The sequence below is a fragment of the Pleurodeles waltl genome, chromosome 1_1 (genome assembly GCF_031143425.1).
Source record: "Pleurodeles waltl isolate 20211129_DDA chromosome 1_1, aPleWal1.hap1.20221129, whole genome shotgun sequence".
NCBI lineage: Eukaryota > Metazoa > Chordata > Amphibia > Caudata > Salamandridae > Pleurodeles > Pleurodeles waltl.
Window position 1 is genome coordinate 986283921 of NC_090436.1, and position 72089 is coordinate 986356009.

Genomic DNA, 72089 nt, shown 5'->3' on the forward strand with positions numbered 1-72089 from the left:
TACCATGCCTCCTTTTTGCCTACAGGGAGGTACCCCAGAAAGGAGTGGGCTTCAGCCCCTTTGAACTTCTTTTTGGACACCCTGTTAGGGGTCCACTCACACTTGTAAAGGAGGGTTGGGAACAACCTTTAAAAGCTCCTAAGCAGGATATTGTGGATTATGTACTTGGCCTCAGATCAAGGATGGCTGAGTACATGAAAAAGGCCAGTAAAAACCTTCAGGCCAGCCAAGAGCTCCAGAAGCAATGGCATGATCAGAAGGCTGTTTTGGTTCAGTACCAACCAGGGCAGAAAGTGTGGGTCTTGGAGCCTGTGGCCCCAAGAGCACTCCAAGATAAATGGAGTGGACCCCACACAATTGTTGAAAAGAAGGGAGAAGTCACCTATTTAGTTGACTTAGGCACTGCCAGGAGTCCCCTTAGGGTGCTCCATGTCAACCGCCTGAAACCCAACTATGACATGGCTGATCTCACCCTGCTCATGGCAACTGATGAGGGACAGGAAGAAGACAGTGATCCTCTACCTGATCTCTTCTCTTCCACAGAACAAGATGCTCTGGTGGAAGGTGTAGTTTTGGCTGATTGTCTTACTGCTGAGCAGAAAGACAATTGCATAAACCTCCTAGATCAATTCTCTGAACTCTTCTCTACTGTGCCAGGTACCACTTCTTGGTGTGAGCACACTATAGATACTGGAGACAGCTTGCCTGTCAAAAGTAAGATCTATAGGCAGCCTGACCATGTCAGGGACTGCATAAAGCAAGAGGTCCAGAAAATGTTAGAACTAGGAGTGGTTGAGCACTCTGACAGTCCATGGGCTTCTCCTGTGGTACTGGTACCAAAACCCCATTCCAAAGATGGAAAGAAGGAAATGCGGTTTTGTGTAGACTATAGAGGTCTCAACTTGGTAACCAAAACTGATGCTCACCCTATACCCAGGGCAGATGAGCTCATAGATACACTGGCATCTGCCAAGTATCTAAGCACTTTTGACTTGACTGCAGGGTATTGGCAGATCAAATTGTCAGAAGATGCTAAACCTAAGACTGCATTTTCAACCATTGGAGGACATTACCAGTTTACTGTAATGCCTTTTGGTTTGAAAAATGCACCTGCCACTTTTCAGAGGTTGGTGAACACAGTCCTACAAGGGCTGGAAGCTTTCAGTGCAGCATATTTGGACGATATAGCTGTCTTTAGCTCCAGCTGGGATGATCACCTGGTCCACCTATGGAAAGTTTTGGAGGCCCTGCAAAAGGCAGGCCTCACTATCAAGGCTTCAAAGTGCCAGATAGGTCAGGGTAAGGTGGTTTATCTGGGACACCTTGTTGGTGGGGAACAGATTGCACCACTTCAGGGGAAAATCCAAACAATTATTGATTGGGTTCCCCCTACCACTCAGACTCAGGTGAGAGCCTTCCTAGGCCTCACTGGGTATTACAGGAGGTTCATTAAGAACTATGGCTCCATTGCAGTCCCTCTTAATGACCTCACATCCAAGAAAATGCCTAAAAAGGTATTATGGACAGCAAACTGTCAGAAAGCTTTTGAGGAGCTGAAGCAGGCCATGTGCTCTGCACCTGTCCTGAAAAGCCCTTGTTACTCTAAAAAATTCTATGTCCAAACTGATGCATCTGAATTAGGAGTAGGGGCAGTCCTATCACAACTTAATTCTGAGGGCCAGGATCAACCTGTTGCTTTTATTAGTAGGAGGTTGACCCCTAGAGAAAAGCGTTGGTCTGCCATTGAGAGGGAGGCCTTTGCTGTGGTCTGGGCACTGAAGAAGTTGAGGCCATACCTGTTTGGCACTCACTTCATTGTTCAGACAGACCACAAACCTCTACTCTGGCTAAAACAAATGAAAGGTGAAAATCCTAAATTGTTGAGGTGGTCCATATCCCTACAGGGAATGGACTATACAGTGGAACATAGACCTGGGAGTAGCCACTCCAATGCAGATGGACTCTCCAGATATTTCCACTTAGACAATGAAGACTCATCAGGTCATGGCTAGTCTTATTGTCCTTCGTTTGGGGGGGGGTTGTGTAGGAAAGTACCATCTTGCCTGGCATGTTACCCCCATTTTTCACTGTATATATGTTGTTTTAGTTGTATGTGTCACTGGGACCCTGGTAACCCAGGGCCCCAGTGCTCATAAGAGTGCCTGAATGTGTTACCTGTGTAGTGACTAACTGTCTCACTGAGGCTCTGCTAATCAGAACCTCAGTGGTTATGCTCTCTCATTTCTTTCCAAATTGTCACTAACAGGCTAGTGACCATTTTTACCAATTTACATTGGCTTACTGGAACACCCTTATAATTCCCTAGTATATGGTACTGAGGTACCCAGGGTATTGGGGTTCCAGGAGATCCCTATGGGCTACAGCATTTCTTTTGCCACCCATAGGGAGCCCTTGACAATTCTTACACAGGCCTGCCACTGCAGCCTGAGTGAAATAACGTCCACATTATTTCACAGCCATTTTACACTGCACTTAAGTAACTTATAAGTCACCTATATGTCTAACCTTTACCTGGTAAAGGTTAGGTGCAAAGTTACTTAGTGTGAGGGCACCCTGGCACTAGCCAAGGTGCCCCCACATTGTTCAGAGCCAATTCCCTGAAATTTGTGAGTGCGGGGACACCATTACACGCGTGCACTACATATAGGTCACTACCTATATGTAGCTTCACAATGGTAACTCCGAATATGGCCATGTAACATGTCTATGATCATGGAATTGCCCCCTCTATACCATCCTGGCATAGTTGGCACAATCCCATGATCCCAGTGGTCTGTAGCACAGACCCTGGTACTGCCAAACTGCCCTTCATGGGGTTTCACTGCAGCTGCTGCTGCTGCCAACCCCTCAGACAGGCATCGGCCCTCCTGGGGTCCAGCCAGGCCTGGCCCAGGATGGCAGAACAAAGAACTTCCTCTGAGAGAGGGTGTGACACCCTCTCCCTTTGGAAAATGGTGTGAAGGCAGGGGAGGAGTAGCCTCCCCCAGCCTCTGTAAATGCTTTGTTGGGCACAGATGTGCCCAATTCTGCATAAGCCAGTCTACACCGGTTCAGGGGACCCCTTAGCCCTGCTCTGGCGCGAAACTGGACAAAGGAAAGGGGAGTGACCACTCCCCTGACCTGCACCTCCCCTGGGAGGTGTCCAGAGCTCCTCCAGTGTGCTCCAGACCTCTGCCATCTTGGAAACAGAGGTGCTGCTGGCACACTGGACTGCTCTGAGTGGCCAGTGCCGCCAGGTGACGTCAGAGACTCCTTCTGATAGGCTCCTTCAGGTGTTAGTAGCCTATCCTCTCTCCTAGGTAGCCAAACCCTCTTTTCTGGCTATTTAGGGTCTCTGTCTCTGGGGAAACTTTAGATAACGAATGCAAAAGCTCATCCGAGTTCCTCTGCATCTCTCTCTTCACCTTCTGCCAAGGAATCGACTGCTGACCGCGCTGGAAGCCTGCAAACCTGCAACATAGTAGCAAAGACGACTACTGCAACTCTGTAACGCTGATCCTGCCGCCTTCTCGACTGTTTTCCTGCTTGTGCATGCTGTGGGGGTAGTCTGCCTCCTCTCTGCACCAGAAGCTCCGAAGAAATCTCCCGTGGGTCGACGGAATCTTCCCCCTGCAACCACAGGCACCAAAAAGCTGCATTACCGGTCCCTTGGGTCTCCTCTCAGCACGACGAGCGAGGTCCCTCGAATCCAGCGACTCTGTCCAAGTGACCCCCACAGTCCAGTGACTCTTCAGTCCAAGTTTGGTGGAGGTAAGTCCTTGCCTCACCTCGCTGGGCTGCATTGCTGGGAACCGCAACTTTTGCAGCTACTCCGGCCCCTGTGCACTTCCGGCGGAAATCCTTTGTGCACAGCCAAGCCTGGGTCCACGGCACTCTAACCTGCATTGCACGACTTTCTAAGTTGGTCTCCGGCGACGTGGGACTCCTTTGTGCGACTTCGGGTGAGCACCATTTCACGCATCCTCGTAGTGCCTGTTTCTGGCACTTCTCCGGGTGCTACCTGCTGCTGTGAGGGCTCCTTGTCTTGCTCGACGTCCCCTCTCTCTCCTGGTCCATTTTGCGATCTCCTGGTCCCTCCAGGGCCACAGCAGCGTCCAAAAACGCTAACCCCACGATTTGCAGCTAGCAAGGCTCGTTGGCATTCTTTTGGCGGGAAAACACTTCTGCACGACTCTCCACGGCGAGAGGGATCTGTCCACCAAAGGGGAAGTCTTTAGCCCTTTTCGTTCCTGCAGAAACCTCAACTTCTTCTGTCCAGTAGAAGCTTCTTTGCACCCACAGCTGGCATTTCCTGGGCATTTGCCCATCTCCGACTTGCTGGTGACTTTTGGACTTGGTCCCTTTGTTCCACAGGTACCCTAGATTGGAAATCCACAGTTGTTGCATTGTTGGTTTGTGTGTTTCCTGCATTATTCCTCTAACACGACTTCTTTGTCCTTAGGGAATTTTTAGTGCACTTTGCACTCACTTTTCAGGGTCTTGGGGAGGGTTATTTTTCTATCTCTCACTATTTTCTAATAGTCCCAGCGACCCTCTACAAGGTCACATAGGTTTGGGGTCCATTCGTGGTTCGCATTCCACTTTTGGAGTATATGGTTTGTGTTGCCCCTATCCCTATGTTTCCCCATTGCATCCTATTGTAACTATACATTGTTTGCACTGTTTTCTAAGACTATACTGCATATTTTTGCTATTGTGTATATATATCTTGTGTATATTTCCTATCCTCTCACTGAGGGTACACTCTAAGATACTTTGGCATATTGTCATAAAAATAAAGTATATTTTATAAAGTTTATTTTTAGTATAACTGTGTATTGTGTTTTCTTATGATATTGTGCATATGACACTAAGTGGTACTGTAGTAGCTTCACACGTCTCCTAGTTCAGCCTAAGCTGCTCTGCTAAGCTACCATTATCTATCAGCCTAAGCTGCTAGACACCCTATACACTAATAAGGGATAACTGGGCCTGGTGCAAGGTGCAAGTACCCCTTGGTACTCACTACAAGCCAGTCCAGCCTCCTACAGTTATAATCCAGTTTTTCCTAAAATCAAGAGTTTTGTCCAAAAAACGCAAAATGCTAGACTACTGCTGAGGGAGTATTTTGCAAGGTGACAGGATTCTGTAGTTTTCCTCGGTCCTTGAAACTGTCATTATTTTACTTTACATGGTTGATTGTTTCCCTGAGTTAAAGGATGTAATTCATGGTAGTATCGTAGAAAACAGGATGCCCATCTGAGTGTCCTGCATTTTACACCTTTGTAGTGAAATACATTTTTAAATGTGGCGTACACACAGTAGCCGAGACAGAGTAGCATACAACTTCTGTAGAGTACAATACAGCTAACCTAAGTGACCCAGACATCAGACACATGACTGTAGGGTAGGTAGGGGAATCTTAACAAAAGACATTTAGAGTATGCAGAGCAGGTCTACTTCACATTCTCCAAAAGGGATTTCACAATCCTCTTGCCAGAGATCTCTGCCTCAAGTATGTTTTCTGTTTCTAGCTGCACACATGAATGTATAGAGCATAGGTCCACACATGGACATTCCAACACACTGGGGTATTATCCTTGGCATATGCAATCGAGGGTCACCATGAAATATATTTTGAAAAAGGCTGACCATTCATTTGTGCCTGACTTCACATCTCTCCTTGTACTGGGCTTGCAATGCCACCAAGGAACCCTTCAGTTTGTATGTAAACCTTATGGGGATATGGCATGGAGTGCAGTCCTTCCATTTTAGATCTACAATTAGTAATTATGATTTATACATGCATTCAAAAATTCCAGAATTCTTTTTAAAATGTTATACTTTTCAGGTAGGATCAAGCATTTATAGGATTGTTAGGCTTGTATCAGCAACTGCAACCTAGGAACATACCCAGGGTATATACTGGCCCCCAAATGGATATATTCTTCATGCAAAGTCAGGGTTTGACGAAACTGCACTGTATTAATATTGGGCCAAGAAGTAAACGCCTCACTTCACTAGCACAGTGCCCTGCATGCTCTTGATATCCTGTTCAGGACCAATTGTATTTTACTGGAAGTGGGGAATACAAATGTCTCACATGTATCCTGAGCATGGTCCACAACACTGAATGTACAAGACCACCATGTTGATATAAAGGTTTTTAAACAGAGTTAATAATTGGTTGAACAGAATTTACTGCTGCATAGTTCTCACAGTTACGTCCTCCCCCTGGACTTACCTATACCCATAGTACCAGTATCTTCAAAGAGTTTAGAACATTCCAAGTGGACGCATAAGGTCCCTTAAGCAATGAGGATTACAAGGAAAGTCAGTAAGAATACACGAGATTCCCCCAGCAATTCCTCTTCCTCTCTCATTTTCTTCTGTTGAAGGTTTTGCCTCCATTCAGTAGGTGATGTCTCTGGGCACAACACTGTGTCTGCTGGAAATCCACAGCTCTCATATTTCCCAACTGGAGGGGTAAATATTTTATGATCCCCATTGGGAACTCCACAGGACCTAATGATGTCCTAAGCTTTGTACATTATCTGCTATCAGCTACTATTTTCAAGATTTCTCTACGTCTTCTTAAGAACTACCTGCTGTTCACGATAATGGAGTCTACATAAATCACAGGCACACATGCGCACACACTTACGAACAAACTGTGTGGTTACAGTTCAGATGTACTTTCCTTTGAAAATGCATTTTTTGGATTGAAAAGATCTTTGGCACTGTTTTGACGAATCAGCTTGAAATTTTACACACCCCTGGGTAATGTTTGGCAAACCCGATTTTGTACAGATGTGTAGTGGGGAAAATGTTACAGGGAAAGTAAAGGCAAAAGTAATAATTGTTACTGAAAACAAATGAAAAGCCAAAAGACAGTGAACCTTTCTCTCCTGTTGTTCATGTTATGTCTGCTAATCCTGAGCAGGGCACTCCGACTAACACCATAAGGAGGTAATCAATATTTTCACACTGTGAAAGTTCAAAGAGTGGTCTAGCAGTACGTGAAGTCAAGTTTTCCCTTTCCTACACTAAAAAAGATGCCTAATGGTTAATTCAAGTACGAAGTGGAAAGGAAATTATACGTCACAAATCATTTTGTATCATCTAACGCACTTCCGATGAGGACTCAATGTAGATAGCAGATGTAGAAGCAAACTATGTATCTAACAATAATGTTCTGAAAAATAGAGAGGAAATAAATGCGAAGGATCTTGCCATCAACTTTGATTGTCAAATCATTTCCTGTAGTTTTGATCTTTAAATCATTTACTACCTACATGGTCTTCAGCGGAGGGCTTTAAACGAAATCCGTCCTCTAGCCTTTACATGTCATGAAATATGGAAAGCACAGCATGCGAAAACATTGAATATTAATGCAGAGTTATACATAGAATCATGCCATTATTTTAGGGCTATAGTTTGTGGTAAGGAACTGAAAGGACCCCTAATTTCTACAGAAAGCTTTACATTTACAAATTATAAGGGTAGGAGCGTTTGCCAATGAACAATGTACTGTCTGATGAATTTAAAAATAAATGGATCAAAACTCCTCAGAAGGATAACCTACCGGGCAATGGAAAAAAGTTCAAAAATAGAAATATGGCACGTCGTGATACTAATTGGAGGGATGACAACATGAATTTATAACCACAAGACTATTACATTCTAGTGTAATTTCATTGTACACTGCATTGGTCACATTTTCTCTTCGAAATATACTAGGAAACATTGCTAAAGTACGAGAACAGTCATTTGGGAGTTAGCAGCGCAATGCTAGAGGGTAGAAATTGAAATTCGGTGTTATGAAATATTCATGGCTGCGCCGCAGGCAAAGAGTAATGCTGGCTTCGTAATATCAGGCTCGCTGCACAGGCATGTGCGAGCAAAAGCCTGGCACGCATCGCAGCACTGTGCAGCCATTCCTGATCTAGGAGTCTTCCATTTAGTTTAAAATCGACATATTTTCACGGTGTCATTAGTGGATTAGAAAAAGTTGAAACGTTAGTTGAAAATGTTGAAATGAAAGGAAAAACGTGACTCAGACTAGCCTTGCACTAATATTAAATTCCACTCTATGTAAATCTCCCTTTTACTTGCCTTACAAACCCAAGCAAAACTGGAAGCAAAAATAACCAGTGTTTAAATAGATGACCTAAACTGTGCAACACTCTGTGTTTTTTAATTAATTCTATATGAATTCTATTACTTTTCAGAGTGGTAAGAAACCATGGTGTATCATGAACAAAAACAAATCCCTAAAAAAAGCTTTCACTTTGCTGTGCTGACATTTTGAGTTCACATAAGCATTAAGGGGTTCATTGCGAGTTTAGTGATCTGGCCCTCTGACAACCAAACCTGCGGGGGTGAGGTTGCCGTCATACTGACAGCCTCACCTCCTGTCGTATTACGATATTTCCACTGGGCTGACCAGCGGAAACATAGTATTATGACGTTTCCCCAGACAGCTCAGAGGAAACAGTGCCATGGCATTGGGCTCGGCACAACAGCACGCTCAGAATACACATATTCCGAAGGTGTTGGCGGGGGGGGGGCCGGCACTGGCTTTCCACCAGCCTTTCTTTGGTGGTGATGAAACCACCATAGAAAGGCTGGCAGAAAGTGGACTCATGATCAGCACAGTGGTGCTGCCATGGGCACAGCTGTGGCTGACCACAACTCCATTGCCGACACCCTGTCGCAATCAGTGATCCTGGTAGTGGACCGCCGGGGGTGCGGCGGTCTGACAGCCACTGCGAGTTTTGCGGTCTTAAGACTGCCAAACTCATAATGAAGCCCTAAATCCTTTCCCCACCAATTTGCATCGCTCCAAGGGCATAACCAACTGTGGTCCATTCCTATGGGCAAAGGGGCCACACCCCCTCACCTCACCAACTGTGTTTGTCAGACTGAGAAAAGGTCAGCCTGAGAGACACTCTTCTTGTTCAGGTCAGACAGCCAGGAGCTAAATGCGTTAAACGTGCAACTATCTGGCTGCCTGAGCTGAACTTTGTCGGCCTGAGGATTTCACAGCCCTTTGGCGATGACCTTCTCATGATGGCAAAAGTGCCAGGAGGCCCTTCCCCTCGTGATGAAGGGAACGTTACTGATTGCATTGGACCTGGGTGCTTCAGTTTTAATCCCTGAAGTGCCCAGGGTTGGGTCAGCAGTCTCACTCACTCCATTCCACTCTGTCAATACTGAGGGACTACTGCCTTTTCTCTTTGGCTGTCAGACAATGAGAAGACACAGCAGCCTCAACCCTCCTGGGATCTTCAAGGCTTTTTCTCTCCAGAAGCTGCAGGGCAGGTAAGTTTTATATTTTTGAATATTTGGTGTATGAGTGCATGCATGCATAAATGTAAGAATGTATTGTGAGTGAGCTGCCACGGCATAATACTAGCCTCTGCTGTCCCCACAGCACAGGGGAGCCTCCCATCCTTCCAGAAGCTCTATTTAGCCCAAGGCCAATGAATAGCTGAGATAAGGGAGACTCAGGGGCCTCTTTTCACAATCTGCATTGGGGGCATTATTTTATGTTGCGCCACAGCATCTTTTGCATCTAATCACCTGTCTAATTCTTTTTCAGACCTCTCATTACCATTCTTTCTACTCTTTCTAATTTCCTTAAGCATGTATGTGCTGTGTCTAGGGTATTTCCATCCCGTAGAGCTTTTACACAGCTCTGCAAAATCAACTACATCTGGAAGTAAAATATTATGGATGCAGAAACTTTGGAAAGCATTGAATATCCTTCATGACTTCAACAAATCTGCAAACAACTTGAACAATACAAGACAGAACCAGACTGCTTAGATCTTCAATACTTCTAATGATATGGCATGTGCCCATTCTTTTGTGCTCTATATCTTTTGTAAAATATTTAACAAACATTATGAACAAGAACAATGAATCCTAAGATTAATGGATGCCTGCTTTTCCATCACCAAAAGCTATCAACATTTTATGAATTATTTACTAGCTCTACCTTTTTGTGATGACAGTTGGCATATGCTGCGCGACTGTGAGTTGGCACACATCTTGCGACTGTGATTTGGCACACACCTTGTGACCCTGTAACAAATCAGCAAGTTGGGGAGATTGGTGGTCTGTTTCATAACTGCGAAAACAAATACTTGTTAGATCAAGTTCCATAAAACCAATCTTACATAACCCTGACAGCATCCCATGCACGTCTTCCTCAAGTCTTCTGATTGGTTCCATGCATTTATTTGTATGCCACGGAAACGAAGAAGGCTTTATTAAGATAATTTGTTTGTTCCTATCAAATAGAAACAATCGCACAAGTATATTGATGGCCCTGTTATAGTCCTGTGTTTTGCCTGTGAATAAGAAACAAACACAGTACATTAATGAAGAAGTCCTTGATGTGTGTCTTCATTTCACATAGAAAGGAAAGCAGGCCTATATTAAAGGGGTGCTTCGGTTTGTATGTGAGAAGAACATTGAATGGCAAGGGAGCCTTGTTCTGTTCCTGATGTATTTAAACATATTGAGGAATATAATAAAGTGTTCCATGCCATCTATGTGAATGAAATAGAAATACCTAGCAATAGAGTCACAAGGAGCTAAACTTCAGATCAGCTACTCATGAAGTCAGGTCACCCAAGCTGATAAATTAAAACCTGTATGCACCCATGATAAAGTAAGGCTTGCACAATAGTGCTGACCTCATTAGCACATGCAGGCAGTCAAGTGAGGGCACAATATTTAGAGCCTGATTTAGATGTTGGTGGAGGGTAATTCTCCGTCACAAACATGATGGATATCCCGTCCGCCGTATTATGATCCCATAATATCCTATGGAGATTGTAATTCAGCAGGCAGATAGAGTATACCTTCAGCCGACATCTAAATCAAGCCCTTTGTATGTCAATGAAATTGTTACTGATGGACTGGGATTGGTGATAATCCCCCAAGGATTTGTTGCCTATTAAGTGGGCTGGTCCACAAATCAAATTCAATATTCAATAGCATTCAGAGTAAGATGTGGGGCGTTAGGCTTGGCTGGACTGGTCAACAAACCAAATTCAGTATTCAATAACATTCAGACTTAGATGTATGGCATGTTATGCTTTACAATGAAGAGCTACAAGTATTATAATCAAACCATGAAGGTTTCATAAAAGATTTGAAAGCATTAAAGAAAGCAAAAATAAGTGGTTAGAACTCAACTCGTCATATATTTTCAAAGGATGCTTTTCAACTTTCAACTTAATGTCCTCCCTCTTTCATTTTCTTCCACTCATGGCTGACAGCATCTTTATACTCCCACAATTTAACCCTACCTTTAGTGAAAACATCTTATACTCACCACATAAAATAAAATGATTATTACATGGGTTAGTATGAAAGTGAAAATATCCTCTTCTAAATTACAAACCCATTCACCACTGAGCTAAATCCTTACTGCACACCAGATTATTTCAGAACCTTTATCTCATGTGTGATGTTAATGATGTTTAAAACATAATGGTTAATCTGATCACTGTTATTTAGCACATACAACAATATTGCTGTACCCTCAAATGGCATCAGACTTAGCTATCTTTGTCCATTACATCTAAATATACCCTGTTTTGCATAACCTTAGCCTGCGTAACCATGAATCCTTTATTGATGGTTGATACAGCACCTGCTGTATCTATAGCCAATCGGTACACCAGTGTACGCAATCTTGTAATTATCACATCATTAAAAGCTATTCCAGCTGTAGGGATCATAGCAACAAATATTTCCTTTATCATCGGACTAACACTACATTTCCGCCTCCTCACAATTCAATCATCCTTCTCATGAAAATCACTCACATGATAGACATAATACATTCCATTAACACTGATGGCTAATAATGGACTCTCGTCCTGTCAAAATCATGTTATTTTTCACATAACATTCTTCACATTCTCTCCAACCCAATATTTCCACTGCCTCATTCAGTTTTGTTTTTGCAAACCATACATATTTGCCCCTTCTTTGCCTGATCAAGACTTGGTATTGGATTCACTTGTGCATTTCAGAGATTTTCTTCTTCTCTTCCTAACCTCTTTCTCCGCCTCCAACTTTTCACTGAATCTTACCTTCTGTTCATTAAGCTCTTCTGCAAACACCTTCCCACTTTTTTCAGTATGCCTATAAATCTTTTAACACACTTGTTAGACCTGTTAATTTGCTTAATGTGTACAATATATCTAGAGTCCCCAGTTATTACTTAAATAATGAGAATGCAAAGCTATACAAATAGGCACATTTTCTAAAGGTAGATCATAACTCAAAAGATACAATTCAATAAAATTATCATTATAGAACAGATTTAGAAACAAACTACAGGATAAGGGATGGGTGGGGGGAAGGTGGGGGTTGGGGCAAGTCATCCCTTCTGCAGCAGAAGTAAGCAAATATAGCAGTCATGTACTACCATAAGCTTTCTATATACATCTTACAGCCTTAAATATATATTCTCTCTAGAATATTCTACAGAATTATCTCCCTGCAACAAGTTATTATATTTTTCTCTGTTCATCTAATAAACTTTGGTTATATTGTACTTTAGGTGAAAGATGCCTAACTACAGGGCTACATCCCACTAACACCTCAATTATGGAAATTATTACCATAATCACCAAGATTAATTGTAAGAATTTACAGCAATTGTTCCTGCTGTCAGCCATGTTTCTTTTATAACATTTATATAAAAAATGAAACCCTACCTACTGATTTTATGGTACAAAATTCATTAAAGCTTCAGTTTCTTCAAATCATTCAATCAATCAATCACTGCATTTGTAAAGCGCGCTACATACCCGCGAGGGTCTCAAGGCGCTGGGGAGGGGAGGGTGCTACTGATCGAAGAGCCAGGTCTTGAGGAGTCTTCTGAAGGCCAGCAGGTCCTGGATCTGTCGTAGGATGGTGGGGAGAGTGTTCCAGGTCTTGGTGGCGAGGTAGGAGAAGGATCTGCCGCCGCCGGTGGTTTTTCGGATGCGGGGGACTGTGGCGAGGGCGAGGTTGGCTGAGCGGAGGCTTCGGGTGGGGGTGTGGAAGCTGAGTCGGTTGTTGAGGTAGGTGGGTCCGGTGTTGTGCAGTGCTTTGTGTGCGTGGATCAGGAGCTTGAAGGTGATCCTTTTGTTGACAGGGAGCCAGTGCAGGCCTCTCAGGTGGAGTGTGATGTGGCTGCGGCGGAGGACATCGAGGATGAGTCGGGCCGAGGCGTTCTGGATGCGTTGGATCGTCTCAGGAGCTTGTTTGTAATTCCTGAGTAGAGGGCGTTCCCGTAGTCGAGTCTGTTGGTGATGAGGGCCTTGGTAACGGTTTTTCTCGTGTCGAGGGAGATCCATTTGAAGATCCTGCGGAGCATATGGAGGGTGTTGAAGCAGGACGCGGAGACGGCGTTGACTTGCCTGGTCATGGAGATAGTGGAGTCGAGGATGACCCCCACGTTGCGTGCGTGGTCCGTGGGTTCTGGGGCTGTGCCTAGTGACGTGGGCCGCCAAGAGTCATCCCAGGCTGTTGGGGTGGGTCCGAGAATGAGGACCTCCGTCTTGTCTGAGTTCAGCTTCAGTCTGCTGTCCTTCATCCAGTCGGCTACGGCCTTCATTCTTCGGTGGAGGTTAGCTTTGGCGGAGTGGGGATCTTCGGTGAGGGATATGATCAGCTGGGTGTCGTCGGCGTAGGAGATGATGTTGAGGTTGTGTTGTCGTGCGACGTGGGCGAGGGGGGCCATGTAGATATTGAACAGTGTCGGGCTGAGGGAGGATCCCTGTGGGACGCCGCAGATGATCTCGGAGGTTTTGGAGCGGAAGGGTGGGAGGCGGACGCTCTGGGTTCTGCCGGAGAGGAAGGATGTGGTCCAGGACAGGGCCTTCTCTTGGATACCGGCGTCATGGAGGCGTGCTGATAGGGTGCGGTGGCAGACCGTGTCAAAGGCTGCTGATAGGTCCAGGAGGATGAGGGCGGCTGTTTCTCCTTTATCCATCAGGGTCCGGATGTCGTCAGTGGCGGCGATGAGGGCGGTCTCGGTGCTGTGGTTGCTGCGAAAACCGGATTGGGAAGGGTCCAGGATGTTGTTGACTTCGAGGTAGCGGGTCAGCTGTTTGTTGACAATCTTCTCGGTCACTTTTGCCGGGAAAGGGAGCAGGGAGATGGGCCGGAAGTTCTTGAGATCCTTGGGGTCCGCCTTGGGCTTCTTCAGAAGGGCGTTGATCTCGGCGTGCTTCCAGCTTTCTGGGAAGGTTGCTGTTTTGAAGGAACAGTTGATTTTTCTCCGGAGGTGGAGCGCGATGGCTGTGCTGGCTTTGTTGAAGACGTTGTGAGGGCAGAGGTCCAATGGGGATCCGGAGTGGATGGAGTTCATGGTTTTGATGGTGTCTTTGTCGCTGACGCTGGACCAGACGGTCAGGCAACTGGTGCGAGTGGTAGTCGCAGGGGTGGTGGACTCGGTGGTGGGTGCAGGGGGGTCGGGGTTGAAGCTGTCGTGGATGTCGGTGATCTTGCGGTGGAAGAAGGTGGCCAGGGAGTTGCACAGGTTTTGAGATGGCGGGATGTCGTTGGTGATGGAGCTGGGGTTGGAGAGTTCTTTCACAATGCTGAAGAGCTCTTTGGTGTTGTGTGCGTTGTTGTCTAGGCGGTCCTTGAAGGCGGTCTTCTTGGCGGTCCTGATGAGTTGGTGATGTCTGCGGGTGGCGCTCTTGAGGGCTGTGTGTTTGTCTGGTGTTCGGTCGTGGAGCCATTTCTTCTCCAGCTTCCGACAGGTGTGCTTGGAGATCCGGAGGTCCTCGGTGAACCAGGTGGCTTTCTTGTTGGTGTGGTTGGTTGTAAAGGTCTTGAGAGGGGCGAGGGTGTTGGCGCAGTCGTTGATCCACTGTGTGAGGTTGGTCGCGGCGGTGTCTGGGTCGGTGGGGTCGGTGGGTGGTTTCAGGGCGAGGGCGGTAGTCAGTTGGTCCTCGGTGACCTTGCCCCAGCAGCGGCGTGGTAGCTGTTGGGTGCGGTGGTGTGTGGTGGGTTTTCTGAAGGTGAAGTGGACGCATCTGTGGTCGGTCCAGTGTGGTTCGGTGGTGTGGTTGAAGGAGACGTGGGGGCTTGCGGAGAAGATGGGGTCGGGCGTGTGTCCAGCGGCGTGAGTGGGTGTCGTTACGAGCTGTTTGAGTCCGAGGTTGGTGAGGTTGTCAATCAGGGCGGTGGAGTTGGCGTAGTTGTTGTTCTCGAGGTGGAAGTTCAGGTCCCCGAGGAGGATGTCGTCCGTGGAAGCGAGGGTGTGGGTGCTGATGAGGTCGGCGATGGTGTCACTGAACTGTGGGCGGGGTCCGGGAGGTCTGTAGATGAGAGTTCCTCTGAGGGTGGTGTTGGGGTCGGTGTGGATCTGGAAGTGCATGTGCTCGGAGGTGGTGAGGGTGTCATCGGTGTTCGTTGAGATTTTGATGGAGTCTTTGTGGATGATGGCAATTCCTCCCACTCCGTTGGTGCGGTCTCTGCGGGAGATCTTGTAGCCCTCTGGGATGGCTATGGCGATGTCTGGTGCTGAGGTGGCGTTCAGCCAGGTCTCTGTCAGGAAGGCGACGTCGGGGCGGTGGAGTCTAGGAGGTCCCAAAGTTCGATGGCGTGCTTGCGAGCAGAGCGGGTGTTGAGGAGGATGCAGCGGAGGTGGTTGGGTTCTCTGGCTGGTAGTGTGGAGGGTTGGATGCTGGTGAATCTGCAGTTCCGGCACGTGAAAGGCCCCTGGGTGCGTTTCGGGGTGGCCCGGTAGCAGGGGTGGTCTCGTCTGGTGTTGAGTGCGTGGAGGGGGGTGCGGGTTCCAGGGGTTCTGGTGCTGGGTGCGGTCCAGGCGCGGAAGGGCACAGACGGGCTTGCCTTAGGCGCGCCTTTGGCGCGCCAGCGGCGCGCCCGCTTCGCGGCCTCCATATGAGGGCAGAGGGAAGGAGGAGCAGCTGGGAGGTGGGAGCGAGTCGGCCAATGGGAGTGAAGGGGGGCGGGGCAGCAGGGGCTCAGCAGCAAGGGAAAAACCATGGGAAAACCCCAGGGGAAAACCCAGGGATAAAACGTCGGGAAAAGACGGCGGGAGAGGGACAACAGAGCACAGGGGTACAGAAAGCAAAACACAGGAGCAGAGAATGAAAAAACAAAGTGTCACAGAAGCCAAGCGCAGGGGTACAGAAAAAAGGGAGCGAGTAGTCAGGCGGCAAAAGCGGCAACGGAGGTTCAACCCACAGGGGGCTGAGTGGCAGATGGGGGGAGCGACCTGCCTGGTGACAAAAAGGTCAAAGATATTGATTTTGTAAGACAGCCCTCAAGGAATGCATAATCGTCGGCTGGATATCTAACAGAAAAAAAACCTCAAAATCTTTGACTAGGTACCTAAAGTACAAAACATACCGGTTCAATTCAAGATTAGTTCATGTGCGTGAGGTTCTTCAAAGTTGAATTTGACAGTCTGTCAAATACATGGTTTCTTCATTTGAATTTTCTGACTGCTGGACATCGACTAGATATGACCAGTCAGGGATGTATATCTTTCTTCATTTAGGTGCCCTTAATCCTTTGATCGTTGCACTTTTGGTTGCACACTATCACTGTCACTTGCTCGACTTGCTCTGTTTCTTCTTCAATTGTTTCAGGTTTTCACACCCTTTTTAATATTCTTTTCCTTTTTCCTCCCCCTCATGTCCACTCATTCCCATGATACACTCTTCCACTTGAAGTGCTTATGTTTGATTCTGATTCACAGTGCTCACTTACAACTTGAGATCCATTTTCAACCACTTCTGGTGACCTTGCTTCATTTGCAATAGGCAATGCTTAATATGAACTGGTAGTTGCCAATGGGGACCACCGGCACTCATTTGCGAGAACCAACATTTATTTTTTTCTAATTGGACATCTCCAGAGAGAGAAAGAGGGAAACAAGAGTAAACAAAGAGAAAAAGAAAGACATAACAACCCTCACTCAAAAAAGGCGAAAGCAGAAACCTGCAGAAGTAAGTTAAATGGACACGAAGTGTCTGGCAGTCAAGTTAAGAAGCATGAGGTTGGTTCCAGACTATGCAGCCTTGGTATTGGGTGCGCTGACAAGCAATAGCGACGGCTGCAGTTTTCTGGGCAGAGTGTTGAGCCCAGTACTCTTTTACAAATTAGGTACTGGCCATAGTTTGAGGAGTGTCTTCAATTTGATTATCTTCACCCCTCAAAGCAGACCAATATTTGCTAGGTGCTTAGGAAATACAAAGTTTTAGTCTTGGTCTCTGTTTCTTTGTCAGGACTCTTGAGTTTCCTGGCCTCAGTATTGCCCCTTTAGCTCTAGAGCCCGATCAGGCAAAACATGTTAACATTTGTTTTGTTGGGGCTCAAATTTTTCTTCTTCTTCTTTGACACCTCACACTGAGATGTGCTTTGATCCAGGAAATCAGTGGCTGTTGTCAGCAGTTATTCATCAGCTTGCTTCTTTCTCTTTATGTGCAATGCATGAATACACAACGGCAATCCAGCACATTCCACAGCTTTACTGGTCACAAGGACCACCTGGTCTGGCCCTTTCCAGTGAGTCTCCAAACAAATCTGCGAAGGTGTTTTCTCAAAACCTATATTCCAGAATTTAGTTTGGGGTACTGCTCCTGCCCTGTTCTGCTCTGTGATGGTGTTGCCATATCAACCTCATGATAGACAAAACGAAACAACAATAGCCAGTTGTTAGACCTGACAGCTCTACTTTGGTCATCCCCCAACTTTTTGCCTGCCTCCCTCCACTTTTCTGACACTGTTTTTGCTGGTTTTGGGACTGTGTGCACTTTACCACTGCTAACCAGTGCTAAAGTGCAAATGCTCTCTCCCTTAAACATGGTAACATTGGTTCATTCCCAATTGGCATAGTTGGTTTACTTGTAAGTACCTAGTAAAGTGCACTACATGTGCCCAGGGCCTGTAAATCGAATGTTACTAGTGGGCCTGCAGCACTGGTTGTGCCACCCACATAAGTAGTCCCTTAACCATGTCAGGGGCCTGCCATTGCAAGGCCTGCGTGTGCAGTTTCACTGCCACTTCGACTTGGCTATTTAAAAGTATTTGCCAAGCCTTAAACTCACCTTTTTTCCATATAAGTCACCCCTGAGGAAGGCCCTGGATAACACATAGGGCAAAGTGATGTGTAGGTGAACGGCAGGAAATGTACATGTGTGTTTTATATGTCCTAGTAGTGGAAAACTCCTAAATTCACTTTCCACTACTGTGAGGCCTGCTCCTTTCATAGGATAGCATTAGGGCTATCCTCATATACTATTTGAGTGGTAGATTCAGGTCAGAAAGGGGTAATCAGGTCATGTTTAGTATGGCCAAAATGGTAATAGAAAATCCTGCTTATTGGTGAAGTTGGATTTTATATTACTACTTTAGAAATGCCACTTTTAGAAAGTGAACATTTCTCTGCACTTAAAATCCATCTGTGCCTTACAGTCTGTCTTCAATCAATGTCTAGGCTAGGCTGGTTGACAGCTCCCTTGTGCATTTCACCAAGACAACCACAGGACACTCAGTCACACGTGCACTCCTCTGCATACTGAATGGGTATTCCTGGGCTGGATGGGTGGAGGGCCTGACACTTACATTTCAAAGGCTAGTGGCTTGCCCTCACACAATGGACTGGCAAACCCCGTACTGGGACCCTGGCAGACAGAGCTGTACTGAAAGGGGAACTTGTCCACTGCAAAACCACTCTTTGAAGTCTCCCCTACTTCAAAGGCATTTTTGAGTTTATAAACTGGATCCCTGACCCCACTAAATCAGACACTTTTGAACCTGAACCTGAAACCTGTCAAGAGGAACTGCCTGGCTTCCCAAAGGACTCATCTGGACTGCTTTGTTGAGAAGGACTGCTGCCGTGTTGTTGCCCTGCTGCCTTGCTGCCCTCTGACTTTGCTAAGATGTGCTCTACAAGGGATTGGATTGAGCTTCCCTCCTGTTTTCTAAAGTCTCAGGGCCAAAAAGACTTCGGGCCATATTTATACTTTTTGACGCAAAACTGCGCTAACGCAGTTTTGCGTCAAAAAAATTAGCGACGGCTAACGCCATTCTGAAGCGCCATGCGGGCGCCGTATTTATTCAATGACGTTAGCCGGCGTTAGCCGCCGGTGCTGCCTGGTGTGCGTGAAAAAAACCGACGTACACCAGGCAGCGCCGGCGTAGGGGGAAATGGAGCTTGGGCGCCAAAAAATGGGGCAAGTCAGGCTGAGGCAAATTTTTCGCCTCAACCCGATTTGCGCCATTTTTTTTTACTCCCAACCCTCATTGAAATGACTCCTGTTTTAGCAAAGACAGGAGTCATGCCCCCTTGCCCAATGGCCATGCCCAGGGGACTTATGTCCCCTGGGCATGGTCATTGGGCATAGTGGCATGTAGGGGGGCACAAATCAGGCCCCCCTATGCCACAAAAAAAAAATACTTACCTGAACTTACCTTAATGTCCCTGGGATGGGTCCCTCCAGCCTTGGGTGTCCTCCTGGGGTGGGCAAGGGTGGCAGGGGGTGTCCCTGGGGGCTTGGGAGGGCACCTCTGGGCTCCTTCCGAGCCCACAGGTCCCTTAACGCCTGCCTTGTCCAGGTGCTAAAAAACGTCGCAAAAGCGGCCGGATGTAATTTTTTTTGACCCGCCCACTGCCGGGCGTGAATTTTGCCCGGGAGTGTAAATACGGCGCACATGCCTCGGAGTCAATTTTTTAGACGGGAACGCCTACCTTGCATATCATTAACGCAAAGTAGGTGTCCACGCTAAAAAATGACGCAAACTCCATGGACTTTGGCGCTAGACGCGTCTAACGCCAAAGTATAAATATGGAGTTAGTTTTGCGTCGGAATTGTGTAAAAAAAAACGACGCAATTCCGGCGCAAACAGAGTATAAATATGCCCCTTCATCTCTTCAGGAAACTCCTTGTGCGATGAAAATCACCGCACAGCCAAGCTGGAACGATGCTCCCGACTTCCCGAGTGAAGAATCGACTCAGTGCCTGCCATTCGGGCCAGAAATTCAACGAATAACCCTACTGGATCGACGTACAGCGGAACCAGATTGACGCAGCCCAAGTTCCCGAGTGAAGAATTGACACAGCACCTGCCGTGCAACAGAAAATTCGACGCATCACCAAACTTCGTCTTGCGTGCCCAGGATTTCCCTGCATTGTCCCTGGGTGTAAAAAAAGACCTACGCATCGCAGTGAGGAACCAAGACTGTGCGCCTGAAATCGATGCAAGGCCCCTTGAAGCATGAAAAGAAACAACACATCGTCTGTACTGGAAAATCTGACGCGCACCATATTTTTCCACGCATCTCCTCCTCAACGACTTCCATGCGTGTTATTTTTTACGTAAACCAGGTACTTTGTGCAAATGAGACAACTGTTGATTTCTAAGATTTAAGACTCTTTTTAATCTTGCAAAAGTGACATATCAACTTATGCTTATTGAATCTTTATCGTTTTGACCTTAATTTAACCAGATAAATATCATATATTTTTCTAAACCTGTTTGGTGTATTTTTGTGGTGTTTTCACTGTGTTATTGTATGATGTATTGTACAACTACTTTACACATTACCTTCTAATTTAAGCCTGACTGCTCAGTGCCAAGCTATCAGAGGGTGGGCACAGGATAATTTAGACTGTGTGTGACTTACCCTGACTAGGATTGTGGTCCCTACTTGGACAAGGGTGTATACCTCTGCCAACTAGAGACCCAATTTCTAACCCAGTTCATTCCAATAGTCAAGAACAATGTCAAATGTAGTATTTATGAGTGCAGCTGCAGGGGCAGAAGGGATTCTCATGGCCTTCCCCACCTATCCTTCATGGGAAAATAGTCCTGTCCTTCTCTTTGACATCGTTCAGAGACTCATCAAGGCAAGTGGGAGTGCATTAGGAAGTGGAGGGGCACACTTTAGTAGTCCTGGCTTTCAAAGTACCATAGACCTGCTTTACAACTCCTGATGTTAACATTTAATTGCACACACATAGCCCTCTTGGATCCATTTAGTGGGCATAACCCAAAATGAGGCAAAAACCACAAAAAACATCAAAATCCCAATAACCAGAACTTCTACTATTCCACAAATAAAAGCTGCATAGTCAATGTGCTCACATCCAGCATACATCACTCATGACACCAGAAACCCAAACTGACAATGCACTGCTCAATAAGCAATATTATGCTTTCAAATCTACCATAACCATACTTATACTCATTTCTCATTAACTCATGGATCAGTCTCCAAAACACTGGAACATTGCCATTAATCCAAAAAGAGCCATTGGAATTCGAGAATATATAGTGAATCAGGGCAATTTAGTTTGTGTATCTAATTAGCTGGAGCATTAAGATCAATTTCAAACTCTCCAGATCCAGTCTCCAAACCACCCTCTGCTACCAGATTTCTGATGAAGCAAAACTTGTGTAAGTCAATGAAAGCACCACTAACAGACCAGGAGGTGGTTAATCCCCTAGTGATCTTGCTGATCCTGAAATGCAGACAGCAAAAAATAAATTAAGACGTCAGTCAGTCAATATCAGGATGGTCAGAATAAAATGCATGAAATGAATAAGCAGAACCAAATACAGTCCAGCTCTAGAGGAAATAAAGCAAAGTTATCAATCAGAGGTCAGACCGAGAGGAGTTGCCTCCTAAACGTCATGGAAGAGTCCAGCACCCTCGGAATCACATTTATTTTATTATACAGAATAAAACATAACCCATACATCAATACAATTATGTTAGAATCCTCCAAATTGCACTAATCAGGTGAGAGCACCTCAATTGCTAGTATAAATATTGTTACATTATGCATGTTCAAGTTCTCATGGAAATCATTTTGCGGTCCTTATAGGTGGGGCCTTGAGAACTTTCACTCTCAATAGAACAAAATGCTACAGAGTCCTAGGAAAGAAACATCATTCTATACCTGAAGAAATGACTTTGTATTTCAAAACATGATCTGCAAAGTTACATGCAGAATGAATCGGCTGTGTGCAGAGAAAAACAAGTGCGACAAAAATGATTGTGTGCTGAACGATGGCTGTACACGGATTTTGTTATAATGAATTTGAGGTGTACATTGACAAATATTAGCATGAGCACAGTTTTCTCCATATAATGTTTTCATTTGAACTACATGTTGATCACATCATGCTAATACAGTCAGACATTTTCTTAAAAAACGTTGTCATATGCAAACATGCATAAAAAGCCCACACTCGAATTAACTAATGATAGCTGGAGTAATAGTCAATAACACAGGCCTATGTACTGCCAGAATGGATGTCAATTACTGGCCTCCATTCCAGCCACAGTTTCAACAGTAAGCAGTAAGAAACGACAAACAGGTTTTCTGAAAGAAACGTAGGCCCGGGTTACGTGTTTAGGTGCTGTTTAGCGCACCTGAAAAGTAATGATGATACCATGGGGTACATATTTTATCTGGTGTAACTGATAGCACCTATTACAGGTTTATGGGTAATAACATACAGTTTTTGATATTTAACATACCAAAATCGAAAGGATAGGGTAAATAACACACATTTTCCCTGTTAAATTTCGTTCGGTTTAACATGCCACAACTTAACAAAGCTTGAGGTATTTAACACATCGGATAATTATCAGATACATAATGTATAACTCATAATGTTTGACACGTGTAAACAGGGATTTAATAATGGGCCAGAATTAACCGATCTACCCTAATCAGGCTGATAGAGCCCCATTCTCAAACCTATTGGTAAGCCTAAGTGAGCCATAGGTGCAAAAGTATCTTAATTTATGAGCACAAATCCACTTTACTGACACACCAGAGAATGTGCTTCTATGGAGTCCTCATGCTTGATAAGTCACCTAGATGGTGGAATTGGAATTTTGATGCGAGCAACGCTTCTGGTGGGGCAGTCCTGTGGAAGGTACAGCTTATAAACACCAACTCAGTTATCCTTGCATGCTTCTGGTTATGTACCAAGCCTTGACTGGCACTTTCCAATCCTGAAAGCACTCGAAAGCTTATACTTTTCATGTTCATGAATAAATCCTTCTTCAGACTATGAAAAGGGAGGCTATCCCCTAAAATTCAATAGGGGGAATTGTGTTCTCATAAGTCTGGTGAGAATCATCCAAGGCTGTAACCAAATTGGTGAGACATAAGTCCCCTGGGCATGGCCATTGGGCTGGAGGGCATGACTCCTGTCTTTACTAAGACAGGAGTCATATCCATGAGGTTTTAACATCACAAACGTGACGCTAGTCTGGGCAGAGGCATTTTTTTTGTCTCTGCCCATTCTAGCGTCATCCTCTGACGCTGAACCCCCTGTTCCCTCTATGCCTCCCCCACCTGGCTAGCGTCCTTTTTTTAATGCTAGCCGGCGCTTTACCGCCCGCTAGTGTCATATCATAAATATGACGCCTGGCTGGTGTCTTGGTATGGCGTTAGCCAGCGGTAAACCTTTTGGCGCTGTTCAGTTTCAAAAAGTATAAATATGGGCTTTAGTGTCCCACTAGGGCCTAAGGCTATCAGTCTGATCTTAGCTGAGTTTCATTCCAGCCAGATATTGTTCATATAAGTATTAATCTCACCCATATGTTTGCCATCATTTTCTGAATGCTGCCCATAAGATTGATGAGCTTGCTTTCATTATCACACATGTAAGATAGAAAACCATACATTTGTGCCATTTTGCCAGTGGCCCTATCTACATTTTAAAAAAGCTAGGCGCTATTGCAGATATTTTACAAAATGACAACATTATATCACATCATGTAATTATGCCACCATTCGCAGGAGAAACATGCACAATGCAAACAACCAGAAAACGAGCGGCTGTTTGCACCAATAGTGTTTTTCATGCTATTTATCTGCACAACATGCATTCTCGAATCAAAAACTGATGCATTTCACACTAATATGTGGTGGGAAAAGACGGATTCAAATTTTGCACAATTATAAATAATCTTTCACACTAATATGTGGTGATAAAAAACAGATTCGCCTTTTGCGTAATTATGCATAATATTCCCAACATTTTTTGCAATTACATTAAAGCAAACTACGCATACCTCTAGACAAACTCTGAAATGGAAATCAGGCAGTAAATCATTAACCTTCAGATAGGCGTCTAGATGGTGGCCTATTTTTGGTGGATATTGTAGGGGTATCCTCACATTTGGTCAGCAGAAGGTTTTGGTCTAATTAGAAGGCTCAGTTTTTATCTGACCTGCATTTCCAGGAGTTTCTAGGAAATCCTGAAATACCAGTGTTCATTTGTAAGGCAGAATTAGCTTCATACAGTGATTCAAACATGTACTAAGTACATGCTGCTTGTCAGAAAGTGAGCTATTACCATGGGCAGGGCAACACTTACCTGAATATAAGTCTCAGAGGAGCTCTCCTCAGCCACTTTTAGATATGGCCCAAACAGCAGGAAGCTCTGCAGGTAAATGCATGATAATTTTAAGCAGTACCAACAATTTGAATGTCACAAAAACAACACAATAAAATTCCCAAGTCAATTTAGTAAAATAGAGAACATTTTAATGGGTGCAAAGACAATGAACTATTATATTTGGATAAAGGGAACCAGAGATATATATATATTTTAATTTAAATGAATAAGTGCATAGAAAAAGTAAAGCTACTTTGATACAGGTGGTGACTGACTGGGCATGATTTTAGGTCAACACAATGGATTGAATGTCAGATATACCAAGTGGGTCATCCAGGTCAAAGTTTTTACTTTCAAACTGGATCTCTGAAACTGAAGTAAAAAATGTTTTTTGTGGTGCAGATCAAAGACTGAGTATGGCACGGGTCCTTCGAAGTTGGATAGTTCATCATTGAGATCCCTCTGAGACCACACTGAATTTGTTGCTTAAAGCTCAAGAGGTACAATTCTGGGTTACATAGTTATCAAAGGTGCTTTGTTGGGATGGATTTGCCTCTTTGACCCGTCAATGGTTTTACCAGACTTATTCACTTTTTTAATCTTTAAAATTCTCCAGCAGGGTAAGTGTGGAAATTGTAACTGAGCATGAATTTAGAGGCTTAGATACCTGAACTACAAGGTCTCACTGAACCAGTTTTCATCACAGCAAAATGTTCTGAGCAAGACAAACGTGGTTTCCTAGCCCGCCAGAGGAGCGACCCCATTGGGCAAGTTCCAGCACCATGCCCTGGTCCTCTGGGGATGGTAAAAAAGAGCAAGTCCCACTTTCCTGGGAAAGTTCTATCTGGTCAATCTGGCAGCCCCAGTTCCTCAGACCAGACGTCCAGGTACCAGATCTCTCTCTCCAGCTGTGTCTTCCATAGGGTTCAGGCCTCTGTAATCATTCAGGCTCTCTTGGAGTCAGGAATTCTGCTTTTTGCATCCCTGGAGTGGCCAAGCAGGAGGGTAGCCACTTGACCAATAAAGAGCAGTTCTAGTACCTTGGTGCCACTGGGGTTAATAATTCTTGGGTCCTTGAGCCCTCTCCTTTCACTGGAATGAAGAGTCATTAGATATGTTTTCACAGGTTCCGAAATATTCTGAGGAGGTGATGGAAGGGCGCTAGTCTTATCCTATGTGCTAGGCAGTGATTGGAGAGTTTTCTCTACCCAATCCCGGCTAATTTCTCACTCTATGCCTGCTTCCTTTTGCAGCACGTCCTTGCACTTCTGAAAAGCCATATGTGCAAAATGTTTGAATCCTTCTTCCCTCTGGAAAAACTCCAATCAGACCACAAGACATTCCATTCCTGTATTTAGATAAGGTCACTTTCCTCTACCAGCATCCAAACTCCCCCCTCCCCCCTATTGTAGTTCAAGCCAAAAGGTTTGGGAAAGCTCTGGGACTGAATAGTACCAGATCCAGTCAGCTCTGTTTGGTATCAACAAGTCAAAAGCAGAAGTGTTAGGGTTGCAGTTTGTTCTGCCAGCTGTAACCTACTCCCTCTTGGTGACAATCCAGGCTAAGTTGCCGGTTGTCTTTTACTAAGTTCAATAAAAGTCCAACTTTGCAGGCTGGCAGCCACAAGGATGTGATAAAGTTGTGAAAACTACAATTTAAACATGGTGTCAGGCTTTCATGCCATTGGAAAAGGTAATGACATAATCAATTTCCTTTAAAAAGCATAGAGGATAATTTACAGGATGTAAAAGACATGTATGGTACCAGGATAAAACATTATCGTCAGAAAAATGGATTAGTTGATTGATTGCTATCTTTTTATTCCAAGGTTTTACACAAACTACTAACCTCTATGGTTTAAGTCATATGGAGATTGCTTAAGGACCTAATCAAGATGATACCACCATGTTCCTTCTGAAGTGAGTGAGTAAGTGAGTGCACAAACAAGTGAATGAATTATTATGAGAAACTGTCTTCTCAAGGGATTCGCAGCAGCCCATTACACAGACATAAACATCTGTTCGCCTTTGTCAGTTTGGCCTGAGTTGCAAGGCAATCCTCTCAGAGAATTCATGTAGGAACTGGGCTTATCAACAATCAATACAAAAAGTTGAAGTGTGAAAGCTTGAGAATTTGAGATGAGTGATGTTTGAAATGAAACCCCAGCCTGCACCTGCCCAGTTTGAAGCATTGACGGCTTGGGAGCATGTTGCACATGAGAAAGAATGTGAAGTAATGAAGACTCAAATTAGACATACTGGTAGCAATTGGTTAATTGGGAGGTGGAATTCGAGGTAGCAGGTATGGTGTGAAGATATGCTTGAAGGTGTAGGTGTTTAGCTTGCAATTATAAGAGAGAATGAGAAGGAGAAGTCTGACAAGATGGAGAGCCAGTCTAAAGATCAGCTGAAAGAACGAGACACAAGGTCTGATGACGATGATGATGATGAGGACGGAGAAGAGTTCTAATACGATTAATGAGTTCCAGACCACCTCTGTTTCATATTGTACCCCATCCTGTAAGATCACTACCACTTGGATGAGGGGAGAATTAGGAACCAGAATGTCTTAGTGTGCAAGTGTATCCACTGCACACTGGAATGGGGAATGCATTCTGTCACACCAGATACATTTACAGATGAACCCAGCACCACTACTTTTACTACTGCTAACTGTTGTAGTCACTGAATCACAGCCTCACTTTGGAGAGACAGTGACCAAAGAAATTGACTTATTGAGATTAAAGACGGAATTGGAAGAGACTTACAAAAGGCTGGGTTGGGATACCTGAGAAGTTGCAAGGGGAACCCGCAAATGTTAGAAATTCTTGCTGAAGACTATAAGTTTGACTTAGGTAAGAGAAAAGAAGATTTGTAAATTAGTTTCAGAATGGTAATGACTGTGAGACATAAATGAAATGAGATTGCCAAGTATGAGAGGGCATATCAAAGAATTAGTGGATTGTGCTAGAGCATGGGGAGAGATGGAGAAATGTAAAACTAAAGAAAAGTTTATTTAGAGAAATGCCTCTTTTTGCATGATCAACCTGTACTGCTAGTTTTTTAAACTTTGAAGGTGCACTGAGTCCTGCAAAACAGGCCTCACTACCAGTACTCTGACCCTTAAAATGTTTATGTCTGATTGCTTTGCCCACAATAGGCATAATTTAACTTACTCCATAGTCCCTGTGAGATGATACCGGAGTACCGAGGTCATGTAAGTTAAGTCTACCTTATGGACAGCAGCACTTATTGTGTCACTGTGAGAGTGACATAGCAAAACATTATTCCTTGTCTGCCATTGCAGTCTGGCAGAGTGGTTTTTAAACTGACATTTAAACCAAAGGTAAAACCCAAACTTTCCTTTTTTAAATCTTGCATGCAACAGGGCATGTGCTGAATGCTGTTTCCCCAGTGAGGGGTATTGTTTATCGTAAAGGATTTGAAGTCCACCCTTTGCTTACCATTCGTTGCCTTCATTGGCACTCCAGTTTGTTGTATTTTTTTTATACTTTTGTAGAGCAGATTACCAATCAATTGACAAACAATAGGCTTTTAAACCTTGTTTCCAAAAATGCACCAAGGACAAAGAAAGTAAAAGAGAACAGTATCAAAAAAGATAATGACAACATACTTCATTATGGGAACATCATAATAAAAGAGAGAAGCCACTCTTCACTTATTAAAGTGGCAATGTGCAATTAACCATGTGCAATCAACATTCCGAATACATAGTGCTAGAGTTGGAAATGTGCAAACAGTAGCAAGAAATAGTAGCTTTGCTCAAATATCTGTGCAAAACTAGCAAGATACCTGGATTAAACTAGCAAGATACCTGGATTAAACCCTCCAAAGTGTCGTCCCTTCTTATAGTAATAAAGTGCCAAAGAACTATCTCACCCTCCATTAAAACTGTCCAAATATATTGAACACCACTTTTTAGACAATACCAGTACAGACGTAGTAGATGACCTGAAATAGTCTTTCAGAAAGGCATCACAATTTAAAGTGCTGGAGTGCGACAGAGATACCTCGTTATGGACTAAAGCATCCAAATAATTTGCGCAGACTAGCAGCCTTTTTATACAACAAAAGTACGGATTAATAAAGTGCCTTCATTAAGAAAAATTGCAGCAGTTTTCTGAAAATAGAAGTGCGAACATAATGAGCCATAATGAAGTGGCTCGCTAAGCACCCCCATGCCCCCAGAGTTTCCTTGTATTTTAAAGTAGCATTCTATACTGACATATCCAAATATATTGCAAGAGTGACACCATTTCATACCACAAGTGAAGAGTAATACAATACCTCGATGAAATCAAGTCATTAGTCAAAAATACTAAAATGATCAAATGGTGCTTCTTTGCACTTACATGCCCTTTGCAATTACTCTAACCACATCTTTAATGTTGGAACCGTGGTTGTCCGCCAGCCTTAAAATATAAACAATCTGGCTACTGCGAGAGATACAGCAATAAAATACTGAAATGTTTATCCAGCCAAAAGGTTAGTGTAGTATTTGTTTCTTAAGATTTATTAAGTGTTTATTTATTAAGTGTACTGGTAATGGTATGTTCCATCCTCCCCTGCCCTGGCACAATGTTATATCTTGGAATGTGAAGGGATTCTTGAGAGAGCAGTTGGAGTAGAGAGGTGGCTGTGCCAGGTGTGGCTGGAGTTCCTGGATACTATTCCTGTAAATAAATAAGTGAGTTATTTCTACAGGATTTCTGATCTTCTTATTTTTATGATACAAAGAATACTACAATTTGGCGACGACCTGGGGATCTTTGGACTCTTTGTTGCCCAGGAACTTCAACACATCGTTTGATTTTAAAGCGGTTCGTTTTTTGGATAAGAAAGGTACTGTTACTTTTGGTTTATTCCTTGTTCCGTCTCTCTCATCTTGTTCGCGAAGTTAAACCCTTCGTATATGTTTTGTTTGGATTAAAAATACCTCTTCGGAGACGGACACGGACTCAGTTGTTCTGTTGCCAAGCAACGTATAAGAACCTCGAGCTGCCTCGCGTCTGTGATTTCCTTGTGTTTACACTTGGAAATCGGACTCAGCTGTTGTATTGCCAAGTAACGTACTGTGCCATTGAAGCCTTGAGCTGCCTCACGCTTTTGATTTTCTCGTGTTTCACGTGGAATGTCATAGCGTTTCGTTGTAACATTATTTCTTTGATCTTGGCCCAGCTTGGCTCGCGTTACTTGCTTGGAAAGTAAAGCGTTTTACGCTAATCTACTTGTCTTGGTGCTGGTTTTTTTCTTTTCCTCACGCTTCTTATTTAGCAATTATAGAGCGTTTTGAGAATCTCACTCCAAGGAATACTGTTGCCCTAGAAATTGTTTTTTTACATTTCAAGTACTACAGTGCCATGGAATATCATTTGGTTCGTGCTGTACATTTCAAGTGCATCAAGCATTAGAAATTGTTTTTCATCAAGATTTTCATTGTTGGCACTTTATTGAACCATTTTTGGGGCACAATAGGAAGTTAAATTTGCTATTCAATTAATAAAGACAATTTTAAGGACAGATTTCTTCAGTTATGCAAAATATTTCTCCTCCTCCATTTTTTCTATCGGTCCCTGGAGAACCACCAATTCCATGGAACAAATGGAAAAAAGTGTTTTTAACCTACCTCCGTGTTTGTGGCAGCAATTTATCAGCGGAGAGGAAAGCATCTCTTCTTCAACACTGTCTTGGAGCGGAAGGGCAAGAGATTTTAGAAACTTTACCTTCAATCTCTTCTTCTGATGGCGCAGAAGGAGATTCTACTGGTAATGAATTGGAGATCTGCTTGCTTAAATTGGATAAACATTATTTACCTAACGTTTCTATTGTTCTACAGAGATATTACTTTGGAAAGTGCAAGCAGAATGACGATGAAACTGTTGAAGAATTTGTGACGAATTTACGAAAGTTAGCAGCTCAGTGCAATTTTGCTGGAACACTTGAAGAACGTATTCGTGATCAACTAATGCTGGAATGCAAGAGTGACAAGATTAGGGAAGCATTATGGTCGAAAAATGATCCTACTTTGGAGGAAGTTTTGGCAATTGCAAAACAGGTTGAGCACTCAGAAATGTGCATGGATGATCTAAAGAAATCTAAGGGGATGTTAACTACTGTTCAATCTCTGACTTATAAGACTAAAGAACTTAAGAAATCCAAGTTAAATTGTTTTAGGTGTGGGTCTGTTTCTCATTTGGCCAACTGCAAAGAATGTCCAGCTGTTGGTGTGATATGCAACAAATGCAAGAAGAAGGGACACTTTGCTAAGTATTGTAGGTCTGGGACTAAACTTAAAATGAAAGTTAGTGAAGTTGAATGTGATGATAATAACCATGACTTCATTTTACAGGTGATCAATGATGTCAATTGTGTTTCTAAGGGGTTTTGTGATTATCCATCTGATTTTGTGGATGTGAATGGTGTGAGGAAACAAATGATGATGGACTCGGGAGCAAAACTAACTTTAGTTTCTGTCACAGATTTTGAAAATTTATTTCAAGGAAATGTGTCTCTAGAAAGTCCTGATGTTACGCCTTATGGTTACGGTGGAAAACCTATAGATTTAAAGGGATATTTTAATGCTTCAATAGTGTTTAAAGGAAACAAAATTGATGGGAAGGTTTATGTTCCAGTTGTAGGAGACACTATCTTAAGTTGGCCGCATCAGAAATTATTAGGTATCACTCTTAATCCAAATGGGGTACCTCAAGTTCAAGTACAAAAAGTGTGTGATTTTGGGGAAGTGTTGATGAATGAATTTCCAAATGTTTTTAGTTCTAATGTGGGATGTATTAAAGGTTATAAGCATCGCATAGTGTTAAGAGATGGAGCTTTACCTGTTGCATGTAAAGCTAGGAACATTCCTTTTAGTTTGAGAGATAAAGTTAAGAGTGAGATTCAGAATTTGAAGTCTCAAGGAATAATTGAAGATGTGGAAGCTGCCCAATGGATTGCGCCTATAGTCGTAGCTTTAAAAAAAAATGGTGATATCAGGTTGTGTGTGGATTTGCGCAATTTGAACAAAGCGGTTATTGAGGATAGATTTCCATTACCTAACATCACAGAAATGGTAGGGTCTTTAGGTAAGGCAAAGTATTTTACTACTCTAGATTTAAGTTCTGCCTATCATCAGGTGCAGTTATGTGAGCAATCCAAATTGTTAACATCTTTTATAACCCCTTTTGGGGTGTATAAGTTTAACCGGATGCCTTTTGGTCTTTGCTCAGCAGCATCTGTTTTTCAAAGAATCATGTCTGATATATTGGGAAATACGGCTAATGTGAAGTTTTTCCAGGATGATGTGCTAATCTATACGGACACATTGGAACAACACAAAGAGAGAGTGAGAGCAGTTTTGAAGATTTTTGAAACTAAAGGAATAACTCTTAAAAGTGATAAATGTAAATTTTTTAGGTCTGATATTACGTATCTAGGTCATATAATTTCTGGTAGTGGTGTGAAACCTAAGGATGATTTGGTGAAGACTATAATCAATTTGTCTACACCTAAGAAGAGAGAAGATGTTCAAGTCTTTCTTGGGATGGCTGAGTATTATGAAAGATTTATTCCCAACTTTGCTAGGAGATCTGACTCCATTAGAAGGTTACTTAGAAAAGGTGTGATGTTTGATTGGTCTGAAGGCTGTCAAAATGAATTTTTGGATCTTAAACAGGGTTTATCTTCTGCTCAATCTTTAAGTAGTTTTCTTCCGAGTTTGCCGTGTTGCATTATAACTGATGCTTCAGACAAAGGCTTAGGTTGTGTTCTTAAACAGGTGGTTGATGGAAAAGAGAGTACAATTGCTTTTGCTTCACGTGGAGTGCGAGATGCTGAACATAGGTACTCTACCATAGAGAAAGAAGCTTTGGCAATATATTGGGCTATTAAGAAATTTAAACAGTTTCTTTGGGGAAGAAGTTTCACATGTCAAACTGATCATAAACCCTTGCGAGAAATTTTTGAGAAAAAAGGTTTAGACAATGTTTCTTCTAGAATCTGTAAGTGGGTTGTAGGATTACAAGATTTTCACTTCTCAATTAAGTATGTCCCTGGATGTGAAAACAAAACTGCTGATTGTCTATCCAGATTGGGAGTTGAGAATTTGGATGTTGGAGAGAAAGATGATTCTTGGTGGATTGATGATGAGGTCAGGGTATGTAGTGTGACGGATGGTTGTATATCTGAAGATGAATGGTTGCATGAATTGAACGAGGATAAAGAATTATTAGAGATCAGGGATTTGTTGTTGTCTGGGATGAGTTGGATAGATTCAGAAAGTAAAAATATGTCATTTAAGAAAATTTGGGATGAACTTTCTGTTCAGAATGGAGTAGTTTTGAGAGGTTCCAAGTTGATTCCTCCTCTTAAGCTTCGACAACGTTTAGTTGACCTGGCTCATTCTGGTCACCATGGAATATGTAAGACTAAAGAAAGAATGCGTGGTGTATATTGGTGGCCTGGTATGGATCTAGTGTTGGAGAGAAAGGTCAGAGACTGTGTTGAGTGTAAAATTACAGACAAGTCCATGAAGGTCAGGACACAACCCATGGAGTTGAAAGAGATTCCTAAGGAAGTTTGGGAAGAGGTTTGCATTGATATAATGGGGCCTATTAGTTGCGGAAGTGTTGCTAAATATGTTGTGGTACTGATGGATGGTTTGTCACGTTGGCCAGAAGTGTTAATAACTTCAGAAATAACGTCTTTGGTTGTCATTAAATTTCTTTCTAAAGTATTTGCAAGGGAAGGAAATCCTAAATTTATTCTGTCAGACAATGGGGTCCAATTTACCTCTAAGTTGATGAAAGAATTTTTGAAATCTAGAGGGATTGTGCATAAAAAAACAGCATTATGTCATCCTGAGTCTAATGGAATGGTTGAACGTTTCAACAGAACTCTAAAGGAAACCATTCAGTTAGCTAAACATTTGGGTACAAATTGGGAGAAGTCAGTGTTGTCTAAAGTTGTAGACTATAGGCTTACGCCTCATTCTAGCACGGGTCTATCACCGTTTGTATTGTTAAAAAAACGGATACCTCACACAATGATTTACCCTCCTTGGGTCAAAGAATATGTTGCAGAACAGTTCAATTATGAAGAGCAGAAAGATGTTGCTCTGAAGAAGAATGCGTATCTTCAAAAGAGAAGAAAAAGAGTGTTTGATGCTCGCAATTCTGTCAAACATATAGCTGTAAAAGTGGGTGATTCTGTCAAAGTGAGATTACCTGGTAAGTTTCATAGTGGACAATCTCATTACAGTAATGTATTCAAAGTGATTAAGGTTTTCAGAAAAGCTGTAAAGCTAGATGATGGTCGTATTTGGAATGTAAGTAGAATTGTCAAAATATCATAATGTATAAATGTATTTATTCCTTTTGTTTTATTTGTTAGAAGGGTGATAGTGTAGTATTTGTTTCTTAAGATAGTGTTTATTTATTAAGTGTACTGGTAATGGTATGTTCCATCCTCCCCTGCCCTGGCACAATGTTATATCTTGGAATGTGAAGGGATTCTTGAGAGAGCAGTTGGAGTAGAGAGGTGGCTGTGCCAGGTGTGGCTGGAGTTCCTGGATACTATTCCTGTAAATAAATAAGTGAGTTATTTCTACAGGATTTCTGATCTTCTTATTTTTATGATACAAAGAATACTACAGTTAGGCTAGATGTCCCGACCAATTTTGCTTCGGACTTGATTATAACTTGTACACAGCCACGCAGAGCTTGGAAACCTCCTCCCAAAATTAACACAGCTTAGGACATGTGAAAAAATACGCAGCCAATCCCCTTTATCTTTTTGTGCACATCCAAATCATTTATCTTGGATGGCCAGGTACATTTTGGGCATATGTATACTCTGTTTGAGCCGAATGTGCGTCAAAAATGTTGACGCACATTCGGCGCAAACCGTGCACCATATTTAAACTTGGACGCCCGAGGCTGAGAACGCCAAAATCCCACCATGTGTGTCATTTTCTGGATGCGGGAAGCCTCCTTGCGTTAATGACATGCAAGTAGGCGTTCCCGTCCAAAAAATGACTTAAACACCCGTGCACCTTATTTATGCTACCGTGCAAAAATGACGGACGGCCAGGAGGCGGAGGCGGAAAATGACACACAACCCGATTTGCGTAAAAAATAACTCCTGGGTCAGGGCAGGCGTTAAAATGGGGCAAAGACACATGTATTTCATGAAACCACACAGAAGCAACAGCAGAGCTCCAAAAGGAAGACATGGAGGTGCTTTTCATTCAGCATGCACACAGACGCAGAGAACAGGAACAACAACAGCAGCTTCCACAACACCAGAAGGGACCCCAAAGGCAACGCAGAAGGCAGGAGAGGATATTTCGCACCAGGACAACCCTTATGGGACTCCTCCAACAAGACATCATTCAGAGGTACAGGCTGAACTGGCAAGCTATTCAGCAGCTGCTGCGCAACACTGAGCCACAGTTGGCACCCAGCTTGCAGAGACCCCGCACCATTCCACCAGAAACCAAGCTGCTAGCTGTACTACACATGTTGGCAAGTGGCTCCTTTCAAACCACTGGAGCCCTGGTTGCTGGAATCTCACAGCCATCATTCTCCGCCTTCCTCCCCAAGGTACTGGATGCCATCATCTCACTCGCACCCCACTACATCTGCTTCCCCAACACACAGCAGAAGCAGCAGGAGACAAAACAGGGGTTTTATCTCATTAATCGCTTCCCACACGTCCTTGGTGCCATTGACTGCACACATGTACGCATTGTGCCACCTGCTGCAACCGAACATCTATACCGCAACAGAAAGCACACACACTCCATCAATGTGCAGGCCATTGTCGATCACCAGGGATTGATCACCAACATCGTGGCAAAGTATTCTGGAAGTGTACATGATTCATTCATCTTCCGTCACTGCACCATCAATCAACACTTCCAGGATGGACGATATGGAAATGGACTACTTGTTGGTAAGTACAGAAACCTACTTATATACACACTGCACAGCAACCCTCTAGGACACACAACACATACACCATGACATCGACATGTGGACAGGAACACACTGGGGTTGTGACACCACTGGGCATGTTTAATATCTTCACCCAATGGGAGACACACCTAGGGACAAATGACCGTTCCAAATAACAACTGATGCCACTCCACAGACACAAGGGCACAACTAAAAAACAACACAATGACAAACACATTGCCCCAACTGGCAGTACATCTGGGAAGAAGAATCTTTCAATATCACATCAATGACACTCAATCCAACACCCTTCAAATCAATACGTACTGTGTAAGGGGTGTGTAATGTTTTTAGCTGCAGGTCAAACACCATGACATACATAGCATGATGATTACTCCAATGAAGGTCACGTGCAATCATTGAGGCCGTTCCAATATCTCACATCACTCCTGCTCTCACATTGCCCACTACCAAGAAGCAAGTGGACTGTGCGAAGAACACATCTTGATGGGACAATATTGAAAGTGCACATTCCTACACATATGCATTGCGACAAATTAACACACACACAACAGATGTACTGCCATACGGACCTTCTGAAACTCTGAATGACATCCTCACAACCAAGTTAGCCATCGGAACCTGCACATGTTCAGAATTATAGGAACACGTAACAACCTGAGTCAACTTGGCAAGAGCAGAGAAATAGGTCTGCAGTGAACTTGTCACACATGTCAAACCAGTGTATAGTCAATTGTTAACACGTCAGTGCTCACAACGTATGGAGATGTTTTGCACAGTGACACCTTGCCAAATCAAAGGGTCTCACAGATGCTTAAATTAATCTATTGCATATGTCAAATTGTATGGGATGTCCAGGATACATATATGCAACCGTGGTACCACCACTGTCGAATTGATTCTGTGTATGCAACTATCATCTCACCCCCAGTTAATACACAGGAACACCTGTATCACAAGTCACAATGCAAGCGAGTACACACTGTACTGCAACTCTCCAAAAATACTGCTGACATCCGGTCAACAGCCAAACACCCGTTCAGATAAGGAAACAACCCAATGCTGATGGTACATCCTAGAAGCCTAGCAATCGACACAATAACACAAACACCAATGAGTCACAGACAACACAAGAGACCTACTGCCATGCAAGGTGATATTTATGGGGCAAGCTACATCAACATGTTCTCACTCATTTTCTCTTTCAGGGGTATGGGATCCAGCCATGGATTATGACACCATTTGGCAACCCAAGCACTGCATCAGAGCGTGCCTATAATGAGGCACATAGGAGGACACGCACCATAGTCGAGAGGACCTTTGGCATCCTGAAGTCAAGATTCAGGTGCCTCAACATCACCGGAGGCAGCCTCCTATACTCACCAGAAATGGTGTGCAAAATATTTTTGACCTGTGCCATCCTGCACAACATATGTGTAAGAAGGAACATTCCCCTATATGAACCCGACCCACAAATGCCTGAAGAGGAGGATGCTGGCCATCAACATGAGGGGAGCCATCTAAACACAGCAGCAGGATTGCGTCAGAGACAACAGATTGCACAAAACTTCTTTTGACCCTACTCACCCATCACCACTGTCTAACCATATGTAAATAAACACCTATACTAATCACCATATCATGGCCTGAAAAATCATTTTTGCATAACATTATGTCTAACTATCAGCTTCGGAGTGTAGCCTCATGGAGCATTGCTGAAATACCGATTAGGGCACAGAACTTTGCTAAACTAGTTAGATGCGCATTAATGTACATCCACATTAACTCACACTGTAAATGACTTATATCCTGTACATGTCACATTTGAAGAGCGATAGCAGAGGACCACACCTATTTCACACATACATGTTGGCAACAAGGTTCATTTCAGCATATGGCACACAACTAAGACACCATAAGTCAATAATGGGAAAAAAATCATCATACATGAGACATTGGATGTGCTATTGCCTTAGTAACAGGGATGTATGGCCAGACCCTTGACAGCAGTAACTGTAACATCACCTATCTTTGCAAGGACAATGTGTGACTAGATTTCCATATAAGCAGCAAAGTCATTGCACAAGTGCACCAGGTATGACAAGCATTGCTCACATGACATACCCTGCACATGTCAGCCCATGTCCTAAGTCCTGACACACCCATGTTCCCGGTCTCACCCCACCCGTCTTCAGAGGTCCCTGGAATGGTAATATGTGTGCCCAGATAATACCTCCTCTCCACACTCCCAGACTCACAATCTAAATTCAGTGTGCTTCACCCTTTAGTATGGTATGCCATAGTCATTGTACTTCTGTCTGCATGGACGTCACGTTAAATAATGCACTGGCTTGTAGTTTCTAAGACCTGTTATCACTTGTACAGTGATTCCCATGTGAAAGGTACAGTTGGCCTTTTGAACTTGAATCTCACATACAGGACTTGTGAGAGACTGATGCTGCACACACCTGTGAGCACATCCATGGAGACCAGCCATTTGAACATGCACTGCCCTTGCTGATGCTTGGAACAGCATAGAAGCTGCCATTTTATCTATAACACTGTTATGCCTTGCCGTATAAATCAGCTGTGTAACACAGCCCTTGGGTTAATGTCTTACCTACCAAAAGACACGACAAACACAGTATTCCATTTCAACTGTCTTGTTCCTCCTTTGACCAGTCTCAGTCTGACCACTGTGTATTTACCTTGTGAACTGTCTGGATCCTGATTGACCCAGCATCCTGTTAGCCTGACTGGCTCCTGTCTTTGCGTTACCCTAAAGGTTCCTTGTGGCTACATTTGTATCATAGTTGTTTTCCCAAACCTCATATTCCTCCTGGGGTATTGTGTCAGATGGGTCTACAATGCATACTCAAAAAAATGTATAGCATAATCAGTTTATTTATCGTACCATGGGTGGGAACTTGTCTCCAAATACCCGAATCTTGGACTATTCCTTGTCTGGGTCTCATGTATGCATGAGTGATAAATTGTGACAGTGTACCATGGCTGTATGCCGGGATTGGGTATGGTGCCTCCAGCACAACAAACAACGTCAGATAATGTGCATGAAATGTCTACACATGTTAGGACCCTGACAGTCCACACGCTGATTCACATTGCTCCCAACATATTGATGGGGCGTGCATGGTGGATGGCTGGGAGATCAATCAGCACAGAGGCAATGATGTTCCCAGATGCAGTGGGAATTTTAGAGGCCAACCTGTGTACAAATGTTGTGATGACACCTGCTGGTACAATAATCCTGAGATATTAACTGTATCAGCACACCACGTTTGCCCTGCTGACAGTCTCATTACATGTCTGCAGTGACAGGGTTGGACCAGCCCCATGTGTGTTCTCAAATCCTCATTGGCTTTACTTCTATAGATTTGCGAAGGATACTTTGTAGATACAGGAAATGGTGCCACAGACTCATGACTAGACCTGCACATAACTGTGAACACATAGATCCCAATAATTACACAGGCGAAACATTGGCCCACACACATGAACCAGACACCTCTGTGCATTTGACCACTGGAAATATGTGAACACGTGCTACTTGGTCTGCTGGTCCTCCACTGCCACAGGAGAGACATGGCTCAGTTATATGACCTCAACTGTGGTGTAACAATACAAAAGTGGGTTATCTTTGGGTCTCCGTGTCACAAACACGGTACCCACATAGTATGTACCCGTGCCTGGCTCAGTGTGGCTCAACAGACAAGTGCCTAGGAAGTAGTATCCAGCCTTCCAGGACATGTGATGGCCAAGTTTTGGACCATTGACATGCACAACCGTCTGCTATCTATCCAGTGCATGCTTTGTCATTTGTGGTGTTTATGTTACAAAAAAACTATAAAGTGCACACAGAAGTTGTTGCTACATGTATGACTAACACATGTCCTCTCTCATTTCCACACTGACTTGCATCTGAGGGTTGGACACAATGACTCCACATGCATACAAGCATATTTGCTACAATGCATCTTGTGATGGTCACAGTGGGTCAACAACAATAGTAGTAGCCAAATCACACACATTGATCCATGGGCATTGACTTATTGTACTTATGTGCGTCGCCTTGCTTTCCTCTCTTGACGCCAAACATGCCCAAATTGGGTAATACATATTTGTAGGCCACACGTTTGGCCATCTATTGCGTCAGTGAAGAGTGAAAATCCTGTACACCAAGTAGCGGATCATGGTCCGCAGTAGTATGATCTGTCACATGTGCCCATACACCATAATGCCCAAAGTGGGTGCAATCAGCCTATCTCTGTATTGTCACAACTGTCATGTACCATTTAAATGGGAAAATGACCCAAACCCAGTTTATGTCAGAAATGTTGATGCATAAGTGTATAAAAATGACGCTTATGCTTAGAAATATGACGCACAATGCCCTGAAACATACATTGGCCCTGAGCGGTATTTCCCACACTGTACCCCTGGAAATTGGTTAAGTTGGAAACATGTTTTGAACCATATGGACGCGGGGTTAAATCTACTCATGAGTGTAAAAAAAAAATGACACACAGACTGTAAGCGTCATAATATTTTGACGCATAACAATAAAAACACACCGCATTTGAGGCAGGAAGTGATGTAATAGGATATCCTGTTTACAGAATTGGTACAGTGGGTGTACTTTCACTTTCACTTTGCCGTCTGTGATATTTTCTGACTGTGTGGCTATGTCTAGAATTGTCTCTCTGTGCATTTTGTGATTTTGTCTCCAGTGTGGTCTTTAAATTGTCATTTTGTGTTTCATACCTGTCTGTGGTATCCTGTCTGAGTGTTTCTGTGGTCATTTGTGTTGTCAACATTTGTCTTTGTTGTGTTGGGAGTCTGTTGTGGGTAGTGGTAGTTTGGGTATAGTTGGGCTGTGTTAGTTGTTTTTTTGCATTTTTCCTGTCCTACTTTCTCTCTATTCTCCTTTTTTCCCATTTATCCCCTCTTTATTTTTCCTCACATAATGTTGGGTAGGCCTCGTCTGGGCAGGATGGGAGAGGAGGAGCTGGGTGGGTTCAGTTGGCTGGTGTGCCATTTCCTACCCCTGATGATTGAGGCAGGTGGTCGTGTGATCCAAGGTTATCACACAGAGGCACGGAGGCTCCGGTGGGCAAAGGTGTTGCACCATCTGCAGAGGATATATAACACACCAAGAAATGACCACCAGCTGAAGCACCGCTGGGCCTACCTTGTATCCAGGGAGCAAGATCTGCTGGACCACCTGGACATTGTGATTGGTGGCCCTGTTGGTGAGTACAAATCAGGGTAATGTGCATGTTTAAATGCTCTGTATTGACAGTAGCTGATTTTTTCATAATCTGCCGGCAATGTTTTTGAACATGTGGAATGCTAGTGAGACATACAGGGCCATATGTCTACTTTGTTAGCACCGCAATTGCGAGCTGTTTTAAAGCAAGAGCGGCGCAAACTTAAAAAATACAATTGTATGTAGTAAGTTTGCACCGCGTTTGTGTCAAACAGCTACACAAATGTGGTGCAAAATATGTTTAGATATGGGCCACAGTTGCCTGTGAGGTGTAGAAATTTCCAACACATTACCGTCATTTGTTGACGCAACAGCTACACTAACTTTATAAACACAACAGTAGCCAGACTATTAGTGCAGCCTTCACGTCAATTGATGATGGCAATGTGGCACAAACATATGTTTCATGTGTGGTCGGTGAGTGTGTCAGGAAACAGATCATGGAAATCCCGAAAATTATCATAAATATTGTGTCCCTCCATTTTTTTCAGATACATGTCTGAACTGGATTTGGACACATACGTAACAAGTTATAGCTGCGCTCAGCTAACATCTTAGACTGATATTTGGAGTTTGTAGTGCCACATTTCAATTAGGGTGGCTGGCAAAAGGTATGCACATTGGTTCATATCTCTATGGTTGGTGCAACTCACCATAGATGTGGCACATCAATTGAAGAAAATGATACAACTTGAGGGGTAACTACTGTCCTTGGAACTCTGTACATTGTACCTGTGTTTCTAAAATTGGTCTTAGTCACAATGTCTGGGTGACTGGTATTGCAGTCCTAACGGAAAGTGGCTTTGGATGTTTCTCATGTACACACATGATGAGAGGAATACACTCCATGATTTTGTCTGCTCACTAATGAAGGAGCATGTTTGCCACAACATGATAGTTAGGGCCACTGCATGTGTGCAGATATGTGTGTATCACTCACTGGAGTCCCCGGATCTGTACATGTTTGCAGTGGTATGTAGGATGCAGTATCATCATGTCTGAGAGGCTTCACTTTCTGAGTTCACATTACACATAGTATTTGTTTTTTGAATTATTGTACAGTGCACAGACATTGAGCACATTTCTGCCTTCTATGCCTTACGGGTTGACTGGCACCCTACACTACTGGAGAGGTGGCTCGATTTGCGGACCCAGACATCTCCAGTAAGTGTTGATATTTATGTTCTGTGTTGTGTTAGCTGATGATGTGTGATTGACTCCTGTGTGTTGGACCCATAGGAAGGTGTGATGCGCTGGTCAATCATTTGTTTTGTTCCATGAGTGGAAGATCATTTTATGACCATGTTTGAGTTGGCCGATCCTTATCGTATTGTCATAATTTGGGATTCTAGGCCAGTCCTGTTGGCACAGCAATGTGAATAGAGATGAGTCATGTGGATAAAACTTGAATCTGAAAAAGTGGCAGTGGACCATATTAGTGAATTAGTCAGCCAGTCAGACCCTGATTCTCTCAGAACAGGGATGCCAAAGTGTTAGCCACAGACTTTAGCTTCCCTATTCACTAATGGACATGTTTGACTGTATGTTAAACTTCCTAGCTGCATGTAGCTCCACATGTAGTGCTACGAGTATGAGACACTTGAGTACAATGGCCTAGGAGTGCTTGCATCTATCTGTTTGTTGTAAGTCATGGCTTAATGGTAGTAACTGATGTGGACAAAGGTATGCATTTTCAAAGATAAGTGTTGAAGGGATTGTCCAAGGTTTGGGTATATCCTATTTGGACTTCCTCCTTACCTGTGGTGTGCTGGCCAAGCCCATGGACAGCTTTCCAAAGCTTCCTGGGTGTCCTTGTTGTTAGAAATTATTAGTTGATTGTCCACCCCCCCTCAAACACAGGCGTAGGGTTGGGAATAGTGTACCTAGGACTGATGATCCAAGTTTGGTGCACAGACATGTAAATCAGTAAATCACTTGTCCAAACCTATAGTACCCACTCATGATTAGCAACTGTTTTCTATACTGGCAAGTCCATTTACAACTCACAGATTTTGTGGCCCTAGATTGCCATCCAGTACATAGAAATGTGTTGGCCTGGCAGTGGTGGAGAATATGCAGCATGATTTTTACCTGACAACTGGCAGAACTATGATGCCAAATTCATTCCAGTTGTTACCCATCTTGTAGGGTTTGGATGTGCTATTTGATGATAGGACATTTGTAGACTGGCTTCTTGAGCAATTTCACACAATGCAGTACCTAATGTTTGGTTTTCTATTTGTCCTAACAGCTGCAATTATGACTCCCATCCAGATTCGGGAGTTTCAACGCCGGGCAATGCGATACCGCCACATTCTTGATGTTGAGTCTGTGTACCGCAACATGGCAAGAAGATATCGCCATGAAAGAGCCTCCGGAGCGTGGAAAGTATTTGCACAAGGGGGACCCACCATGTCTAACACAGCCACCACTACCAGCACCACCACTACCAGCCAGGTGGCACCAACAGCAGCTGGGACCTTTGCAGGACCATCAACTGCAACAGCTCCAGGAGCAGTCACAACACAACCTGCCCCGCAGCCTACAGACATTGCACTGACAAGGGCCCATACTTCCGCGGCTGGCACCTAGACCACCCCTGCTGCATCCATAGACCCTGCAGCTTTTGCAGAGATGCAAAGTAAATTGGACTGTGTCCCACGAAAGATGACCAGACTGCAGCAGGAGGTGGCACAGGTCAAACGGCAGGTGCGTGCTATTAAAAAGACCCTGAGGAGGACCAACCTGTAGGCATGAATGCGGACATGATTCCCTCCCCTCCCTCCTCTTTCCTGGTTCTTAAACTTAGTGGGTTTCGGGGGCTTAGTGTCAGGTTAGTATAGGCTGTTAGTTTAGTTAGTAGTAGTGGGTGGGGGGTGGGGGTTTCAGAATCTTTCTACAGTTTTTTATTATGTGTGTGGGTGGGTGGGTGTTGGGCAATGTTGGGGTTTTGGTGTTTAACATTTTTTTTAAAACATAACAAAAAAAAAAAATCTATATTTGTTTAGTATAGGATAGTATGTGTTTAGGTTAGTATCCGTTGTCCTTCATGTGTCCCGTCTTATAAGGGGGGTTGATGTTTAGATTGTTTCATTAAATGTGATAAGTAAGTTTAGCTTAGGTTAGTTAGGGACAGTTGTGGGTAATGTGTAGTTAGAGTGAGTGGATTAGGTTAGGTAAGGTGTTTCCCCTAGTTTTAACTTCTGTTTTTACTCTTTAATAAATATGTAGCTAACCCTTTACAGTATGTGTCAAATGCTTGTAGATCAGGGCCTTGCCATGAGTGAACAGAGTCTCTTTTGTATTAGCTTTTGTGTCCCATGCTATTACCATATCCCAACTGAGCTGATACATTGGCAGCTACCCCAAAGCTACTTAGCTAAGATTCAGCCATTCATTGCACCTACCACTCACGGTTACTATGGATCCCAAAGTGTGGTTATTTTGTGATGTATGTTTTCAGTGTCACATTCTGTGCTACCACAATTGGTATTGGGGACACTGTGTTAAGTCTGCCTGCAGCCTGAAGTCCAAGCAATTCCTTATAAGGTGAGTGGTAGTATGCTCTCTTGTAGTGTAGTGTACATAACTCACACATATCAATTGTTACAATGTGCAGCATGGTTACTTATTTGTATGGAAACTCATACACATCCCTTCATGCAGTTTGGTGTGTATTAGGTTTCAATTGGGGCAAATGTCAAATATGAATGTTTTAACTTTCAGCAACAATTGAAGGCAGTATTTTCTAGCTTAGACATCCCTTGAGGAAGCGTTGTTCTGTCCAACACAGCATTATACTGTATAGTTTATATTTCCCTTAGAATTAACCCTCAGGAAGGGCAGATGATGGTACAATCCAGGCCACTGTGTATAGTTATCAGACCACGTTATTTCAGGGCAGTTGTATTGACAATTTATAATCATTGACAGGAGGCAAACATCACTGATCTACCGCACAGTTGATGTGTCACATTACACAGAGACAAAGTGGTTGTGTAAGTGCTATTTATTTTAAAAGTGCTGTAGTGCTATATGTACATTGTCCATGACTGTGTGTCCATTATTGTGACATCTTTCATTGTGATCAGACACATGTGCAAAAGGACATGTCATTGGACATGCTGGGGTGAAGTGTCAGACAGTGCAGAGGAACAGGATTTGCCAAGGAGTTAGTGAGAGACAATCACCAGGCAGGGTGACAAGATAAACATTGGGTTGCACAACAGTGCTTGAGTACAGTTGTTGCAAGACTGGCATGTTACAAAGCACATGACCGTGGTAATATGTGGCCATGTGGCAGGGACTAGTGCTACCGGGTACTCTTACATATGAAGGTGATCTGTTCCACATCTTCATCTTCTGCTGTGTGTGTAGTCTCCTCTGCCCTTGGTGGTGGTGGTTGTGAAGAGGCAACACACACCTTAGTGTTTGAAGACGTGGAGTCAGACATCCCGGTAGCTGCTACCTGTGGGGGTCTTAAGGGCAGTACTGCAGCAAGGAGGATCTGCTGGTTCTTAAGAATAGCAGCCAAATCACGGTGGTAGGCAGCCAGGTCGGTCTTGGGGGTTCAATGTTGCATTCGTGCACGCGTTGACAGGATTGCTGTTGTAGGTGTTGGGTCAACTGTATTATGGCTGTGCTGATTTCCTTCAACCTGTTCTCTACTTCCTGCAAGATAGTTGTTCGCCCTTGCATAGCTGCTGCCAGTTCTTCAGTTGACATCAGCCCTCTAGGCTGGCTGCCATATGTTGCATTCCCACCCGCACCTCCTTGGCCAGCTCCCGCTGTACTCCAACTACAGTTTTCTCAAAGCTGGTGTCAGTGTCGTCAGAGTCCTCAGCTGTGTTGGAGCTGGCAGGTGTACAATTGGTGTTGTGGGTGGGTACTCTGTGATGGCTACTAGTTCTGTGCTCCTCCTTGTGACTGAAGGTGGTGTCTGGAGGGTTCCAAGGACCTCTTGGAGGGTCTGCTGGCTGATGTTTGTCAGCTCGTCATCCATGTCATCAGGGTAGTCCTGGACAGGCATATCCGCAGGAGATCCATCATACTCTGCAATGAGATATGGTACAATTAGTGTGTCTGTGTTGTGGGCTTTGTAATGTGACATGCCTGCCTTCTGATTATTTTCACATTGTGATCTTGTTTCCTGTTCATTGTTCCTGTCTTTCATATTGGCATTCTCCCAGGGCTATGCCCCACCTGCATGTCACATGTATTGTGGTCAGTTAGTGGACTTGTCAGCATCATATCCTCAAGGTGTTGGTTCTGGCCAAATAGTGAATTGACACCTTCTTGTTCTACTCAACCCTCTGTCTACTTCCATTCTCATGGTGAGGCCTTTCACTGGTTGTGGGTGCTCTGATGGCAGTATCACCACACTTAACAATCTGGACCTGCCCCAGTCTCTGATCTTTCACATCCACCTATATGTAGTTGAGATGTAGCATATACTATGTATAGCATTGTTATGGCACGATATGGATGTCAGCATTGGTAATGTGTACTGCTGATGTTGGGGAATGTGTGGTACATTGGATTGCACTGATAGTCATTGCAGTGTCCTATTGCCTCCTCTGACTGTGCTGGTGTATTTCTGTGAACACACACATGTGTCCTCTCCCTCAATGCTGTTGTCTGAGCAGTATGACATTTGGGATGTTGCATGGTGACATTGGAGCTATAGTGACCCAGGCACAGGGTGGACCCTGACATATGCAGCATGGGGATGACATTAGTGCTGTGTACCTCCTAATGTTCATGACAATGGCTGATGTTTGTAGCAACTTTTGGCAATCACATTTGACAGGATTGGAACATTTGTCTTGATTTCAGGGGACTGATAACGTTGTCATCCTGAACCCTCTAATTTGGGTGTGTTTGATCCATGGGGACGTTAACGCCATTATCTTCTTGACCTGCACACACAGCAGAGGTGGTAGTGGCAACTGTAGTCAATGTTACATTCCACTTGCAGGTATGGCCAGAGGTTGTTAATTGGGCCCTAGTTAATGTAGGGAGTATACTGGCTACCGTGTGACGGGCTGCCAGTACCCTGCCCTCCTGGCCTGGCTTAAACTTTGCAACATCCTTGGCAAGGCAGCATACCCCCATGCAAAGGTTGTTGGTGTTGTGTAGTGGTGTTCCCTCAGGTTTCCTCAGTACGGGCCATGCCCCAGTGCCAAGCCACTTTACCCATTCCACTCCCTGAATATCATGGCTGACATGCATTGTGTAGTATGTATGTCCACCACCCAGTTGTAGTTAACATTAGTGCATTTTAGTTCCCCATGCAACTTACCCTGCATGTGCGTTGTCTCCTGGTAGTCTGCGCAGTCCTGTCCTTGAATCCCTGTGACGATCTCTTCAGGGATGACGGCTGCGACCATCTCCTCCATGTGGTCCAGGGCCTCCTGTGGTGCTGGACTCCTACCTCCAGTCTGCAGTACTGCCTTCCTGTTCCTGGCCATCGTTTCCTTGGTCCTGCGCTTGCAGTTATGCCAGCGTTTCTTGCACTCGATGACTGTTCTGCGTACTTCTGCCACACTGTTAATCTTGTCAACAATTTGTTGCCATATTGCCTCTCTCCTACTGATTGGCAACTTTGAGGTAACAAACAGTTGGTGCTGGTGTTCTGTCACCTCTTTCACCAGAATTTCCTGTTCCTCTGCACTGAAGCGACACTTTTTTTTCTTCTTCTCCCTGTCCTGGGTCTTGTGTGGGTCCTCCTGGTTAGTTCCTGGTCTGTTGTCATCTTCCTGGGGTCTGTGCAAGCACCTGGGATCCATTTTGGCTCTCCTCTGCACAAATTGCTGAGTTTGCGGCGAATGTTGACGCTATTGCGTCAAAAAACGCCACATATCCGGTTTGCGGTGTCATAAAGCGGCTCACAGTAATTTCCGCGCGTTAAGGTCGTTTTCCTTTACGACGTGACGCAGCGGTTAGAGTAAAAAAAATGACTCACACCTGTGGCTGGCGCCGCCGTGCATCAAAGTATAAATTTGACGCCCGCACGGTGCAAAGAAATAGCGTTAGACGGCTGTAATATTTTTGACGCAAAACTGCGTTGGCGCAGTTTTGCGTCAAAAAGTATAAATATGGGCTTTTATGTTTTACCCGCGAGGTATAGTAGGTTATCTACTCTCATAAAAAGCCTATTCTCGTAAAAATTAGCTGCTTCGACGGATTTATAACTAAGGCCCAGATTTATACTTTTATTTGCGCTGCATTTTTGCCTCTTTTTGATGCAAAAATGGCGTAAATTTACAAAATACACTAGTATTTTGCAAGTTTGTGTCACTTTTGTGTCAAAAAATTACACAAATGCGGCGCTAAAAAAGTAAAAACATGAGCCTAAGTATCAAAAGATGCTCCCATTATCTGGCTGACACCTGATATCCCCTCTTCTTTTCTACTTTATTCGATTGATCTCCAACCAAAGATTAATCCGAATAATTCCAAAGTGACCTATACCAATTCCCCATCCCCGTCAGCTGAGTGTTATACCATAGTTTTATTAAACTAATTTCTTGCAAGTGGCTAATCATACACCCTTCAATCGGCACGAAGCTGTGCCAACACTTATAATCCTCAGCGCCTACACCGCACTTCTTCCCAAGTTAAAATCTTAGCCCCGACATAAAAATCACCCAACACTTGATACCCTCGAGAGTTCCAAAATCCACATGCCGTCTTTGAGAAAGAAAGTCCTAGCTCTTGACATTCTTGAAGCCTTCAAAAAAGCGATGGCACGATGGAACTTCTCTTGCTCTAAAGAAATTCTTCATTACTCAACTAATTTCCCCTAGCACCTTGTATCTAGTTCTGTTCGGCAATCTTGCCATCTTTAAAAAAACTTGAAGAGCGTCTTCACACTCCGGCGCCATTTTCTCAAGAAAAAAGTAAAAAACCCGCCCTCTACTGTACTATACCCCTTCTTTCCATAATGTCCAACCATGCAGCCTGGAGGTACCAAAAAAAACATCAGGCAGAGCGAGCCCCCCCTGTTCTTTGTCAAGTTGATGAACTGAATAGCTCAACCTTGAATTTTTGCCTTTTGACACGAATTTTATTATAGGGAATCTAACTCATTGAAACAAGCCCTATTGATTTTAGCTGGAAAGTGTTCAAACCAAGACAAAAACAGGGCCAAATGGACATTTTTATTAATGATACTCTTCCTATTAACGTAAGAGGCAGTAGTGACAATCTAGCCAGGAGACCTTTAACTTTCTACAGCATTTTAAAGTTCAACGTTAGCAGATCAGTGTACTTGTTGGTCACGTTAAGTGCAAAGCACCCTCAATATTTACCTATCTGCTTTTAAATACAAGAGATGTCATCTGCAATACATTTTTAAGTTTAGACATCCCTTGCAGAGGTGGGGCAATACTATCGGCACTGCATACTCTAGCCTCTAACGACTCGATAAATAAAGCAAAAAGTATAGGAGACATTGGACATCCCTGACAAGTGCCAGGCTTAATGTGCACCATACCTGCTATCTGTGCATTAATTATTATTCACGCCTCTGCCCCATGGTATAACTTTTTAAGCATTGCCACCGTACTAGCTGGAAATCTAAACCTGTAGGATGCAAAAAACAAGACATCCCAATTGACAAGGTTGAATGCCTTTGAGGCATCAAGTATTACTATTGCAGCTTTTCCTTTACAACTAGCACAAAAAAATCAATTGCCTGAACCAAATACTGAGGGCCGTATTTTATAGGCCCCTAGAGCCACTGGAGCGTCACTTTTTGTGCCCCTTCCTGCACATAAACAATCATTTGAAAATGACGCCTTGGCACTTCTGTGTGTGCTGCATTGTGCATTCTGATCATTATGAACCAGCATCTGCCTGACCCCAACTATACGTGATGCCCAGATTTTTGCAAATAGCTTGTAGTTGCCATTGAGGAAACTCATTGGACAATAAGAATTTATATTTGAAGATGGTTTATTCTTTTTGAAAAAGCTTACCACCACTGATTCTTTAAAAGTATATGAAATATCCAGCCCGCCTCTGATTGCATTAAATAATTGCACCATATAAGGTAATAGTTCTCTCTGAAACTACCTCCGTTGGAATCCCATTGCTGCCGCTAACCTAGGCATTAGGCATCTTTTGCAATGCAAGGGCAGCCTCTCAAAGTGAGATGGCCTCCTGTAGTATCTACACCTGCACCTCTGTCAGGTGCGAGAACTGAATCGGGCCGTAAAATTCTTTGAGACTTGCTCTAGGGATTGTCTTAGCCTTCTCATAAATATTTCTATAGTGCTACAATTGTATGTGTGTCTGTCTGCCCAACATTAAAGTTTGGATCTTTAATTTCTGTAATACACAACGCATCTTGCTTAAGATGGGCCGACCAAACCAACAACCTACCTACCAACTGACTCTCCTCATACTGTTTTTGCTGGAAGATTCTGTCATTATTAATCTCTTTGAGTACAAATAAATCCTTAAATTTCTCTTTGGCCTGATAAAACCGTTCTTTTAGATTAATTCTTGCGCCAACCCTTACACTGGCTAACACATCTTGGGCCTCATTTAAGAGACCCTAGTGGCACTTCACCACTGGAGCATCATTTTTCTGACGCTCAAGTGGTGTAGTGTGCCAGCCCATATTTACAAGGCCACACAAAGCCACCTTGAGTGGCTTTTCGTGGCCTTGTAAATATGGACCCCTTTCATGCAAAACACTGTGTGAAAGGGACGTTGCATGGGTGTTCCGTGGGGTGTTCCCATGCAACGCCCATGGACCGGGAGGAATCTAACACATTCCCAGATTTCCCAGAAGTCTGGGAATGCATCAGATTCCTACTCCACCACAGGGGTGGCATTAGAATGATGCAACGGGATGAAATACTTTTATTTCTCCCCGTTTTTTTTCTCTTTCTTTGTGTGATGCATTCTGCAGCACACATAATATGATAAGAACACCTCTTATGATTGTTTATGTGCAGAAAGCTGTTACTTCCTGCACGAAAACAATCATTCCCCCAATGCAGGTATCCTTTCACCATGGTGCAAAGGTGTCTGCGTTGGCGCTAGGCAGCAATTTGTGCACCAGAGTCGGGGGAGAGGACAGAAATGCATTGTATCTTATAAATACAGCACATTTCTTCCCTTTCCTGGTGGTGCTGGGTCAGTGCAGCAAGGCACTTACTGTGCCGCCCCGTACCAAAGGCCTTATAAATGAGGCCCCTAGTACCTTATCAAATGTTGCCTGTAACTAGCCAGTTTGAGCTTTCTATGCAATTACTTGTCCTTGAAGTGCGGTATTAACAGATTCCCATAAGACAAAGGGTGAGCAGTACCTTGATTGATTTAAAAAAATCTTGAATAAAATTTTACATTGCATCTAACCAAACCTGGTTTGTCAAGCAAGTTCTATCAAACTGCCATCTCATTCTTGGGGGACTCAGCCCTTCCAGTTCTAATATGATGCATACTACCAAATGGTCAGAAAAAAGGTTAGCCCTAATTTCAGTTCTAACCCAGTGTGAAAAAGTGGAAATAAAAAAAAGTCTAGTCGTGAAGCTGCATTATAGCAACTAGAAAAACATGTAAATTGCACCTGATCCGGGTAGCTTAAGTGCCATGGATCAACCACATTTAAGTCAAGTTTCATAGAATCAAGAACAGAAGCGGTTTTGGACTTTAGCTGCTTTTTTGTTCTGTTCGAGGTATCACGTTTGAGGTCCTGGATGAAATGAAAATCTCCTCCTCCCCATATCAAGTGGCCCTCTGCTCCTTTTGTTGCAACAAACAATTCCCTGAAGGGGGTAACTTCATCTTGTATCAGGCCATAATAATCAATACCATTCAAAGAGACTGATTGCACCTGGACTTTTAGCCAGATACATCTTCCCTGTTTATCTCTTATCACTTTCCTCACCTCCCAGTCCACTGATCTGGAAAGAAATATTGTCACACCCTGAACAGTCAGGCCTGCTGAGACAAAAAAGGCATATGAATATTTCTTAGGGATATAAAGTTGTGGATTATTATCCTTGAGGCGAGTCTCCTGCATGTAAACAACTTCTGAATCAAAGGATGATAGCCAAGTCATTTTAGCCCCATATTTGTTTTAGTTGCCATTTACATTTCATGAAGTTACACCAATATTACACATTCAGCTTGCCCTGTCTTTGTCTTAATCCCTCCCAATAAGTACTAAACTGAATAGTCCGCCAAATCGCACCTCTCAATAAATCTTGTCTGCTTGTTTTGAAGCTAAGAGAGCCCATCTGATCATAAATCTGCTCACTTCTAGCTAGTATCCATCTCATGTGCTGCCTCCATTATCCCCCATTACCCCTAGTGCCCAACTACCCTTGAAGGAGGAATTGCCCACCCTACCCCCAACCATCCCTTCCTAGTTCAAGTGCCCTGTTATTGCGCCCAGACATGCTTCCAAAGGAGAGAGAACCCTCCCCCTACTAATCTTCATAGCATACATAACATATCTTAGTTTTCAAAATCAAACTAACAAAACATTTCCATCCCAACACTAAAACAGTGTAAACATTTTTAACATTCATCATCTGGCCAGCACTGTCTTCAGCAGACTGCAGGCCTCTCCATAGACATGATTTGCATAACATTTAAACAGTGCTCATCAGGCCTGGACCTTCTTCGATAGACCCTGGGCCTCTTCTAGAGATGAACACAGAAGAAAGAAAAAAAACCAAGATGTCATTGAGCATTTTGAACTTCATGTAGCAGGCTTTGTGCCTCTTCTAGTGTGGTCTATAGGTGAAAGCAGCCTCCGAACAACAGCTTACATTTTGACTGCTGAACTATCGAGGCTTGGGCCCTTGACACTTTAACTGAGTCAAGTAGGCCTAAAACGTCTCTCTGTCTGGGTGAAGCTATTGCAGACATGTCAGTGAAAATGCAGACCTGGCTTTTATCCACCAGCATGAATGCTTTATTTTGAATGGCCAATGACAAAATACGCAATTTTAAGCAATAGTCTACAAAATTAACAATAATGGTTGGGGATATTTAGAATTAGATGGACGTTGATAAGGGACATGATGAGCCTGCAAAATAGAAAGATCGGTAGGGCATTCTCCAGGATACAAGATTTAATCAGAGATTCCATAAATTGGATAGGGTTCTGATGGCCTCCTGAATTCTCAGCACTTTCAGGAATTCCAATAAAACTTAAGTTAGATAGTCTTGCAAATTTTCCATCTCGTCTATTTTGTTTTGTGCGTCAGCCAGTTTTCTTTGGATTACGTTGACTTTGCTGCCCAAATTCATACAGATTTCTTCCAGGTTGGACAGCCTCTGCTCTATGTCTTGAAATCGAGCAGGCATTTGTAGAACAACCTCCTCAATTTTGTTCAACTGATGGTGAAGCAAGTCTACTTCTTAAGCCTTGGTGAGTTTTAACTCACGGATCTCAGACAGAATAGTCTCTAGGAGAGATTGCACCAAGTGTATTTGGTCTGGTAGAGTAGAATTCCCAGAGCTAGTCTTTTGGGAGGAACAACTGGAAATACGCTGGATTGAATGTTGATCCCTCAGTTCTGCAGTGGTGTCATGAAGCCTATTGTTACAGTGAATATTGTTTGAAAGTGTCGCTGGAGGAGTATCCCGTTGCGAGTTGGGGCAGCTGCCAGCATCTATAGTTGAGGGTAGATTGGCAGATAAGCTTGAGTGTCGATACTTTCTTCCCCAAGACTATTTGCTGATTCCTGTGACCCCCGAGGCAGCTGTCAAGGTCTCAGAGGTGCTCCCTCCACCTTTCAACTGCTTGGAGAATAACAGGTGGATGCTCTTGTTGCAGCTGTTGTTAGAGGTCTCTAGTCTTCAGATCCAATTAACACTGTTGCAGGTCAGGCCGCAGGTGGAGCCCACATGATCCGCTGCTGAGTTTTCTTTGCAGTACCTCCCCTACAGCAATGTCATGCTACTCTTGGGTCCTCGCTCACCCCGTGGAGGCTAGAGAAGGCCACGGCCGCTGCTGACTCTACAAGCTTTGCGATCTGCCATGCAAACGGGGAGGTTTTCTAGTGTGGCGCTGGCCTCCTCTGCTTCTGGGAGTCACTGCAAGAGGATTTGTAGCATTTCTTTGCTTCTAAATGGGAACTGATCTTCACTTAATTGTTTGGACGGGACTCTTGCTGGTTCTGCTGTTCACTGCTGTTTATCCTCTACAACCTGTAGTGAAGTGTTTTTGCAAGTTGTCTTTCGCCAGGATTAACAATGGAACAGAGAGCCCTCCAGGTTTCTCACTGTGTATGCAGTACTCTGCCGCAGGGAACTGGGGTTGATTCTTCTTTAGAACCCAGTTGAGGGTTGGTTTGATGGATTCCTATAGGCTCCTTTCAAATTTCTGTCTCTGTGGCTGCTAAGGGGTCACTTTTGAAACTCTGCGCTAGAGGGACTGACATTGGTTATTGTTAGATTTGGCATCATTGGCAGGCCTAACTTTTTGCCTCTACTTCCTAGGTAGTTTCTGTGTGATGGACTCTGTTTTTGCTGTTTTTGTGTTTGCTCTGGACACTTTACCTCTTCTGACCAGTGCTAAAGTGGAATTGCTCCTTGTATAGATTGTATATGTACATTGGCTTATCCATGATTGGCATATTTGATTTACTAGTAAGTCCCTAGTAATGTGCACTAGAGGTGCCCTGGGCCTGTAAATCAAACAGTACTATTGGGCCTGCAGAACTGGTTGTGCCACCCACATTAGTAGCCCAGTAAACATAGCTAAGACCTGCCATTGCAGTGTCTATGTGTGCAGTTTTAAGCTGCCAATTCGACTTGGCAAGTGTACCCACTTGCCAGGCCGAAACCTTCCCTTTTTATACATGCAAGGCACACCTAAGGTAGGCCCTAGGTAGCCCTATGGGCAGGGTGCAGTGTATGTTAAAGGTAGGACATGTTCCGACAGTGAAATACTGCCAAATTTAGTTTTCACTGTTGAAAGGCCTTTTTCTCTCATAGGTTAACCTGGAGGCTGCCTTTAAATATTATTAAAGCAGATAGACATGTGGAGTTTGGGGTCCCTGAACTCATAATTTAAAAATACATCTTTTAGTGAAGTTGTTTTTTAGGTTGTGTTTGAAAATGCCACTTTTAGAAAGTAGGCATTTTCTTGCTTATACCATTCTGTGACTCTGCTTGTTTGTGGATTGCCTGTCTGGGTCAGTTTGTCAATCGGGCTGTTTGCACCTCTCCTCTATACAGTGACACAAAGGGAGCTGGGGTGTAGTCTGCATATCCTGATGGGCCATCTGGGTTGAGGGGAAGGGAGGAGTGGTCACTTACACCTGAAAGGGCTGTGCCTGTCCTCACATAATGAAGTCTGGTATGTGTCTGTGGCCTGCCCTGCGCAAGGCAGGATCTTGAAAACAACAGAGACTTTTCTTTGAAGTTTGGCTACTTCAAAGGCAGAAAGGAGTATTATTAGATGACCCAAACCCCTGAAAAGTAGATTACTTCTGGAACCAAGAGGAACCTCTGCCAAGGAGAAGAGCTGGAGAAACTGGAGGAGGAGTACTGCCCCTTTGCCTGTGACTCTGCTTTTCTGAGTTGGCCTGCATTAGCTGCTTCTTCCTGAAAGAGGACAAAGACTGACTTTTGATTGACTTCCCACTGGTGAAGAGTCTCCAAGGGCTTGAACTGAGCTTGCCTCCTGTTGTTGAAGTCTCAGGGACATCAAAGACTTCTCTCTGCCAGCACTTTGGCTTTCTGCTGAGAGTCCTGTCTGCCAAGTGGTGCCCTAATTTGTCTCTGGGCCCTTAAAAGGTGCAGCGGGTGGAAACGGACAGAAATCCACACAAAGACCGCCGCACCTCCTGCCTGTCAGCTGAGAAACAACGCTGCCGGCTTCGTGGCTAAAATCAACACTCCACCTGCATTGCGGCTGGGAGATCGACGCAACCCGGGTGGAGAAAGGACGCGCAACACCTGCAACGGCTGCTAGTTTCTTGACGCCGTGCTACTGGATTTTGAAGCAACATCGCAGGGCACGGAAAATCAATGTAGAGCCTGCCCGGAGCCAAGGTGCCCATCCGGATCGCAGCATCACTTTCTTGTGGGAGAGAAGAAACAACGCACGCCAACCCAACTGAAGAAGGAACAACGCACACTCTCGCTCGCGGGTAAGAAATCAACGCATCACTGGCCTTTTTTGATGCTCACTTGCCTGTGCGGCTTTACTTTGACGCTACCCAGGTATTCTTGCACGCTAACAGCTTTCTCACTGTTTTCTAAAAGATTTAAGACTCTTTTGCTTTTTAATTCATCACTTGGCATGTGTACGCTGGATTTTTGTTGTTTTGGTCTTGTTTCGTTTAGATAAATATTACCTATTTTTCTAAACCTGTGTTGGGTAATGTTGTAGTGTTTTCACTAAGTTACTGTGTGTGTTGGTACACATAATTTGCACCTTGCTTCTGAAGTTAAGCCTGCCTACTCGTGCTAAGCTACCAGGGGGTCAAGAGGGGGCTCTCCTTTACCCTGACTAGAGTCAGGGTCCTTGCTTGGGCAGGGGTAACCTGACTGCCAACCAAAGACCCCAGTTCTAACAGTTATTCAATGCCGGACAGCCCTTATTTGACTATGGGGCAGCTACATCATCGTGGTGCCAACATTAAAGCTATTTTAACAACGCCCCTGCCCCTTATGTCTAAACCCTGTGTGGGATCATCACCTCCCAGTGGGAACTGGCAAGGCCCTAGCCCCTCGTGAGAGCTCTCTGCAGCAATTGGCAGGGTTCAGCAAAGAGTCTTTGAATTCTACTCTGGACTAGAATCTAGCCACCAAGGGATTTTATTACCATTGCAGGGCGAAACTAGCAGCATGGCCATGGCAGCTAATGCCAGCATAACTTGGGAGGCTATCAACCCAGGTGGAGGTACTTGTAGCTTGGCACTTCCAAACCTTGATGCAGGCATTTTCAATAAAAAATTGGCAGACATTAAAAGAATACCTGTTATTCTCCACTTTGTTGTCATTTAATTGACTAGTGCATGCCAGGTGCTACTTCTATGTTTTACTGTGGAGCATGGTCCAAACACACATTGATTCAGCTTAATTAGTGTCCGTCCACTGATCTTGCTGTGATTGGGGTATGTGTGTCAGGACACTACGATAAATATACATTATGTAGTTTGGGTTAAGCCATTATAATGCATAAATACCACACTGACAATGCATTTACACTTTCATAATGCTTCCCACCATATCCCTATTTTGAATGCCTTTCAGAAATTCATCCCCATTATGCTTGATACCTTTACACTGATTGCATGTTTGGTTCCTTCTTTATGTTACATACACCCACCTCTGTACTACCCTGTGCCACTGTATTCTAGGCTACCCCACTCTACACCACTCCAGTCTATGCCACTTCACACCACTCCACTCTATGCCGGTCCACTCCATGCCACTCCACTCCACTCCATTTGATGCCCCTCCGCTGTGTGTAATGCCACTCCGAGCCACTCTATTCCACTCCACGCCACTCTACAACACTCCACTCTACTCCAAGCCACTTTGCTCTATACTATTCCACTCTCCTCCAACCCACTCTACTTTATGCCACTTTACTTTATGCCACTCCACTCTACATCACTCCAATCCACTCTGTGTCACGCGATGCTGCTCCACTGTACACACTTCACTCTGCACCACTGTTATAAATTGGGTCTCTAGTTGGCAGAGGTATGCACCCCGTCCAAGTAGGGACTGCATTCCTAGTCAGGGAAACAAGATACACACCCTAAAGTAACGTGTGCTCAACCTCTGGTAGCTTGGTACAAAGCAGTCAGTCACTAGCAGTCAAAAGGTTACTTGAGGTTGCAATGGACTGGCAAAAAATCAAAGTTCAGGCTGACCATTACGGAGGGTAGGCCGGCTACGGAAACCACTCAGGGTACGCTGAAAAAGTACCTTGGATGAAGCAAGCTCTGACTTGGAGGAACTTGTGAGAAGGCGATGCCATGATATTTTCAATGCAGTCGGGTCCTGTGTCTGCGTCGAGCTCTATAGGGAAAAATTTAATGCGTCCTTGTCGAGCCGCACACCGCGTTGTCATCTGGTCACGCAGGCTGTGAATCTGTTCTCATCGAACAGCCTCTGCGTTGGCATTTAACGGGCGATGTGTCGGTTCCAACCGCCACAGTGGAGAAGATGCCTCGCTATTCAGCAGAAAGCAGCTGCAAAACCCACTTCTGAGACTCACGGCTAGAGAGGGCACCTAAGGCAAGGTTGGGATTCACAGATGGCAGTGTCCAGCAGCACCAGGAGCATTGCAGGGAGTCTTTGATGTCCATGAGACTGCAGAAAAACAGGGGGCAAGGCAGCAAGTCCTTGGAGTCACTCTGGGTTCAAGTGAGATGGGTCTAGCCCTTGTCCTCCTCAGGGCAGAGATCAGCAGGGCACCTCTGCAAAGCAGAGAAGCAGCTCCTTAGAACAGTCAGTACCGGAAGAGTGGCAATCCTTACAGCCCTGCAGTCTTTACTCCAACAGAGTTCTCTCCAGTTCCAGTAGTGTACTGATTTGGTAATGCCAGAGCCCCAGTACTTGGGGCGTAAAGTACTTGAGTAGTACAAAATGACCACACACAGTCTACAAGAGACCACGTCAACTCAATGTGTAGCATGTGTTTTGCCACCATGAGATTCCTAAACAAAGGGGCATATTTATACTCTGTTTGCGCTGAATGTGCGTCAAACATTTTGACGCACATTCGACGCAAACCTTGCCCTATATTTAAACTATGACACCCGACCCCGCAGACGTCAAAAAACCTCTGTGTCCGTAATCTTTTGGATGCGGGCAACCGCCTTGCGTTAATGATATGCAAGGTAGGCGGGCCCGTCCAAAAAAAGCCTGTGCGCCTTATTTATACTCCTGCGTCATTTTGATGCACAGGAGGGGGCGGGCCTTAAAAAACGGCACGCAGCCTAATGTGCGCCGTTTTTAACACCTGGGTGAGGGCAGGCATTAAGGGACCTGTGGGCTCACTTCCAGAGTCTCAGACCAGAGGTGCCCTTCCCTGCCCCCAGGGACACCCCCTGCCACCTTTGCCCACCACAGGAGGACACCCATGGATGGGGGGACCCATCCCAGGTAAGTACAGGTAAGTTGAGGTAAGTATTTTTATTTTTATTTTTTAAAGTGGCATGGGGGGCCTAATTTGGGCCCCCAATACATGCCACTGTGCCCAATGGCCATGCCCAGGGGACATAAGTTCCCTGGGCATGGCCATTGGGCAAGGAGGCATGACTCCTGTCTTTGCTAAGACATGAGTCATTTCAATGGGGGTTGTGCATCAAAAAATGGCGCAAGTCCGGTTTGAGCCCTGATTTTTTACTCAGTCCTGACTTTCACCATTTTTTGACGCACAACCCCCATTTTTCCCTATGCCGGCGCTGCCTGGTTTGAGTCATTTTTTTTTTACTCTGACCAGCCCGCAGCACCGCCTAACGTAAATCCTTAAATAAGGTGCTCGCATGGCACGTAGGAATGGCGTTAGCCGGCGGTAAATTTGTTAAAGCAAACCAGCACCGTCGCTGGTTTGCGTCAAAAAGTATAAATATGGGGCCAAGTCTTCTCCTGGTTTCCCTCCACCTCCAGTAAAAGTCTTCTTCAAGCTCTCATTACCAGCCAACTTGATTATGGGAATGCCGTTCTGGTCACTGCAAATTATTATTTTCAGTCTAAGCTGCAAGTAGTCCAGAATACTGCCACTTGGATCATCTGCACCCTTCGTCAGTGAATGCTATCAATACCTACTCTGGTAAAAACTGCACAGGCTACCCATTAGGACGCGCTCCATTTTCAAACTATGGGGCACATTTATACTCTGTTTGCACAGAGTTAGTGTCATTTTTTTAAACTCTAATTCGGTGCAAAACTAACTCCACATTCATACTTTGGTGCTAGACCCATCTAGCGCCAAATTTATGGAGTTAAAGTCCTTTTCTGGAAGTGAAAACCTACCTTGCCTTAATGAGATGCAAGGTAGGCGTTCCTGTGCAAAAAATGACTCTATGGCCTTAACACCATATTTATACTGCTGTGCAAAAATGGTGCACGGAAGGGAGAAGGGGTCAAAAAATGGTGCAAAGCTTGTTTTGCCCCATTTTTAATGCCTGGGTCAGGGCAGGCGTTAGGGGACCTTTGGGCCTATTTCCATGGTGGAACACCATGGAAGAAGCCCACAGGTGCCCTCCCCAGGCCCCAGGGACACCCCCTCCCACACCAGAGGGACAGCAGAGGATGGGGGACCCCATCCCAGGTAAGTACAGGTAAGTATTTTATTTTTTAAAGTGCCATTGGGGGTCCTAAAATTGGGCCCCCTACAGGGAACTGGGTGCAATGGCCATGCCCAGGGGATCCTAGTCCCCTGTGCTGGCCATTGGGGTGGTGGGCATGACTTCTGTCTTTTCTAAGGCAGGAGTCATGTGGTATGGATGGTTTTGCGTCAGAAAATGACTATAGGCAGGTTAGAGTCATTTTTGTTTTACTCTAACCTGCTTAACGTCATTTTTTGGTGCAAAAACCCCTTGTTCCATACCGCCAGTCCCACCTGACTAAAGTCATTTTTCTTGCTGCCAGCCTACCCTTTGCACCGACTTGCACCATTCCATAAATATGGTGCCCGGCTGGTGCACAGAAATGGTGCAAGCCGGTGCTAAATTTTTTGGTGCAAAAAGGACTTTTATAAGGCTTCACCTGCCCTCCTTCCTTCTCCTGACCCATAGCATTTGCACAGCTAGACATCGTGGCAGGTTCTTCTCTTTCTTAGCTTCATTCCACTTGAATAAACTACATATCCATTCCTGCTCTCACTTCTGGGTCTTCAAAAAGCTACTGAAAACTTAGCTGTTCTCAATGCACGTACCTTGCTAGGATTGCAAGTGCTGCAATACTCCTTATGGAGTGGGTCACAAGCTGTACAAAGTACAATAAATAAAATAAGTACTTAAACCCAAACGTGCCGTTGAAGTGGGGGTGACTTCAGGCAAGTTCCTTGAAGTGTACAGGTCCCCCTTTCATCCCAGCCTTGGCTCCAGACTATCATCAACGGGTAATTAGGCCTCTGTGTGGGGACAGGCACTTCCCTTTTGAAATGTAAGTGTCAGCTCTCCTTCACCTTTCCCGCCCCTGAAGGCCTATCAGAATGCAGATGAATGCAGATTACTCCTTTGTCATGCCCACCCTTCCTGCCTTTTAGGACTGTCTAGAGGGAATGCACAAAGTGTAGGTGTCACCTAGCCCAGACGTGTATTGGAGACAGGCTGCAAATCACATGGAGCAGTAAGAGTGGAGAAATGTCCACTTTATGGACTTTACTATTAAAAGAGGATTTATCATTACCAATCCAGTTATATGAAATATGATGTAAACACTCCTTTCTGATCAGGAATTACAGCTTAAAGGTATATCAAGGAATTACCAATGCTGGCCTATGAGAGAAGTAGGCCTCACAGTAGTGAAAAACAACTTTAAAACAACTTAAAAGTACACGGCCTGATGTCCTACCTTTTACTTACGTGGCACCCCACCCTATGGACTACCTAAAGCCTTCCTTGGGGTTGACTTCTATGTAATGAAAGGGGCGTTTAAGGCTTGGCCAGAGGTTTTTAATGCCAAGTCAAAGAGGCAGTGAAACCCAACACTCAGGCTCTGCAATGACATACCTGAGACATGTTTAAAGGGGTACCTAAGTGGGTGGCACAATCAGTGCTGCATGCCCACTAGTAGCATTTTAGTTACAGGCCCTGGGTATATGGTATACCACCTTACAAGGGACTTACAAGTAAATGAAAAATGCCAATAGTGGATACACCAATGTTATCATGTTTAGGGTTGAAGAACACGCACTTTAGCACTTGTCAGCAATGGTAAGGCGCTTAGAGTCCTAAGGCCTAAAAGCCACTGTACTCTATACCACTCTACTCCAATCCACTCTACTGTATGCCACTCTGTACCCCTCCACTTTGCACCACTCCTCTCCACTTGAGTCACTCTTAGCAGCTCCACTCTACACCACTCCATGCCAGACACTGCCACTCTACGGCAGTCTACGCCACTCAACTCCAGACATTGCAACTCTATACTACTCTACCCCACTCTATGCAATTCCACTGCATTCAACTTCACACCCTCTACTCCCCTCTGCGCCACTCCACTGACTTTACCATTAAAGAGGGTTTTTCATTACAAGTTCATAGGTACCATATTTGCCATATGTATCTCCTCTCATTTAGGAATTCCAGCTTATTAAATGTAAAACGGAATCCCACATGTTATCCTATGGGAGGGCTAGGCCTCACAGTAGTGAAAAATTAGGGCCATATTTATACTTTTTGACGCAAACCAGTGCCGGCGCTGGTTTGTGTCAAAAATGTTACAGCCGGCTAACGCCATTCCTACACGCCATGCGGACGCCTTATTTAAGGAATGACGTTAGCCGGTGCTGCGGACTGGTCAGAGTAAAAAAAAAAGACTCAAACCAGGCAGCACCGGCGTAGGGGAACATGGGGGTTGTGCGTCAAAAAATGGTGCAAGTCAGGTTTGAGTCAAAAATCCTGACTCAAACCGGACTTGAGCCCTTTTTTGATGCACAATCCCCATTAAAATGACTCCTGTCTTAGCAAAGGCCCGCCCCCTCCTGTGCGTCAAAATCATAAGTCATTTTTTGGGCAGAAACGCCTACCTTGCATGTCATTAACGCAAGGCAGTTTCCCACATCCAAAAAATGACGCACACAGAGAAATGTTGACGTCCGCGGGCTCGGGCATCAAAGTTTAAATATGGTGTTCGGTTTGCGCCGAATGTGCGTCAAACTTTTTGATGCACATTCGGCACAAACAGAGTCCCATGCTCACTATACCACCAGATTGAAGCTAGCCTGACTGAAGATGGGTGATACCCCAAAACCGGTCCTAGGAGGCTTGTTTTTGGTCCAGGGAGGACGTGGCCTGGCAGTTTGGGCTGGACTGTTATCATGGGGAACAGGGTCAAGACTGATTTGCATATGGTTGGATCCAAACTGGAATGGCATAGGGAGCAAAAAAACTGATGGATTAAACCCAGATCTGTGAGTGGAGGTAAATGTTTAATTTGGTCTACATTCCATCCATCAACTGTTCTTTTTGCATTTGTCACCCCAAGTGGGAAGGGCTTACCCAGACATGGGCCCCCCGTTCACTATGCCACCATAATTCATAAATATGCCCCTTAATTTGTGAGATTTTCAAAGCCAGGCAATGTAAAACTTAAAAGTTTATGGCTTATCTTTTATTTACACAGCACTCTTCTCTATGGACGACTTTGGGCCTACCTTGGGGCTGGCTACTAAGTAGTAAAAGCAGAATTTAAGGCTTGTCAAGAGGTTCTAAATACCAGTTCAACATGGCAATATGATACTGCATTCAGACTGCAATGGCAGTCCTGGGACAAGTATTATGGCAGGTCCACTGGGTATAGGCCCTGGGTCTATAGTATACCACGCTACAAGGGACTTACAAGTACATTGAATATGCCAATTGGGTTCAAGACAATTTAACCATGTTTTAAGGAGATAGAACAAGCACTTTAGCTGTGGGTGACAGTAGTAAAGTGCACAGAGTCCTAAGGCCAACACAAACAAATTCAGCAAAAATGCAGGAGGAGTAAGGCAAAAGTTTGGGGTTGGCCATGTAGAGAGGGCCATTTCCAACAGACCTGACATAGAATTGTGTCTTTACTGCATGGTGAGGTCACGCAACCACAATATATAATAAACCACATTCCTCGCAGTAGACAAAGAAAGAAGATGTCAAGGCAAATAAGAGAAAGACATCAAATGGAGCTGAAGGTGATAAGGCTGTGAGTGAGTCTGAGACTAGAGTGATTGCTGAATTCCCTGTGAGAGAAGTGCATGGTAGGAAATGTATGCATATCTTTTTAAATGGGCCTGATCTTCCTCCATTTAAAAAACATTTTCCAAAGCCTATGGAAGAGCCCGATAAGAGGTATGCAGAAGTAGCTTGTAACTGTTTCGAAGGTAATTTGGGAAGGTTTGAATACCCAGCGTGAGATTGTGGTTTCAAAATATCTGTGAACGGAAGGCAAAGAGGTCGTGAATTGGCCAACAGAAGAGCCAGAAAGAGTTGCCCTAAATAATAGTCTGTCTTCTGTGGAGATGAAGAAACACAGAGCAGTAATTGAACATCTGAAATTGAGACAGTTAAAGTGGTCCAAAATTATGAGGGCAACTCAAGAGCCAACGGAGTCAATGCATGATTATTATGAGAGGCTAATGCAGGAAAATATATATATTTGGCCGGGACAGCGTGTGTGAGTTGTTCTATTTGGGCACTTTATTATTTATTTTCATTTTCATTTTCGTATGGATTTTTCCTCTAGTGCCGTTTATTTATGAAAAATTGTTTCAAATAAATGGAGCCAACGATTTTCTACTTCATTGACGTTTGAAATTGTGCTTACTTTCCATCTGGCACGAGAGTTTGGATATTGTGCAGCCGTTTGGTGCTTAATTAGGTTGCACCGTTTTTTGAATAATCATATATATATATATAGATATGTAAATATATAGAATTTTCAAAAAACGGTGCGGCTCGATAGAGCACCAAAGGCTGCACAATATCCAAAAGCTCGCGGAAAGTAGAGAGTGAACGCATTTATAAACAATCATTCATATGCAGAATCGTCGGCTCCATTTTATTGAAAACGTTCATATAATAAACAAAAATTAAATAAGTGGCACTTCAAAAAATTACATCAAATGAAAAATCCATTGAGTGCCCACAATGAACAACAGACACACGCTGTATATATATCTTACAGTCCAGTTGAAGACCCAGCTCACAAAAGCCTTTGCAGATTTGTTTTAGTGTTTGTGCCTGGTTTGTGTCCAGAATGTAGTTCAAAGACACAGCAGATTATGATGAGTTGGTATATGTAATCCCTTGATTAGATAGTTAAATAAACAAAATATTGCAGCAACTCTTTGGATTCAAAGCACCAAAAAATTAAAGAAAGGTATATGCTGGCACAGACAAACTGGCTCAGAGGAGCATGCAGATAAAGTCTCCCATGTCAGACTCAGGTTTTGATTCTGTTTTGGGTGTGTGTATGCGTGTGCAAGGAGTTGGTGTCCAAATTATTGTTCAATATGTGCCAAAAGGGAAAGTTGTTTCTCAAGGAGGTAGAAGTAATGTTGACAATTTTAATATGAATATGAATATTAGTATTTTGAACAAGAGCATACCATGCTATTATTGTAACAAGGTAGGATGTTGGAAATGAGAGTGTTGACTGAATCCCAACAGAAAACTGAATGATGCTCAGCTCACATCTCAATTTCAGAACATAATAGTGATATCTCAAAATGGAGTGATGCAGTCAGCACCCAAAGCGCAACCTGGGGTGGCATGAAGTGCAAACAACAGATGGATTAAACCCAGATCTTTGTGACTGGGAATGAATGTTTGATTTATTCTGTGTTTTGTCCATCATCTGTTCTTTTTACATTTGTTGTCCCAAGTGGGAGAGATATGACCAGACGTGGGACCCGTGCACACTGGGCCACTGGATTCAAGCTAGCCTAGCTGATGAAGGGTGATACCCTTAAACCGGTCCTAGGATGCTTGTTTCCAGTCCAGGGAGGACTTGGCTTGTCAGATCGGGCTGGACTGTTCCCATGAGGAACAGGGTCAAGACTGATTTGCATATGGCTAGGTCCAACCTGGGGTGGCGTGGTGAGCAAAAAAACAATGGATTAAACCCAAATCGTTGTGTCTGGGAGTGAATGTTTGATTTGCTATGCAATCCACCCATTGTCTTTTCTTTTTTCATTTGTCACCCCAAGTGCGAAGGGTATGCTCAGACGTGGGTCGTTTGCTCACTGCACCACTAGATTCAAGTTAGCCTAGCTGATGAAGGGTGATTCCCTGAAACCGTTACTAGAATGTTTGTTTCTGGTTCTGGGAGGACCTGACTTGGTAGTTCGGGCTGGACTGTTCCCATGAGGAACAGGGTCAGGATTGATTTGTATATGGCTGGGTCTAACCTGGGGTGGCATGGTGAGGGAAAAAATTATGAATTAAACCCAGATCTTTGTGACTGGGAGTGAATGTTTGATTTGCTCTGCATTCCATCCATCGTCTGTTCTTTTTTGCATTTGTTGCCCCAAGTGGGAAGGGTATGCCCAGATGTGGGTTCCGTGCTCACTGGGCCACTGGATTCAAGCTAGCCTAGCTGATGAAGGGTGATACCCTGAAACCGGTCCTAGGATGCTTGTTTCTGGTCCAGGGAGGACCTGGCTTGGCAGTTCGGGCTGGACTGTTCCCATGAGGAACAGGTTCCAGACTGATTTGCATATGGCTGGGTCCAACCAGGGGTGGCATGTTGAGCAAAAAAACGATGGATTAAACCTAGATATTTGTGACTGGGAGTGAATGTTTGATTTGCTCTGCATTCCATCCATCATCTGTTCTTTTTTGCATTTGTTGCCCCAAGTAGGAAGGGTATGCCCAGATGTGGGTCCCATGCTCACTGCGCCTCTGGATTCAAGCTAGCTTAGCTGATAAAGGGTGATACCTTGAAACCTGTCCTAGGATGCTTGTTTGAGGTCCCGGGTGGACCTGGTTTGGCAGGTCGGGCTAGACTGTTCCCATGAGGAACAGGGTCAAGATTGATTTGCATATGGCTGGGTCTAACCTGGGGTGGCATGGTGAGGGACAAAATGATGAATTAAACCCAGATCTTTGTGATTGGGAGTGAATGTTTGATTTGCTCTGCATTCCATCCATCGTCTGTTCTTTTTTGCATTTGTTGCCCCAAGTGGGAAGGGTATGCTCAGATGTGGTTTCCATGCTCACTGGGCCACTGGATTCAAGCTAGCCTAGCTGATGAAGGGTGATAACCTGAAACCGGTCCTAGGATGCTTGTTTCTGGTCCAGGGAGGACCTGGCTTGGCAGTTCGGGCTGGACTGTTCCCATGAGAAACAGGTTCCAGACTGATTTGCATATGGCTGGGTCCAACCTGGGGTGGCGTGTTGAGCAAAAAAACGATGGATTAAACCTAGATATATGTTACTGGGAGTGAATGTTTAAGTTGCTCTGCATTCCATCCACCATCTGTTCTTTTTTGCAGTTGTTGCCCCAAGTAGGAAGGGTATGCCCAGACGTGGGTCCCATGCTCACTGCGCCTCTGGATTCAAGCTAGCTTAGCTGATAAAGGGTGATACTTTGAAACCTGTTCTAGGATGCTTGTTTGAGGTCCCGGGTGGACCTGGTTTGGCAGGTCGGGCTGGACTGTTCCCATGGGGAACAGGGTCAAGACTGATTTGCATATGGCTGGGTCTAACCTGGGGTGGCGTGGTGAGCAAAAAAACAATGGATTAAACACAGATCTTTCTGACTGGGAGTGAATGTTTGATTTGGTCTGCATTCTGTCCATCATCTGTTCCTTTTTTGCATTTGTCACCCCAAGTGGGAAGGGTATGCCCAGACGTGGGTCCTGTGCTCACTGCGCTCCTGGATTCAAGCTAGCCTAGCGAATGAAGGGTGATATCCTGAAACCAGTCCTAGGATGCTTATTTTGGGTCCAGGGAAGACCTGGCTTGGCAGTTCGGGCTGGACTATTCCCAGGAGGAACAGGGTCAAGACTGATTTGCATATGGCAGGGTCCAACCTGGGGTGGCGTGGTGAGCAAAAAAACGATGGATTAAACCCAGAACTTTCTGACTTGGAGTGAATGTTTGATTTGCTCTGCATTCCGTGGATCATTTGTTCTTTTTGCATTTGTCACCCCAAGTGGAAAGGGTATGCCCAGATGTGGGTCCTGTGCTCACTGAGCCACTGGATTCAAGCTAGCCTAGCCGATGAAGGGTCATACATTGAAACTTGCCCTAGGATGCTTGTTTCCTGTCCAGGGAGGACCTGGCTTGGCAGCTCAGGCTGGACTCTTCCCATTAGGAACAGGGTCAAGACTGATTTGCATATGGTTGGGTCCAACCTGGGGTGGCGTGGTGAGCAAAAAAACAATGGATTAAACCCAGATCTTTGTGACTGGGAGTGAATGTTTGATTTGTCCTGCATTCCGTCCATTGTCTGTTCTTTTTGCATTTGTCATCCCAAGTGGGAAGGGTATGCCCAGACATGGGTCCCGTGCTCACTGCACCACTGGCTTCAAGCTAGCCTAGCTGATGAAGGATGATACCCTGAAACCGGTCCTAGGATGCTTATTTCAGGTCCAGGGAAGACCTGGTTTGGCAGTTCGGGCTGGACTGTTCCCATAATGAATAGAGTCAAGACTGATTTGCATATGGCTGGGTCCAACCTGGGGTGGCGTGGTGAGCAAAAAAACAATGGATTAAACCCAGATCTTTCTGACTGGGAGTGAATGTTTGATTTGCTCTGTATTCCATCCATCATCTGTTCTTTTGCTCCTGTATAAAACAAGCAGAATCAGATGCCATATAAAGCAAAATGCTGCAAAACATGCAAAATAAAGGATCTAGGGGCAGACTTAAGAAAAGTGGCACTGAATCCAATGCAGCACCACTTTTCTGGCGTCCCTTAACACCCCCTTAATGCTACCATGTGTGCGCTCTATTTAAGATACGGCGCACCATGGCGGAAGTTGGGGAACTAGCATCAATATTTTTAGCACTAGTTTTGCACTTTGCAGGATTAGCGTAAAAAATGTTGACACTAATCCAGCAAAGCACATTGAGGCCCATGATAAATAATGGTGTGCCTCCTTTTAACATCTGCTCTGTGCAGGCATTAAAAATGCCACAAAAAATGGTGCAGCAACTCTTTGGATTCAAAGCAACACAAAATTAAGGAAAGGTACATGTTGGCACAGTCAAACTGGCTCAGAGAAGCAGGCAGATAAAGTCTCCCATGTCAGACTCAGGTTTTGATTCTGTGTTGGGTGTGTGTATGCCTAGTGGGGGAATGCCCCCCTTGCATGCATTGCACCGCTTTGCAAATCTGGTGTAGCAATTTTGGCCTCGTTGGGCCACATTAGCATAAAAATAAATGGCGCTAGTGTGGAGCAAGGAAGCGCTAGACCCTCTTAGATCTGGGCCTTAGTTTTCAATAAAATCCTGGATTTCATCAGAGGCCTTTAATGGTTGATGATAGTTTTCCCCAGTTTTCAGCAGCATAGGAAAGTCCCTTTGGACTTGGCCCTAACCAATCGCAATTATGGTGCCGGACGGGGAGGAGGATCACTTGTTGAGTGAGGTTCCAAACCTTCCCCTCACCTATTTAATCTCAGGAAAATAAATCTATGTTGTAGGCACTCTGATTAGTCCGTCAATATTTAATCAGATATTGAAAAGAAGACCTGAACACTTTACAGCTGCCTTGTATTTCTTTGCTGATTCCATACATTAATGATGATGTAATAGTTGTGTCAAAGACAAAGAAGTGTTGCAATGTGTTAGGAATGCCAGATCATGGGAACGTTTGAAGGATGCATATTGTTTGTGTTGGCATTGATCCATGGTCATTGAAATTGGAAGTGGCCTAATTTTCAGCCGCAGCACTTCCCAGTTGTCTGAAATTGCCTGCAGCGGCTTGCATTGGAATCCAACAGAGTGAGAGAACTGTTATGGTAGATACATTCATTGTGATGGTCTCAAATTCTGTTGAAATTCTGTTAACCAGAAGTAGAACACAGCAAATGACAAGCAGCTGTTTGACAACATATGAACAAGTAACCTTGAAAACATTTCCATCAAAAGATGCAATGTTGTGAATCCCACAACACTTTTTTCCCTTCCAGATCATGATGATGAGGGCCAACATTTTGACCATAACTGTGCGGATGTCACAGAATTAGGCACCAATCCAAGACCAGACATGCTGGATGGCCCACTTGAAATGGCCGATTTGATAATATTTGTAGATGGGTCTGGTTTGAGGGACCTACATGGAAACTTGAGAGCAGCATATGCAGTTTGCACCACATCTGGAATTGAGGAAGCATCCTATTTGAGTTATGTAACCTTAGCTCAAATAGCTGATTTGATCACCTGAAGAGTGTGCTTTATTGTCAATGATTTAAGTGTTACCACCTAAACTGACAGCTAGTGTGGTTTTGGTGTGCTTTATGATTTTGGCCAGTCCTGGTGATAAATGGGTTTTATGATATCCTCTGTGGTGGAATTTGCCCTCCCTACAGGGTCATCCCAAACTTTCTGCTTTCCTTCTCCTACTTGTCCTGGATTTTTGCTTGTTAGCCTTCGGACTCTTTGAACTTTGCCACTGCTACCAGTGGTAAAGCGCTTGTCCTCTTTCCATAAAACATGATTTGATTAGCATATACCTGATTGACATATTTAATTTACATGTAAGACTCCTGTAGAGTGGATACCATATACCCAGGGTCAGCAAATTAAATGCTAACAGTGGGCTTGCAGCATTTATTGTGACACCCACTTAAGTAGCACTTTAAAACTTGTCTGAGGCCTGCTATTGCAGCCTGAAGGAAATGGCACACTGCCATGGCAGCTTGGCATTTAAAACCCCTTGCCAAACCTTAAACTCCACTTTTATTACATATAAGTCAACCCTAAGGTAGACACGAGGTAGAGCATAGGGCAGGATGCTCTGTAATTAAAAGGTAGGACATGTAATTTAAAGTTTTGCATGCCTTAGTAGTGAAAAACTCTCAAATTCATTTTTCACTACTGTGAGGCGTACCCCTCTTACAGGATAACATTGGGGATTCCTAATTATATTTAATAAGCTGTGATCACTAAACCAGCAAGGGTAGTTCTGTCATGTTTGGTACCTGTGAACTTGTGCTGACAAACCCTTTTTAATAGTAAAAAGTCAAAATTATCATTACAATTTTGAAAATGCCACTTTTAGAAAGTTCACATTTTTCTGCTCTCAGCCTTCAATGGCTGCAGCCTGTCTAGGGTCACATGACTGGGTGTAATTGATAGATAGAACTTTGTAAGTTTCCCCCAGACAGTCAAACAATAGTGGGATTAGCAGAACCTGAATGTCCACTCTTCAGTTCACTACTGGACCTGTGGAAGGACTTTCAAAGCACTGTCTGCTGCTGTGACCTGCTGTAAACTCCACCAGAAGGACTGCTTTGCTGCCTAGAGCCTGCCTTGAACCTTCAGAAGCCAGCGCTGCCTTTGAGCCCATCATCTCAATCTGCACCAAGAACTTCAGATGTTACTCTAAGCCCTCAGTCGTGCCAGGAACCCCACACATGATGTCTGCCAGAGCACCTGAGTTCTCGCAGTCAGTACACTCCTCTGCTCCAGTATTGGTCCCTTGGGCGCAGCTCCATCAGTGCACCTCAGTTCACACACTCCAAGCCCTCAGCTGTACCAGTGCCAGGAACCCCACACAGGCTGTCTGCCAGAGCACCTCAGTCCTCCCAGTCAGTGCATTGTGCTGCTCCAGTACTGGGACCTCGGGCGTAGCTCCATCAGTGCACCGCGGTTCACACACTCCAAGCCCCCAGCCATGCCAGTGCGCGGAATCCCACACACTCTGTCTGCCAGAGAACCTCCGTTCTCACAGTCAGAACACTCTGCTGCTCCAGTACTGTGACTTCAGATGCACCTCATACAGTCCACCTCAATTCACACACTTCAAGACCCTCAGCCGTGCCTGTGCCAGAACCCCACACATGCTGTCTGGCAGAGAACCTCAGTTCTTACAGTAAGCATACTCTGCTGTTCCAGTACTGGGACCTCAGGTGCAGCTCCATCAGTGCACCTCAGTTCACACACTCCAAGTCCTTCAGCTGTGCCAGAACCCCCTACACACCATCTGCCAGAGCACCTCAGTTCTTAGAGTCAGTACACTCTGCTGTTCCAGTATTAGTACTTTGGGTGCAGCTTCATCAGTGCACCTCACTTCTGTCCTGGTGAGGTCCCTTCCTTTCCTATACTGGGAACCCACTCACACACAGTTCCATTATGGGAGTTCAATTCTAATATTCAGTCCCACTGCCAATCCAATACTGGACCCAAAAAAGCAATACATAGCTCAACCAGTGCACCTCAGGTCTAACATCCACCGCCACTGTTGATGGGAACAAATCACAGCTCTGCCAGAATCAATAAATTCTTACATTCAGTGCACGTTTCTTTTCAGTACTAAGGCTTACACACACGCCGTTCAGGACTCCTTGCTTTACCAGGGCACCTCCAATCTAACTCTCAGCAACACTGGCACAGCAATACTAGGTTTCACACATATCGCCATTAACATACTTCACTTCTAACCTTGTGTGCCCGTTACTATTCCAGTACTGCAGCCCACATACAACTCTGTCAGTGCAGATCAATCCTAACCTGCAGTGCTCCATTAATCCAATACCAGGAATTACACAGATCTCTGTTTCCCATT